Below are 69,315 nucleotides of genomic sequence, written 5' to 3'. Positions count from 1 at the left end.
GTTTGAGGAGGGAGGCGGCCGGGGCGCCAGGCTGTCTCGTGGAGGGAGCGAGGATGCGCTCAGGCAGCCCCGGCCTGCTGCCGCCCGGGGCTTCCCCCCTTTGCAGGAGGCACCTCTCCCAGCCCATCCACGGGGGCGGCCTCTGACTTACAGCAGTGGACCCTGATCTCAGTGTCTGCCAAAGAACCAAGCAGTCACGGGACAAGGGAGTGTTCCCAGCTGCCAAGTGCCCCAGGCCCCCCGCCCCCCGCCTCGATGGGCAGCCTGTGGGGGACTGAAGTCTGGAGCCTGTTTTCTCAGGGCTCCCCCAGGGAGGCCGAGCAGGGAGCTCCTTCCTTCGGTGGTGGACAGAACCCGAGAGCACCTGGGGTCCTGGGACACAGCAGGGCAGGGGAGGGCCAGTCCTCGGCCCTGTTCTGAGGGGCCCAGCTTACCTGTGGGTCCCGGGTGTATGGCAGACACTCTGACCCTCAGGCTCCTCCTCTGACCTCCCCTGGAGCCAGGCCTGGGAAGCACTTGGCAGCCCCACAGACACAGGTTCCTCTGCACACAGCTCCGCCCGCCCCGGTACAGTCATCTGTCCATCAGCATGTGTCCAGTCCCCCCTGGGTCTCGGTATCCCCCCCACCAGCCTCCCCTCCCCACGGGTCTCAGCATCAGGATCACAGGCGTGACCGCAGCCATTGGACAGGGGCGGGGGGCCTGGAGCACTTGGCAGCTGGGAGCACTCCGGAGCCCTCCGTTGTCCCGTGACTGCTCGGTTCTTGGTGGACACTGAGACCAGGGTCCACTCCTATAAGTCAGCCCATGTCGTCAGTCACTCCTGAGGTGGCTTCGGGGGCCGAAGCTCGGGGCTGTGCTGAGGCCAGGCCTCTGCAGACCCCAGGCTCCCTGACCGCCCCAGCCCCGCCCTAGCAGCAGAGCATTGCCTGCGCCCCCTTCCCACAGCGGGCGCCCGACCCCAGACCCCAGCCCAGCAGCACTGTAGCTCACAAGGTGCTCAGCACAGGATGAGCCGTCGACGGCCCGTCCTCCCAGGCGCTCCCGTTTCAGGTGTCCTCCCAGCCAAGTGCTGCTCATGGTGGACTTGGGGCCGAGTCTGTGCCCGGGACACAGGGACACTACAGCCATGTCTGTGCCCGGGCTGGGCCCTGCCACGGCCCAGAACCCAGGGGGCCTGAGGGGCCAGGGTAACAAGGGCTCCTTCAGGCAGGGCCCCGGGGATGGACAGGCCACCAGGCTGGCTCGGCTGGGTGTCCGTGGGGCCGCCTGTCTCCTTGGGAGCGCACAGGCGCAGCGTGGAGTCTGACTCCCAGGGCCTGGCCGGCTGACAGGGGCACGTTTGTTTGCTGAGTGGCCAACTCACCAGACGTTGACCAAGGGCTGCGTTTCTGCCAGAGGCCACAGCCAGATGCCACAGCCAGATGCCACACGGGCTTTGAGCCCCTGAGGCTGAGCGCTCCCAGGGGCCCCTCGACGCCCACCTGTCCCAGCAACCCCCCTGCCCTGGGCACCCTAGGGCCTTTGTTCTGCGGCTCCCTCTGCCTGGGCAGCTCGTCCCCTCCTGACAGGGCCCCTGCCTGAATTATAGCCAGGGCTCCTGCACAGAGGTCAGTCTGCCCAACATGCAGGGATTTGTCATGAGAGTCCTACAGCTCGCCACTGCCTTCCCCCGGGACCACCCCCGTCTATTCCATCCTGGGTGCAGACTTCTCAGCACTTCTGGCTGGTGGGCCTGTGCTAGGTCAGAATGCTGGGTCCAGGGTATAACTTCAGGGCCTCTGTGGACCCAGGGGGGCACTGGAACGGGTGCTGGGTGAGCTGAGCCCCTGAGAGCAGCCGGCTCCCCTCGCTCCTGCAGGGAGGCCCTGGGGGGCCTTGCCGCTGCTCAGCCTCTGGGGGTGTCACCCCTGTGAGCGAGCATGCCTTGCAGGAGGCTTCACCTTCCCGGGGGAGGCCCCGCGGCCGCCCGCAGGCCTCAAGAGACCTCCACCTCCGTCTGGTTGGAAAGTGGACTTTCTCTCCTTGTGCAGCAGCCCAGCCCCTGAACACAGGCCTGTCTGTGCAGTGGAATTTGCCATGTGTCTTCACCCTGGTTCGGATGCCAGGACCGCGGCAAGAGCGAGGGCCTCAGAAAATGCTCCCCGTCGTGGGAGCAACGACAAAACGAGCCAAATGGTCCAAACTGACCTCCTCAGACCCTGGAAATCAACCAAAGGCTTGCAGCAGTCTTGGGAGAGTTGGTTTTTGTTTTTCAATCAAGAAAATTAACTGAATCTTGGTGAGAACAGCTGTGAGATTTTGTTATTTGCCGTCTTAGCCAGTTCTCGGTGACAGCCCCGGCTGGCAGTACATTCACGTGGCCGAGCAACCGCCAACCACTCCAGAACCTGTGCGTCTCCAATCTGAAACTCAGCCTTTCCGGCAATAGCTCCCCATCCCCTCCCTCAGCCCCGTCTGTCGTCCTGACGACTCCTGGAATGTGATCTGTGTGCAATCGTGCAGGGCTTGCCGTTTGGACTCCAGCTTATTTACTGAGCATAACGTTTGCGGGTTCATCCACCTTGTAGCAGGTGTCAGAATCTCCTTCCCTTTTTCTTTTTTTTAATGTCCCTATAATGTATGTTTTTCTTTGTAAGTCAATGTTTGCAATGTGTAATGTACATAAAGAAAATCACATTTTCCTTTGCATCTGGCTCAGTGGATTTTCAGAAATGGAAGGCATTCGTGTTGTCAGTAACTGGACCAAGGAATAGAAATTTAAGAACATATAAGAATTTCCAGCCACTACCATCCCCAAAGTGAACACCAGCCAATTCCCAAATTTATCCATTATTTTTGCCTCTTTTTATACTTGATACAACTAGTCACATAATGTAGTGTCAGTGTTTGGCTTCCTTCACAGCATTTCCTTCCTTTTTGTGGCTGAATAACATAGGCCACTGTATGGAGACCACGTTTCCTTATTCATCCATCTGACAATGGACACAGGTTTGCTTCTATGGTGGGCTGTTGGCATCGTCAATTCAATGGGCGTGAGTTTGGGCAAACTCCAGGAGGCCACCCACGGGGTCACAGAGGGTCTCACACAACGTAGTGGCTGAGCGGCAGCGTTGTGAACCACGGCTCCTGCGAGCGTGGGTTAGGGATACCTCTTCAGGACCTGCCTTCGGTTCTCATGGGCGCCACTGGAACTGCTGAATCACATGAAGGTTCTTTTTTCCGTTTCTCTGTGGAAGTATAGTTGGTAGTTCTATTTTTAATATCTGGGGGAGCTGCCACAGCGCTTTCCACAGCGGCTGCACCGAGTCACAGTCCTGCTAACGGCGCAGTTTCTCCACATCCTCGCCAAGCCGTGAGGGGCGTAAGCTGCCCGGACCCACCCCCACCCGCCAGCTCTGTAGCCTTGAAAGCCGACACCCCGGATTCACGGTGCAAACCAATCGCCTGTCCTCCCCACTGGAGAGAAGAGTGGGGCCAGCGGCCTCAGACGACATCCCCTGAAACGACAGCACCCAACCATCTCGCCCTCTGTCGTCTCCTTCTCCTCCCACCTTCAACCTTTCCCAGCATCAGGGTCTTTTCCAGTGAGTCAGCTGTTCACATCAGGTGGCCAAAGTATTGGAGCTTCAGCTTCAGCCTCAGTCCTTCCGATGAGCATTCAGGGCTGACTTCCTTTAGGATGGGCTGGTTTGTTTGACCAGCTGGTGGTCTCCTGGAAGACCCCACTTGCAAGGCTGTCTGCAATGGACTCTATCCAGAGCCCACCCAGGAATGAAAAGCCCTTTCCCAGCTGATTGTTGAAAATGTTTCCAGGCCATTAATGAGCTGTGAAGTAGCCTGAGGTGATGGAGAACGTGGGGATGAACAAGAGACGAGCCGGGAGCTGAGAGGGAAAGCCTGAGGGGCGCCGACTGCCTGGCCGAGGGGTGACAGCCTGGCCCGAGACCCGCGGAGTCCCACACCACACCCCGGGAGGCTCGCCAGCTCCAGGCATTTAGGGAACTCTCTGTTCAGTCATGAGCTGACCATTAAGCCGATGAAGCAAGACTTAGTGACCACATGGCAAAGAATACCAATTTTACAGAATTAATTCAGAAATACCACTAAACAAACTACAGCAGGCAGCAGCAGCAACAAACCCCGGGGAAACCACTAAGAAAATAACTTAAAAAGCATACTGGGTTGGCCAAAAACTTCCTTCAGTTTTAAGTAAAAATAAAAGACACATTTTTCATTTTCTCTTTTTTCAGTTTATTTTTATTTATTTATTTGGCTGCACCTGGTCTTACCTGTGGCCCGCAGGATCTTTAGTTGAGGCGTGTGGGATCTAGTTCCCCGACCAGGGATCAAGCCCAGCCCCCTGCACTGAGCGTGCAGGCCGCCAAGGACGTCCCCGTTTTTTCGTTTTCACCAAGGACTTCACTGAACAACGTGTTCGCCGTTTTGCCCCACTACTTTCTGCCATTTTTCGGGCTACTTCATAATTCCATCTTTCCAGACATTTTTATCAGTTTAAGCAAAGAACTATTCCAGGTGCCTTCTACAGTCTTCCAGGGAATGGAAAATTTTTCCATTAAGAGAATTTTGTAAAGACCAAAACAAATGGACATCCCAAGGTGCAGCGTCTGGTGAATACAGTGGATGAATCAGAACTTCCCCGGCCAGCTGTAACAGTTTTTGCCTGGTCATCAAAGAAACGCACCGTCTTGCATTATCCTAGTGAAAGGTTATGCGTTCTCTGTTGATTGATTCCAGACGCTTTTCGTTGAGTGCTTTCAGTCGATCTAATTGGGAGCAGTACTTGTTGGAATCCTTTGGTTTTCCAGAAAAGCTCATAATATAGGGTTCCCTTACAATCCTATCATATACACAACACCACTTTCTTTAGATGAAGACTGGCCGTTGGTAAGGTTGGTTGTCATTCATTTCACTTGCCCCACGATCTCTTCCATAACCCAGACAGTGTATTAAAAACCAGAGACGGCATTTTGCTGACAAACGTCCATATAGTTAAAGCTATGATTTTTCCAGTAGTCATGTACGGATGTGAGAGTTGGACCATAGACAAGGCTGAGCTCTGAAGAATTGATGCTTTCAAATTCTGGTGCTGGTGAAGACTCTTGAGAGTCCCTTGGACAGCAAGGAGATCAAACCAGTTAATCCTAAAGGAAATCAACGCTGAATATTCATTGGAAGGACTGATGCTGAAGCTGAAACTCCAATACTTTGGCCACCTGATGCAAAGAACTGACTCATTGGAAAAGACCCTGATGTTGGGAAAGATTGAAGGCGGGAGGAGAAGGGGACGACAGAGGATGAGATGGTTGGATGGCATCACCGACTCAGTGGAAGTGAGTTTGAGCAAGCTCTGGGAGATGGTGAGGGACAGGGAGGCCAGGTATGCTATAGTGCATGGGGTCGCAAAGAGTCAGGCATGACCGAGCGACTGAACAACGCAAAGGGAGGCAGCATAGAGGAACAGAAGAACAAAAAAGATACAATCCATGTGGACATCAAACAGCAAATGGCAAATCTAAATCCTACCTTACAGTTAAAGATTCAATAGGAATTAAATATCAGTTAATTGACACCAAATGGCAGAGTAGACAAAAATAAAACCTGATCTTATCACATGCTGCCTGCAAAAGATCGATATCAGAGACCCAAATCAGCTCAGTTCAGTTCAGTCGCTCAGTCGTGTTCGATTCTTTGTGACCCCATGAATCGCAGCACGCCAGGCCTCCCTGCCCATCTCCAACTCCTGGAGTTCACCCAAACTCACGTCCATCCAGTCAGTGATGCCATCCAGCCATCTCATCCTCTGTTGTCCCCTTCTCCTCCTGCCCCCAATCCCTCCCAGCATCAGAGTCTTTTCCAATGAGTCAGCTCTTCACATTCAGCATCAGTCCTTCCAAAGAACACCCAGGACTGATCTCCTTTAGAATGGACTGGTTGGATCTCCTTGCAGTCCAAGGGACTCTCAAGAGCCTTCTCCAACACCACAGTTCAAAAGCATCAATTCTTCGGCACTCAGCTTTCTTCACAGTCCAACTCTCACATCCCTACATGACCACTGGAAAAACCATAGCCTTGACTAGACGGACCTTTGTTGGCAAAGTAATGCCTCTGCTTTTGAATATGCTGTCTAGGTTGGTCATAACTTTCCTTCCAAGGAGTAAGCGTCTTTTAATTTCATGGCTGCAGTCACCATCTCCAGTGATTTTGGAGCCCCCCAAAATAAAGTCTGACACTGTTTCCACTGTTTCCCCATCTATTTCCCATGAAGTGATGGGACCAGATGCCATGATCTTCGTTTTCTGAATGTTGAGGTTTAAGCCAACTTTTTCACTCTCCACTTTCACTTTCATCAAGAGGCTTTTTAGTTCCTCTTCACTTTCTGCATAAGGGTGGTGTCATCTGCATATCTGAGGTTATTGATATTTCTCCCAGCAATCTTGATTCCAGCTTGTGCTTCATCCAGCCCAGCGTTTCTCATGATGTACTCTGCATAGAAGTTAAATAAGCAGGGTGACAAGATATAGCCTTGACGTACTCCTTTTCTATTTGGAACCAGTCTGTTGTTCTATGTCCAGTTCTAACTGTTGCTTCCTGACCTGCATACAGGTTTCTCAAGAGGCAGGTCAGGTGGTCTGGTATTCCCATCTCTTTCAGAATTTTCCACAGTTTATTGTGATCCACACAGTCAAAGGCTTTGGCACAGTCAATAAAGCAGAAATAGATGTTTTTCTGGAACTCTCTTGCTTTTTCCATGATCCAGCGGATGTTGGCAATTTGATCTCTGGTTCCTCTGCCTTTTCTAAAACCAGCTTGAACATCTGGAAGTTCAAGGTTCACGTATTGCTGAAGCCTGGCTTGGAGAATTTTGAGCATTACTTTACTAGCGTGTGAGATGAGTGCAATTGTGCAGTAGGTAGTTTGAGCATTCTCTGGCATTGCCTTTCTTTGGGATTGGAATGAAAACTGACCTTTTCCAGTCCTGTGGCCACTGCTGAGTTTCCCAAATTTGCTGGCATATTGAGTGCAGCACTTTCACAGCATCATCTTCCAGGATTTGAAATAGCTCAACTGGAATTCCATCACCTCCACCAGCTTTGTTCGTAGTGATGCTTCCTAAGACCCACTTGACTTCACATTCCAGGATGTCTGGCTCTAGGTCAGTGATCACACCATCATGATTATCTGGGTCGTGAAGATCTTTTTTGTACAGTTCTTCTGTGTATTCTTGGGAAGACTCAAACTGCCAATACTGACTCAAGAGAAATAGAAAATCTGAATAGAATTATAGTAAAGAGATTTAATTAATAATTTAAACCTTACCATAAAGAAAAGCCCAGGATCACAGACCTTCATCAGTGAAAACTGCTCCTGTTACTTCTATTCAGTGTTGGAGGTTCTAGCCAGGAAAACTCTGCCAGAAAATGACACAAAAGTTGACAAAGATGAAGTAAAATTATCTCTGTTTGCAGATGACATGACCTTGTATACAAAATCCTAAGAAATCTATACAAAAATATTGGAACTACTAAATGAGCTTAGCAAGGTTGCAGATAGGTCAGTACACAAAAATTAGCTGTGTTTCTATACACTGTGTGCTAATTGCTCAGCCATGTCCAACTCCTTGCAATCCCAGGGGCTGTATCGTGCCAGGCTCCTCTGGCAAGAATACTGGAGTGGGCTGCCATTCCCTTCTCCAGGGGATCTTCCCGACCCAGGGATCAAACCTGGGTCTCCTTCATTGCAGGCACATTCTTCACCGTCTGAGCCACCAGGGAAGCCCTTCTGTACACTAGCAATGAATAGTCTGAGTAAAATTAAGAAAACAGTTCCATTCACAACAGCATCGAAAAGGATAAAGTACTTAGGAATCAGTTTAAACAAAGAAGTGGGAAATGCATACACTGAAAACCACGGAACATGGTTGGGAATTAAAGAAGATGTAAACAAGTGGAAGGACGCGTTCACCGATTGGGAGAGCTGGTGTTGAGGTGCAGACCCTCCCCAAACTGACCTCCAGATGGTTCCGTGTGGGCACGCTCAGTGGCTCCAGTAGTGGGCACTCTCTGCGACCCCAGGACGGCAGCCACCAGGCTCCTCTGTCCTTGGGATTCTCCAGGCAAGAACACTGGAGTGGGTTGCCATACCCTCCTCCAGGGGATCTTCCTGACCCAGGGGATTGAACCCACATCTCTTGAGTCTCCTGCATTGGCAGGTGGGTTCTTTACTACTAACGCCACCTGGGAAGCCCACAGATTCATTACAACCCCTATCAAAATTCCAACTGCTATTTTTTTTCCCTCCAGAAATGGAAAGGCTGATCCTGAAATTCATATGGAATTGCAAGGGCCACAGATAACCAAAAGAAGCTTATAAAAGAAGCACTAAGTGGGAGAACTCCCATGTCTCCATTTCAAAAAATATTACAAAGCTACAGGAATCAAGACAGTGCGGCAGTGTCGTGAGATGAGACCAGTGCAGCATGATTGACGGCTCAGAAATGGACCCTTATATCAGGTCGGCTGACTTTCGACAAGTGTGCCAGAACCGGCACTAGAAGAAGGGACAGCACCTTCGCAGATGTGCCCAGACACACGGACGTCCCCATGCAGAAGACGGAACTCGCTCCCACCTCACACCAAGACAAAAACCCAGACATAAAAGCTAAAGCTGTAAAACTCTAAAAGGAGTCTTAGGTGTAACCTTTGTGACCGTGGATTTAGGCAACGATTTCTTAGATTTGACACCTGAAGCACAAACAACTAAAGGAAAAATAGATAAATTATGCTTCATCAAAATGAAACACGTTTGTGCTTCAGAGGACACCACTGAGAGGAAAAGACAGCGCGTACAGTCAGTGGCTCCCACGCGCCAGAGTCCCCAGCACCTGACGGGCCAGAGGGCAGAGCCCGGTCTTCAAGACCAGATGCAGAGGAGAGGCAGCAGAGAGGAGGTGAGACAGGCCCAGGGGTTCCGCATACGCTGCTGGTGTTTGCAGAGAGCGTAAGACGCGAGGAAGACTCGAAGAAGCACTGCTCCCGGGGAGGAAGCTCTGGTCTGCAGCTGCGCACAGCGCCGCCAGCGCAAGCAACGGAGAGTCTGGGTGCCTCGGGGGCGGAGGAGGGGGAGGCACGAGGGCTCCAAAGAGAAAGAACCTAGCAGACCTGTGGGCAACCATTCTGGGGGAGACCTGACTGCCCACACACTTCCCTGCAGAATGTTCTGGAAGACACTCCGCCTGGGGCTTTGGATTCCTGGCTAGACGCCTTCTCGGGCCCCTGAGAGCCCTCGGACCCCCAGTGCTGCAGGGACTGCTCGGGCCCCCGAGGGTCCGGAAGGAGCCATAGCCACGAGCCGGGAGCACCCAGGGCCCCGCTGGGATCGGCTCTGGTTACCGGCTGGTGCGTGACCAGCCACCGGGGACCTGGCGCCCGGAACCACGCTGTCTGCTCTGTCCACACACCCGCACACGGGCAGGGCTCCGTGGGTTAGGGTCCCGCTCCCCATGGGGTCACTGGGCGGCAGGAAGGCCACTGCTGGGGTCGTCCAGAGGCCCCTGGCTCATGGCAGGGCTTTCGCGCTGGGCTGGGGCCTTGGCAGGGCCTGGAGCCTTTGCCTGCGGGCTCTGCCTGGCCTGCGCTTCCTCTCGGATGGCAGCCGGGGCGTCCTGAGAGCAAGAGCTGGGGGAGGCCGCATGGCTGGAGGGACCTGCCCTCATGAGACGCAGAGCCACAGACCCGGTCACGGGGAGGAGAGCAGACCCCGCCTCTCACGGGGGTGGCGTGGTCCTAGACGACACAGGGCTGGGGGGCTGGCAGCCCCTGGGGGAATGGGGGCTGCCACCCAGGCCTCCAGGCCCCACAGGGACAGGCCAGCTCTGGGGTCACCACGCCCAGGGGCCAAAGCATGGCCTGTTGAAGGGGCTCCAGGGCCCAGGTTTGTTCGCAGCCCCCAGTCCCAGTGCAACCTGCCAGTTGGAGATGGGCTCCCAGGGCGACTCCAGGTAAGCGGCTGACGTGCACCAAGCCGGGAGGGAGTTTCAGAGCAGGCGAGGGGCCGGAGGAAGCTCACCCACAGGACACGCCCTCACCCGCGCCCCTCCACGCCCAGCGCAGGACAAGGGTGCCGGGTGGGGCTCCCGGACGCGAGCTGCCCCTGGCCTCTTCCCGGCTCCCCCAGCAGGACGCGGGCGGGTTGAGGCTATGCTTTCCGGTCTGCTCATGGTTTCGGCCATGAGTGTAGACGGACCGTGCGGAAGGGCTGGCACCCGGGAAGGACCCAGCAGATCTCCCCAGGGACACTGGCCCCAAGGGCCTCCTCTCGGGCCGCGCACTCCGCCACCTCCTACACCCTCCCTGGGACCCTGTCCAGCAGTGCTCGGCCTCGGGAGTGGCTGTGAGAAGGACAGGGAAGGCCTGAGGGTCAGGGAGTGGAGTGTGGGCTGGGGTGGAGACGGGGGCTGGTGACTTCCATGGATGCAGAACCCAGAGGGGCCGCCAAGTCCCCTTGTGTGGGCTCCCCACATACGTGGCGGGGTTTGCACCAGGGCAAGAGGAGGGGGCCGGGTGCCCGGGACAGCAGCCCCTGCCATCTGGGCCTGGCCGCCCAGCACCGGGGCTTCTGGACTCTGACGGGGCAGTGGGCACTCAGCACCAGGGTGAGCTGGCCTGAGGGGCCCTTGAGCCTGAGTCGCCTCAGAGTCTGCTGCATGTGGGATGTGACCACTCCCCGATGGCCCTCCAGCCCCTGACTGCACCCCCGTGCTTCCCCACAGAGATGACCCCCCCATGACCCCACAGGCCAGCCCAGTGGCCGTGCGGGAAGGGAGCTCCATCCAAGCCCTGGCTCAGCAGCTCCCTAGTGGCCAGGCTGGCTGTGGATCCCCGGGAGCGGTTTGGGATTTGGGGATTTACGCCTTAATGTTCACATTTGCTTCCTCCCCTTGGATTTCCTCTTGCTCTCCGTGGGGCTGCAGAGTCGTCAGCTGTATCTGAACCTGGAGCCTGTCATGATGCGCTCAGGGAGCCCCCTTCCCAAAGGACACATGGTGGGTAGGGGGGCAACATGGGGAGAGCCATCAGAGGGAGTGCTCCCAGGAGAGGGTGCTCCCTGGAGAGGGGGTGCTCCCAGGAGAGGGGGTGCTCCAAGAAGGGGTGCTCCCAGGAGACGGTGCTCCCTGGAGAGGGGGTGCTCCCAGGAGAGGGGGTGCTCCAAGAAGGGGTGCTCCCAGGAGACGGTGCTCCCTGGAGAGGGGGTGCTCCTAGCAGGAGTGCTCCCAGGAGAGGGTGCTCCCCGGAGAGGAGGTGCTACCCACAGAGGGACGCCCTCAGGCAAACCTGGGGTCCCGGGGCAGAGAGCACCTCCATCTGTGCCTCCCCCTGTAGTTCACAGGACTTGCAGGCTGGGTAGCAGCGCAGGGGGCGGTGGGCACAGCCTGTCCTGCTAAGAGCCTGGATGTTTCTTTGCCATGCGGGGGCTCGGCCTGGGCTTGTTTGTCTCATTGCTACCTCGTCCAGCAGGCGCTCAGGGGCCACAGTACCCAGCCATCCTGTCGACAGGGAGACTGAGCCCCGGGGAAGAGGCTGGCCAGGGCTGCAGGGCAGGGGTGACAGCTGGGGGTGAGCCCCAGGCTGGGCTCTTCTGGGGAGCAGCGTTGGCCCAGCTCCGGGGGAGGGAGCTGCCAGATCGAGGGTTTTGGGTGGAGAACATGTGGGTCACGGACCTCAGTGTCTGGGGGTGCTGGGGTCCTGGGGCCTCCACTCCCACCACACCAGGGTCCAGGATGGCACACGTGTGCACACACCCCTCACATGCCTGCCAGGCGCTCCCCATCGTAGACAAAGTCCCAGGCTGACCCTGCAGCTGTTTTTAAGGACACACCTGCTCGGGAGGTCCGGCTCTGGACTGACCCCATGGGCCTGCGTGCCCTGCCCAGGCCTGCCCTGCTCCACCAGCCCCATGGCCCGCTCCTTGTTACTCTGCTGGGTAGCTGTCCTGAGATGTGTCCAACCTGTCTGTCCAGGGGGAGGGGCTGCCCTGCAGCTCAGGGACCCGGCCCTTCTCTCGGAGCCCCCGCCGTTCCCCCGGCCCGGCCTTGGGGCTGGTACGTGAGGCTATGGCACCCCTGCTGGCCTCACGCGCTGGCCCCGAGCACCGCGGGGGGGGGTGTCTACCGCAGCCTCCTTGGGCATCTTGGGGCAAGAGGCAGCTGGGGACAGCATGTCGAAGGGGAGACACACGTCCTGGGCTTTGGGCAAGGCTACCAGAGAACAAGGAGCCCTCCCCAAGCTGTGGCCCCTGGCCACCATCCACCCCTCCCCCAGAACGGCCAATGGCCCCACATCTGGGGTCTGGGGTGTCGTGTCCAGGCCGTTCTGTCCAGTCAGGGAGGTAGGTTCAACCGAAAGAGCCCCAGTTGAGGGGCTGTTTTCAGTCCCGTGGGCAGTGCCAGATGGGGGCTCCTGGACCAGCCCCGGTGGGGAGGGGCCACCAGGTGGGGGGGGCTGCAAGGGGCCCCGGGCTCTGCCCAGGCAGCCCCCACTGCCCCCAGCCCGGCGAGGCCCCTCCCCTGGGGACCCACTTCCCAGCCTGGAAATTCTGAGTCCACAGCCTTGCGGCCGGACGCCCGGCTCCAGCCCCACGGTGGCCTGCTTTGCGCCGGGCGCAGTGGAAATGTAGGTCAGCGTTTGCTCACCTGGCCGTGGGCCAGAGCCACTGGTAGGAAAATCACTGGCACAGCCCGTGGCCGGCGGGGCCCCCGCCCCCAGCAGCTGTCCCACCTGCACACTGACCCCCAGCCCCAGACCGGGGCTGCCTGTCCGGGGAGCCCCTACCACCCAGCACCTGCACCTCTGCAGGGGGTCTGCCCTGGGGCCCCCATCCTCTAAACAGCTCTGCTGTTGGGAGGGTGCCCCCTGTGTGGTGCCTGCTGCAGCCCCTGCAGACCACGGGGCACAGAGCAGGCGGGCGGCACTGGGAGGATCAAGGGCACTTTGTGAAATGCCCCCCTTCCTTCCGGGACTCCCCAAAGGACATTTGACAGACGTGGGAAGTGAGCCTTATTCGTGATTTAAGCTGCCCCTTCCCCCAGCCCCAGCAGCCCCTCGTCTGCCAGTGAGGGGTGAGCCCGCCTGGGGTTCCCAGGGCCTGTGTCTGATGAGGAGGGGCTGGAGCAAACACCCACCCTCCCGGGAGCCAAGGGGCCCCGGGTGACCTCTGGGGAGAAGCAAGGGTGGCCAGCAGAACGTGGGTGACAGGCTCCCACAGGCACATCACAAACCCTCACCCCCACCAACCCTACCACAGAGACACTTGTTTAAAAAAGGCTGCTTCTGAGATAATTTTAGGCTTACAGAAAAGTTGCAGAAATAGTCCAGTTGCCTGTACCCTCCACCCTCCGCCCCACACGGTGGTCAAAACCAGGATGCTCACGCCGGCTCCTGTCGCTAGCCCAGCTGGGGACCCGCCCAGACGTCAGCAGCTTTCTGCTGGGTCCCTCCATGCAGGACCCCCTGGGGGACCGGACACTGCCTGGAGAACCCGTGAGTCCTGGGCAGTTTGAAGGGCGTGACCAGGCATGGGGCACGGTGTCCCAGGCCTGGTGTGTCTGCTGACCCAGGTGTGAGGCTAGGTTGGGTGGAAATCCCAGGGGAGCGGCTGAGGTGGCCGTCGCTCTCAGGGGGCAGGCTAATGTGTGGACCCCAGCATTAGACTTCGGTGACGTGTCCTCTGGGCCCAGAGCTGCTGGGGTGATAGTCCAATGGGCACAGCTCCTGGCGGAGCAGACGGGCTTTGCTTCTCCAGGTCCTCCCCAGGGCGACCCTGTCCTTCTCCCCTTCTCTGGGCTTCACCCTGTTTGGGGGGTGCTGTCCTCGGTGGGGTAGGGGCTGGCAATCAAGCCCTTGCTGTCCTGGATGTCAGGACCACACTGGGCCCGGGAGGGTGACAAGTGATGAGGGCTCTGGGGAAGCCCTCCCTGGGGAGAGCAGTGAAGGGAAGGGGGTACACTCTGGTCCCGCCGGGCTGCGCAGGGGCTGCCAGCCACTCCCCTTGTAAGGCAGTGAGTGTCCCCTTTGCTGTGGTGGTCTCAGTGGGGTCCTCTGACTAATACAAGAAGGGACCAAATGGGGGAATTCCCAGCACTCTTACCTCTTAGGAGGCCCATGGAGGCTGCCCACTCTCCCGCTGACCCAGCCCCTTCACCCACCCGTCCTCTGCCTGTCCTCTCTGTGGGCAGGGAAGGGGCGGCCACAGGGAACCCAACCTGAGATGCGCTCAGGGAAGAGGGGCCTCGGCGGCCTTGCAGGGCCACGCCCACGAGAGACCACACCCACGGGAGCCACGCCCAATCGACCACACCCATGGAATGTCACGCCCACGAGATAACACACCCAATAGGACCACGCCCACGGGAGCCCATGCCCATGAGAGACCACGCCCATATGGGACCACGCCCACGGGGTCATGCCCAAGGAAGTCCAGTGCTCCAGGATAAGGGACGCAGTGCCCCTCGCGCGCCAGCTGCGCACCCTCAGGGAGGTTGTCTGCCTCTCGGGGCCTCCCCTCCCCTGTCTGGACACGGGGTCTGCAAGGCTCTAAGGAGCCCTCTTAGGTCACGACCTCTCACCTCCAGCGCCAACCACTGGGCAAACACACGATGTCCAGTGGGAGTCACTGACCGCAAGAGCGCAGAGGAAGGTGGGGGATGCCCGGCGGGTACCAGGCAGAGGCCCGCGGAAGCTGCTGGGCCCTCCTCGCTCTCACAAACCCCCAGGAGGGAAAATTTTCACGCCTGTCATCGGAACATGTTACTTCAAGACAGAAAATATGAAGAGGCCTGGAGTTCTCATCAGCAACCCGGGAGCTGAGGACAGTGCGATGTCATCCCCGCGGGCCACGGGGGCGGGGGACGCCGCCCAGGCTCCTGGCGAGCCCAGAAGCAGCTGCTGTGAGCTTGGCACCCACGTGGCCCATCCAAGGAGAATTCCAGAAAAAGGCCAGCGCTGCCTATGAAGCAGAGCGGAGGCACACGATGATGTATGCCCAGGAGAGGCTGGGGGCGGGATGCAGGCCCAGCAAGGAGGCTGACATGAGACGGGGCGCACAGCTCCCGCCTTTGTTCCCTGAGCTAGCACGTGGCGGGGAGCTGTAAACATACGTGCCAGGGGACACTCCAGAAAGCCCCCTGAGCGGTAACACAGGGACTGTGGGTGCAGGCGGGGATCCTCCCGGCCCTCATCATGGCCAGGTCTCGTGGCAGCTGAAAACCCAGCAGAAGTGGGCGTAGAAACCGGTCTTCACGCTCCACAGAGAAAACATTGTACTATGAGGCTGTGACGTCGACTCGCCCACGAAGGAAACCTCAATGAGCTAAAAAAGTAGGTTAACAAAAATCTTATTATAATCCAACAAAATTTTAAATAAATTTTAAACACACCCCCAATCTTGATTACTCAGAAACTAAGAAAGACATTTCCAGGGAAACTTAGATAAAGCCGGAAATGAAATCTGAGCACGCAGGCTCTCTGGAAATCTTGGCATCTCAGCTGAGCCCTTGGGCTCCGCCGACCGTCGCTCAGATTCTCTGAGGAAAGAACAGCGGTGAGCGATTTCCTGACCGTCTTTGGGAATTAGAATTCGAACAAGAGACCTTTCAAAAAGTAGAAAGAGGAAATTATGAAGGCAAAAGCAGAAATCGGTTAAGTAGAGAATAATTAAAAAAGAGAAATGATAAGGTGTTTCTTCTAAAAGAGAATCAGAGGAGCCACTGGTCCCGAGAGCCTGAGGCAGGGATGGCGGTCTCGATTTAGACTTTGCGCATGAAATTCAGAAACCGCCTATAATTAGGAACGAGAAAGGAGACTTGGGGACAGAAAAGGTGGGGAGGATGACACACGCCACGGCTTGCCGTCTGGGGCAGCTGTCAGAAACCTGAGGCAAACTGGTAATTTTCTAGTGAATGCAAATCACCAAAATAACTTACAGTAAGGAAAACATGAGCAAGCGAACGCAAGGACCTGGGAAGGTGATTCAAAAATGAACGAGCAGGGAAAAGCACCAGGGACAGATGCGCATGGCTGACTGTGAGCTGACCTGAAGTTATAAGAAAAGCTATTCCAATGTTATTTTAACTTTTCTGAGACACATAAAAACATGGAAAACGAACTCACCTCATGAAACCGGTAAAATTTAATAGAAGAACTTGATGTATTACAGAAAAGGAAACTATAGACAAATACCACATATAAATGGAGGTGAGGACAAACGTCTAAAGTAGCAGCGGGGAGGCCCCGTTAGAGAGTCTGCAGAGCCATGTGTCACAACGGGCCTAGGCCAGGTTTCCAAGAGTGGCCCAATGACTCGTTTAAATAACTTCCATGGACAAATTAGCACAGAAAATTAATAAAACCAAATCAAAAAGTGCTGAAAAGAAATGTGACAAAACTTAGCAATTTTATTAATAATGGTACTAATTAAAATAGAAAAAGAACAGGTAACAATTTTGCCCACAAGAGGCCAACATCATGCTACATGGAAAACACAAAACTGTCTCAAAAATGTAGGAGAAAGCACTGAACTCCCCTTTGTCTGTTGTAATTCAACATTTTGTTGGAGGTTCTAGCAAATCCATTAAGAGAAGAAAAATAAATGACATTAACCTTAGAAAAAAAAATTTTTAGTGTGGCTATAATTATAAATCTAGAGATTTCCAGATATCCCCTAGTTTAAAAAATTAAAAATGAATAATAAAATGATACCAGATAAATATGCAAAAACCAGTAATTTCTTGAACATTGAGCACCTAGAAGCAGAGGCAGCAGAGATTCCATTTGCAGCAGCAACAGTGTGGTTGATCAGCCCCGAGCATAGAGGTGATGGAACAGGCAAAGGCACTCTCAACTCTTGCATCTGATGGCCTCTCTGCTCCCCCAGGCCCAGGAACGGCCCCCCCACCACACCTCCCCTCTGGCCTCTGGGGCTGTGTCCTGGGCTGCAGGGTCCAGCCTACAGGAGGGGAGCGTGGGAGGGAGTGGCTGCCACCTCTTCTGAGGCTGCGTGTTGGAGGTGGCCACGCCAGCCTGCTGGGGTCTCGTGGTCACTGCTCGGTCAGCCCTCGCTTGGCTGCCAGGGGCCCGGGCACAGCCTTGCCGTGTGCTTGGCGAAGGCACGATGCCACAGAGGGGCACCAAATGTGGTGAGCGACAGTCTGCCCACAGGTCAGAACTGCAGGAGGAGACCCACACCTGCTGGGTGCTGAGCAAACGAGACCTGACCGGATGGAAAGCCCCCCGGCTCCCGGAGGCCTGGGAAGCCAATGCAGAAGGTGCACACGCTCCTGGTGGATTCCAGCCTTTCCCGCCGTGGAGCCTATGGTCTCCGTGGAGGGCAGGTGTGGAGGGAGGGAGGCGAGGGGCCGGACCAGTCCAGATCCAGCTGACTGGCCTTGGGTGCCACTGAGCCCAGAGCCCCGGGCCCCGCGGCTGTCGAGGGGGTGTGGTGGGCAGTCCCACGCGAGGCGTGGGGACCTGCGGCAGCAGGCGACACCGGGAAGGGCTTGACGAACATCAGCTCATCTTGGGGGCAGTGTTCACATGATTCAGAACATACCTGCAACCACGGAAACCCCATCCGTGTGCTGGTGACACGGAGACCAAGTCGTCTGGTGCCCAGAGTGGAGCCCAGAGCAGGGTTCTGGAATATGTGAGCAAAGCCACATAGAAAGTCAGTGCGCAAAATGGTGTTTGATTCAGTCATAAACACCATCCTTGGAGGAGGAAATGGCAACCCACTCCAGTGTTCTTGCCTGGAGAGTTCTATGGGCAGAGGAGCCTGGTGGGCTATGATCCACGGGCTCACAGAGCTGCACACGACTGAGCCTGCACACGCACACACACGTGTGCCATCCTGTACAAGGAGCTGGGAGCAGCCCTCCAGTGGCCGGGATGGGACACGGCTGGGGAGCCAAGGGGCCGGACAATGGGGCTCCCTGCCCCAGGCGAGGGTCTGAGGCTGCCGTGAGGAGGTCTGGCCTTAGACTGACCAGCACTGGGCACAAGCGAGGACGCCGATCAGAGGAGGAGGGCCCGGGCGGCTCGCAGGCGCAGCACCGCACCGCCAGCTGCCCAGCGTGGCGGCCTGCGGAGGACGTGTGAACTGTGAGCGAGCTGCCCGGGGACGAGGCTCCTGCCACGCCCCGCCAAGCGGCCCTTCTTTAGCAGGAAGCCTGAGGCCCGGCAGCTGCAAGCCAGGTGTGGGCGCCCCTCCCACCCGCCCCGCCCCGGGGCAGCCCTCTGGGAGGACACATGGACACAAGGACAGACAGGGCCCTGGGGGGGCGGGGAAGAGGAGGGCCCAGGGCCCTGCTCCCCTCCCCATGCCCCTCCCCGGGCTGGAGCCGCTCTGGGGGGCCTTGCCCTCCACCAGGCTGGCTGTCTGCCGGCCTGCAGTGTGGGGCTGGCCTTCCCCGCCTGGACATCCCTCTGGACGGGCCACGGGTGCTTCAGGGCGCAGGCCTCTGCCCCACAGTCCAGGCCTCAGAAACCACGGGGGAGGACGGAGGCCCTCAGAGAAGAGGGTCACGCCGGCCTGACCGGCAGAAGAGCCAGGGTCCACATGGCCTCGGAGGCCACCACCCTCTGCACGTCCTCCTGGAAGGGGCTGCGCTCGGGACGCAGTGCAGCTTCCGCCCTTCTGCGGCCCCGTAGGCCCCTGAAGACAGATGGGGGAAGCGCCCCGGCTTTTCTGAGACGCAGCTCACGGAACGTAGACCCACCCTCTAAAAGCGTGTGCTTCAGTGGCCTTGAGTTTGTTCATAGTGTCAAGCAGCTGTCACCTCTAGCCAATTCCAGAACCTTCCCACTGCCCCCAGAGGGTCCCCGTGTCCATCACAGCGGTCGTCCCCTCTGGCTGTCCACCCACCCTCCCTGCCCCTGGGGCCCACGCTCTGCCTCGCAGGCCCGGCCCGTGAGGGGCGTTCACATGCGTGCAACCTGCAGGCGTGGACTTCGGGACTCGTCCTTCACACCACGTCATGCTTTGGAGGTTCCTTTCTCCCTGTTCGTGCAGGCGTCAGGACCAGCCTCCTCGCTAGAGCTGAGTAGTGCTCCCTGTGTGGACGGACCACCTTTTGTTTATCGATTCATCTGCCAACAGCAGCGTGCCGGTCCCGCCTCCTGGCTCTGGAACACCTGTGAGGCCGCCTGTGCCTCGTGTGGACATCCGTGCATGCACAGGCCTGCGGGGCTGGGTGGCAGCTCCCTGACATTCCGGAGCAACTCCCTGGGCCCCCAGCGGCTGCCGACCCGGTGGGCGTGAAGCCCTGACCTGCTGATCCGCTTTCCCTGATGACCGCAGACGCTGAGCGATCGCTCCTGTGCTTGCTGGCTGTTCATGTAAATCATCAGGAGCCCGTGTGCGCTGTGTACACACTCAGCTGACTTGCAGGAGAGGCTGGTGTGTCAGTTTATAACAGCCTCACAAGTATTGCCTCTGTCCTTGGCCAGAAATAGTCACGTGACCTCTTGAACCCTGCTTGAAGGGGGCACGAGGCGTGTTTGAAGGGCATTAGCTGGTTGGAACCTCGGAGGGGTGGCCTGCCCCCTGCTGAGAAGGCGCGCCCCCCCCGCCCCCCGTCCCCAGGGCATGTGAGCCCCTTGGTTGCCAGCCCCACCCGCCTCCTGGGGGGGGAACCTGTGCTGACGTCTGGTGAAGACAGAGCCCTCCCTGCCCATGCCCTGCAGGCCCCTCTCAGCTGTTCCACCTTGTTCTGCTCTGCGGGGCCCAGTCACATTTAGGGCAGCTCACGTGTCTCTGGGTGGCGGGGACTCCTGCCCGGGACAGCGGGCTGCTGGCCACCTCCTGGGGTTTTTTCCCAGGAGATTTGCTGAGAAGTTTGAGCTTTGACGATGTGCAACGTGTATCGCTGTCATAATGCCATGTTCTCCTTGTCAGCGTTTCTAACTGGGAGTTGCTTTGCTGTCTGAACATTCGTTTTGTGTATGGATTTCCTCGTGAACTTACCTGTGGCTTCTGACTGTTTCTGCTGGTTCCTGGGCTGCTCGAGGTTGCAGCGGGGCGTGTGTGTGTGTGTGTGTGTGTGTGTGTGCGCGCGCGCGCGCATGCATGCACACGTCCACATGCTCTGGGGGCCTCGTGGACAGTGCACAGTGGGCTCTGAGGGCTGGGCCAGGGGAGGCCAGGGTCCGGGCTGGCATCACCGGGGGAGGGGCTGCAGGCCAGGCCCGTCCTCCTCCTGCCTCGTCCTTAGGGGAGCTCCACTGGGGACGCACGGCGGGCGTCAGGATTTGGGGTCATAAACAGGAGCCTGTGTCTCCCTCGGGGAAGCCAGGTCACAGCCTAGCACCTGCCACCCCGGAACCCCATTGGCACCCGCTGGGTCCACCCTGTCTGGCCAGGCCTCAGAGAGGTTGGGGTGGACCCAGGGGTTCACCCAACACCCCTGCCAGAAGCACTCGGGCACCCAGCGCACGGGTCCCCACGTGCTGCCCCCCACAGTGGGCCCCACGGGGCCGCTCCCACCACTCAAGCCTTTCACAGGCTGGGGGATCAGAACCGGCAGCCGGCAAGAGCTGGTCCCCAGGCCCCGGAGGGGGTTCTGGGGAGCCCTCTGGCCGCTGGCCCCACCTTGAGCTCTTCTGGGGGTACCAGGTGGACATGACGGCCCGCCCTGTCCTCTCTACCCCCAAACCCCAGGAAGGGGCTGGGGGCACAGAGGCCACCCTGGTCCGAGTGGGGACGTGAGGGTCCGTGGGGTCTATGTGACTGGCCCGGGGTGGGTGGCCCCGAGTGGTGGGCACAGCTGAGCGGCAGCACAGACTGAGTTACCCCAAATTCCCTCATCAGGGGCCTGGAGGCAGTGGGGTGAAGGGTGCCCCAGGCTGTGGGGAGCGGCTGGACGGGCCCAACGCCCCGCACTGGCTGGCGGTCCTGAGGGACTCCGGGGGGCTCCGTGGGGCTCCAGGGGGCGTAACCAGGCCATCGGACACCCCACCGTGTCTAGCCTGTGCCCCTCTTCCCCTGCTCCTCCTGTGGTCACCCCAGCCAAGCCTCATGGGCCCAAGGACGGGTTTTTCCTCAGCAGTTTCCAGGATCTTCCATTTGTTAAAACACTCACGGCTTTTGTTGGCAGGCTGGGCCCCAGCCCTGACCAGGGGCTGCCACCCCGACCTGCCCCGCCCGGTTACAAGGCCCCCAGGGACAGGGCATGGGGCGGCCAGCCGAGGCCTGGGGTGGGGCTCAGAGGGGGCGCCGAGACTGGCAGGAGGTGGGGGTGGATGTGGGCGGGTCTGGCTCCAGGAAACCCCCACGTTCCCCAAGAGTGAGGGAGGTGGCCTCTCTCCCGTCTCTCGTCCCTAAGGGCCCAGCCTAGCGCCCTCCTCGGGCCCCCTCCGCCCGCCCCTCCTCGCCCAGCCCGCCTCGTCCTTGCGCTGGGCGTGGGGGCAGCGCTGACTGCAGGTCTGACCCCTGGCCACCGCGGCCGCAGCAGCGACCCAGGGGACGGGCCCAGCTCACGCCAGACGCAGCACACGGGTCAGCCACGGGCGGGGCAGGCGAGGAGGGGCTGGGAAGGGCCGCTTCCTCCAGCAGGGCCGTGGGGAGGGGAGCTGCTCTAGGATGATGGGGGCTGTGTGTGTGGATCTGGGGGACGCCCTGGGGCAGCCAGGAGGCACAGACGGCAGGTGGGACCACCAGTGTCCTGTGAGACCGGACGTTTGCCGAGGACAGTGCGTTTTGCCGTCAAGGACAGGAACGAGGGGCTCTGCCCCTTCTCCCCCTCCGGATGCAGGGCTCTGCGCTCTGGGTGCCACCCGCCAGCCCTGACTCAGCTGTGGGTTGGGGGCTGTCTTCCCCCGTGGGAGACCTTAGTTTCTGGACAGAGGAGGACCGTCAGACGTCAGCTGCCCTGGACTGAAGCCCCTTGCCTCCATCGGAGTAAGTCTCCTGGGGGGCCCGCCAGCCTCCCCCTCGGGGCCCTCCTCTGGCCTCCACTGCTGGCAAGCTCCTGGCATGAGGGGAAGAGGGTCTCACCTGAGCCTGGACCCCGGGCCTGGGTGGGGTCAGCTCCCAGGTGGAGACAGCATGTGCAGGGGCAGCCAGGACAGGCCTCCTCCCGGGCCGACCTTCCTGAGGAAAGGCAGTAGATGTGTTTGCACTGAAAATCGCTCAGTGGTGGCCGACTCTTTGCGATCCCATGGACTATACAGTCCGTGGAGTTCTCCAGGCCAGAATCCTGGAGTGGGGAGCCTTTCCCTTCTCCAGGGGATCTTCCCAACCCAGGGATTGAACCCAGGTCTCCTGCATTGCAGGCGGATTCTTTACCAGCTGAGCCACCAGGGAAGCCCAATGTGTCTGTAAACCAACAACAAAAGAAGAAACTATTTACAACTCATGTTGTAGATAAGTTTAATTCCTTAATATGTGAAGAACTCTTGGAAATCAATAAGAAAAAGACCATCCATACTCTCCCAAACAGGAAATGAACAAAGATACATCCCAGGACACAGAGCCACGGGCAGTGTGCGGTTTCACAGGAGACAAGCACATGCAGAGGTTCTGTGTCCCGCTGTGACGTCTCTGTGAACTGGGAAGTTTGATAACCAGGGTGTCCTAGTGGCTGTGGAGAAGCGGTGCTTACGCACGTTTAATTTGGCCAGTGTGGGTGTGTCTCCCCAGGCTGTATGGGATCCATGTTGCATGAGCTATGAGACTCCTGGGAATCCCCTGGGACAGTGATCCAAGGACAAGGTTCAGGCTGAGCTGCTGTCTGTAACAGCGAAAGGCTGAAGGCACGAGGAGGGGGCGTAAACAGTGACTCATCTCCACGATGCAGCACCACGTGGCCATCGCCAGATCCCGGCCATCACCAGAAGAAATAGCTGTGTCAGCTGTGTGGGGGTCTCGGGGAGCAAGAGCCTTCCCAGGAACTCAGTGTGCCTCAGGTCTGAGGCCAGAGGGCCAGAGACACAGGACAGGAATGGGGTGTCTCTTCCAGGGCTGCATGTGGTGAGCCGGTGGCTGGGCTGGTCACGGGGGCCTGAGGTCCTCCACTAAGCGCCGGCCGCCAGCCCAGGGGACCAGATGGTTCTCTTTACGAGGGGAGCGCTGGCGGCCGGGGCAGAGAGCCCGGAAGAGCCTGCAGCTGGCCCTGCTCTCCGCACTTCTCCCTGATGTTGTTTTTTGCTGGAAAATCACTTCTGTGAATCCAGCTGGGCCTGGGCCCAGAGCAGCTGGGGGCGGTCCGGCTGGCGCTACGGCAAACTCAGGCCCCAGGCCTCTCTGGGCCCAGGCAGGATGGGGCCGGCTGGGCGGAGACTCGGAGGCCGCAGGGAGAGGGCCTGCCCCTACCCGCTGTCCTGCTCAGGCCGGCCACCCCGGACCGCTGGCCCCCAGCGCCCTGCCCAGGGCCCAGGTCGAGGGCAGAGGGTTGAGGCAGCCACCCTGGGCTCCTGAAGGGACCACACTGGGGGCAGCTTGATGGAGGGAGGCTGGGTTCCACTCAGTGCTGCGGATGGCAGGACCACCGTCAGGGCGTGCCTGGCCCTCGGCTGTCCCAGCCTCTTTGAGGCTGAACCTGCCATGAGGGCAGGTGGCGCCAGCCGGTTCCCCCTCGAGCTCTGTGCCTTTGCAGTCCTGTCATTGGGGGGGCTGCTCTGCCCACACTCCGGGCACAGAGACCGGCTGTCCTGCTCCATGCACTGGCGTCCCCATCACAGCGGATCACACGAGTGTGCACGCACACATGCACACCAGCTCTCCCCGGCTTCCCTTCCATTTGGCCCCCTGTCTGTCTCTGTTGCTATGTCTGCTTTTTGACAAGCCTCAAAGTAGCGTAGTCCCAAGTTCGCAGAACCCTGTGAGCCCACATCCATTTGGAGATAAGAATTTACTGACAATAAACAGCTGGCATTCTGACTGAGTTGCCCTGAACTTCCGTTCCTGGTGGGGAACGCACTAGGGATTTCGGTGTTAAGCCCCAGCCCCACCTGCCCACGAGACCGGGAGGGTATGTTGGACACACAAAGTTTTACAAAATCAAGTCCCCGAGCCCATTCTCAGGAAGCTACTTCAGCACATGGAGCGTGAAAACCCAAGAGGAAGTCGTGGGGGTGGGAAGCGGGTGGCCAGCACGGAGGTCCCGGGCCAACCTGAGCTTCCGGGCTGAGGAAACGCCCCGGTCACTGATGCACTCACCCTCACGCCCTGGCCCCTGTGCGGGCCTCCTGAAACTCACACTTTTGCAAAGGAAGTTAAACCAAGAAAAGCTTGACGTAAAATGCAAAGTTTCAGCTCTGACAGGGGACAAGATCAGAAGTTGTCAACCCTGCTCTGACAACAGAGAAGTCAATAGGGTTTCCTGGATGCAGAACCAAGGTCAGGGGGCCAAGCAACCCCTGCAATCTCGGGGAGGGCTGACGGCCGCGTCTAGGCACAAGTCGCTCCCTGGGAGCCGAGGCCACTGGAGCAAACCAGGCGGGGGTGTCCGGGAGCTGGGGGACTTGCTGGAGGCCGGGTGGGCGGGCGAGCGGCTGCCCCGGTCACTGGGCCTGCCACTGACTCATGCGCGCCGAGCTCCGCGCACACACCCGGGGTCCAGCCCCACTGCTGGGCCAAGCCCACGAGGCCGCCTAGGCCAGGGCTGACGGACAGGGTGCCCCGTCCGGATCGCTGTGAGAAGCCGCTGCAGAGTCCCTGGGCCCGTCTGCCAGCGCCGCGTGTCTCAGTTCTGTGGTGACACGGGGTAGGGGGGCGATCACTGGGCCTGGGGGAGGGACACTGGGTGGTTCTGCACACGGCTCACAGCAAGCAATGCCCGCCCCAACCCCTGCACAGCATGGCGGGAACATCCCTGGGCCAGGGTCAGAGGGTTCACGGGGACTCGGGGTTCAGGACCTCCCTTCAACACCATCCTCAGTGGAGTCGGAGGGGCAGCATTTTGGAAACAAGCTCCTGTGTTCAGCGCAGCTGCCCTGAGAGCATCAGGCCAAGGCCCCACCAGCCCGCAGCAGCTGGCACTCCACGGCCGGAGAGTGAGGCCTAGACCTGAGGGCAAAGGCACCCACGTCACACGGTCACCCTCCAACCCATGGAGGGTCCTGAGGTCAGCTGCTCTCCACAGGGGCCACCCCCTACCTGGGGGAGACCTGGGGGCTGGTCCCCATGTGCGGCCTATATGCCACCCAGGCTCATGGTGTAGTCACCCCACCTTTCCTCAAGATGGAATAGGAGTCACCCACCCGGGCTCTCGGTGTAGGGGTCACCCCACCTTAACTCACGGTGCAGGGGTCACCCCACCTTAACTCACGGTGTAGGGGTCACCCCACCTTAGCTCAGGATATAGAGGAGTCACCCCAACTAGGCTCACAGTGAAGAGTCCCCCACTTGGCTCACTCCTTAAGATAAGGCTGGATTGTCTTTTTTTTCCTCTAAGGATTTGGAAAGTTAATCTCAAAATTATTAGAAAATGCACCTGCTTTTTGTCTTCTCAAGTCAATTGGAAATCAGTGGGTTTTTTCTACCTTTTAAGTATTTTTTAGAGTTAAGGTTTGAAGCCATTTGTAATTTCCTTTGAGAAAGTTTTTTAAGTCTAACTTCTTAGGACGTTACAGAGCAATTCAGGTCTTTTACTTTGTGTTGGTTTACCAAGTGTTCTCTCTTATATTCTCATCAGAAAGTTTTCATCACATTCGCTGTGATTTGATTGACATCGGGAACTGTTTAGCAACCTCCTCTTGAGTCCTGATCCTGGTTGTAGCTGTCTTATTCTCTTTCTTTATCTGAAGGCAACAATTTTACTAACATATTATTTTCTCAAGTCCGTACTGAGTCCTGCCGTGTTCTCCTAAGCCTCCGCTCCAGCAGCTCCGGGTCGCTGCAGGCGCCGCCCTGCCGGCGTGCCGTGCACTTCCACCGTGGTCAGGACCCCGGGGGGAAGGGGGCGGCACCGCACACAGAGCAGCGAGGACCCCCAGGCTCAGGACCCCCCGGAGGAAGGGGGCGGCACCGCACACAGAGCAGCAAGGACCCCCAGGCTCAGGGCCCCCGGGGGGAAGGGGGCGGCACCGCACACAGAGCAGCGAGGACCCCCAGGCTCAGGACCCCCGGGGGGAAGGGGGCGGCACCGCACACAGAGCAGCGAGGACCCCCAGGCTCAGGACCCCCGGGGGGAAGGGGGCGGCACCGCACACAGAGCAGCGAGGACCCCCAGGTTCCAGTGAGGACGCAAAGGGCAAGCGGCTCCAGAAGCCAAAGGAGGCGGAGCCCAGCATGGACCCCCCGGAGCTGCCCGTCCAGCTCCGCCCCACAGGCGCTGGCCAAGAAGAGGACTGACCTCGCCAGTGCCCGTGAGACAAAGCCACTAAAACAGAGGCTGGGCGTGCCGGCTCTTTCTGGGACTTTTATTTCTTTAAAATAATTCATACAAATGGTTACGGTCACAAACATGATTTTAACCAAAATATTGCTAGCCTACCACATCAGCAGGACGGCACCGCGGGCCGGGCGCTGCACCCGTGGCTGGATGGAGGCCGCGCGCTCCCACCCAGCTGCCTCATGATGCCGTCTTCGTTGGAAACAAGGGGATCATGCCAAAGTTAGGAAAGACAGCCTTGGTTCTGTTTTTCTAAATTATTCTAAAAATAAGACAAGCAGGTAGAAAAAACAATGCACTGTGTGGCGTAAAAAGAAAAACGGGAAGGATTCATTGTCCTGAGAAGTTTGCCAACTGCCTGTCTAGGGCGCTCCTCACGCAGGAGGAACGGCCGGGAGCAGCGCCGTGGCCGCCCCGGCTCTCCTGCCGACAGCTGAGCAAACACACCTGTGATGTTCTAGAGACTGTACACAGACAAGGACATTCGGGGAGAGTGAACTACTAACTTCTGCTGCTTAACGAGGACGCGGAGGACGCGGAGGACGCGGGGCGCGGCCGGCCCTCGGGACGGGACAACTACAGTCGATGCGGGCAGCGGCGCCAGCTCAGCCCCGGCCCCCGGCCCGCTTCCGGAGACCGGGCCACCGCGGGCACCGCGCCTGCACACGCCCGTCCAGGGCTCGGCCAGCGCCCCGGCTGCAGAGCTCCGCCCCGGCTACAACTGGTCGCTCGCATGGTCTCTATCCGCCTCGGGCTTGACGGTTTGGCCGGGAGAAGGGGCGTGGGGAGGGTGGGAGACGGGGGGCAGGCCGTGGGACAGGGACATCGCGCTGGGGACGATGCCCTCCACGGCGGCCGGGATGCCGCTGGGTGCCACGCCTACCACGCCCGGGGGGTACCTGCTGGGGGAGAAGGCGCCGCATGAGCCCGGGGGGCGCCCTGTCCCATTTCGTGCGGCCAAGACCCAGGACGCCGCCCCATCCACCACCCTGAAGGCTGCCGCCCGCTCGGGCGCGTGTGCCCCAGCCGCCCAGGGCCACGGGGGCCCAGGGCCCCGCTTACCTGTACGCCGCCCCATTGAGCTCAGGGTGTACCACGGCGGGGTCCACGCTGGCCCAGTGGGTGGCGGCTGCCAGGTGGTCTTTGTTGACGCAGTTCTTCAGGCTGTCGGGGATCCGGCCTGGGAAACGCGGGGGAGTGAAGGATGGGGCCTGCGTCCCGAAGCCACCAGGGCCTGAGGGGGCTCTGACGGGGATGGGGCCGGCCGCCCCTGCGGGCGCAAGGCCCTAGGCAGAGCGGGCCCCGCCTGTCTGGGCAGGGTCCCCCTCGAAGCTCAGGGACCCCTAGCCTCAGGTGGGCGACCTCAGCTCACTGGTGCCTGCTCAGACCAGAGGTTTCAGGGCTGACGGGCCCGCCCAGGAAGCTCGCACACACAGAATTCTTCCTCAAAGGTGCGGAGAAAGACACACGAGCTGACACCCCCAGGACAGCGAAGGAGCGTCAAAGACGCGACGCCAAGAACCCCTGCGTTCAGGGTCTGCCGCGCGGAAACGTCAGGCCCTGGTGGGTCTTGTCTCCTTCCGCTCCCAACCTGTGCCCCGCCCCGCGCCCCGCCCCCAAGGCCCACGGCCCCGCCCCGCGCCCCGCCCCGCCCCCAAGGCCCACGGCCCCGCCCCGTGCCCCGCCCCCAAGGCCCACGGCCCCGCCCCACGCCCCGCCCCCCCAAGACCCACGGCCCCGCCCCGCGCCCCGCCCCCACGGCCCCGCCCCCCCCCCACGGCCCCGCCCCCACGACCCTAGCAAGAGCCTGGGCTCCCCCACGCCCATGCCCCCACCCCCGACCCTGCCTACCTGTGATGGCTCTCCGGATCTCCCTGGCCGCCTCCTCACGCATCTCGATGGAGGCCTGCTCGCTGTACCAGGCCGCATGCGGGGTGCAGATCAGGTTGGGCGCGTCCTTCAAGGGGCCCTGGCTAAAGCTGCAGAGAGGTCAGAGGCTAAAGATCAGAGCCTGACTCTGGCCGGAGCCCACCCCCACCTGTCAGATCTGCCCAGCCCCTCCCTGACCTCAGTGGGGAGGGTCTCAACTGGGGACACGCCCAGCCCCTGCAGGTGATTTGAGCTCTCAGACCTGGGGCCCCTGAACACCCCTGCAGGCTCCAGGGGTGAGGACCCCCCGGGCCCTGCTGCCCGACAGCCTCTCGGCTGGGGCGTCTACACACGGCCACCTGGGGGCCAGCAGCCTCGGACACTTGACAGGGGGCCCTGGTCTCAGGTCTCCCCCTCCCCCAGGTGCAGGACCCAGGGCTGTCCTGGCCCACAGAGCTGAGCTCCCCTCCCGCTGAGACCTGGCTTGGCCCTGGAGGAAGGTCTACCCTAGGCCAAGCTCAGGCTGCCCAAAGGCAGGGCTGGGAGACCGGTGTGGACATGGCCTCACCCCCCACCAGGCCAGCCGCAGGCTAGCGCAGCACATGAGCCGCCCGCCCACGCTGGGGGCCCCGGGAGCAGCGGGAGGCACCTGAAGGGCTCTGACTCGTGCACGTCCAGGGCCGCGCCGCGGATCCGCCCCTCCTTCAGGGCCTGGGCCAGCGCCTTCTCGTCCACCAGGCCTCCCCGGGCCGTGTTCACCAGGAAAGCCCCTTGTCTCATCTGGGAAGGACAGACGGTGGGCCTGAAGACGCCCCTTCCCTGGTTCTGCGAAGGAGGCTTCCCCTGCTCCGAGATGGGGCACTCCCTGTGACCCCAGTTTCACCCCGCTGATGGGCTCAGGCAGCCGTCCGTGGGCGCAGGCCTCTTCCCTGGCAGGCTCCTGTCTGTCTAGGTCTCACTTGGTTCTCACGGATGGCACAGCCTGCCCAAGCCCCCAACCCCCAGAGGCTAGCCCAGCACGTGGGAACGGTGTCCGGCCTCACCCTCCACAGGGCTGGGGGCGTAGGGCAGACAACAGTCACGGCTCCACGTGTGCACACAAGAATGTGCAGGCACTCCCATGCACACACGTGCACACACAGAAGTATATGTAACCACATGTGCATGTGTCTGCATACGTGTGTGTAAGTTGCTCTCTCGTGTCTGACTCTGTCCATGGAATTCTCCAGACCAGAATACTGGAGTGGGTAGCCTTTCCCTTCTCCAGGGGATCTTTCCAGCCCCGGGACCAGGTCTCCCGGATTGCGGGCGGATTCTTTACCAGCTGAGCCACAAGGGAAGCCCAACCATATGTGCATGTGTGTGTATACACGTGTGGACAGACACAAATGCAAACCGTGACTGCACAGGCCTAGAAACATGGATACACATCTATACAACCCATGTGCACACACATTGGGGAGGGCCATTGTCATCCAAACTTGCCCACACCCAGGTGTGTGCACTGCACGTGCTCACAACACAGAAGCCAGTGTACACAGAGCCACTTGAAAGGCCCGGACCCAGGAGGGGCCGTGCAGGGTTAGACCGTCTCGCCCCCCGCCCCGCCCCGTCCCCCGCTCCAGGGGGTCCTGCAGGCGCAGACCTGCTTGACGGTGAAGTCGTTGATGAGGTGGTGGTTGTGCTCGTTGAGGCCGCAGTGCAGGGTCACGCAGTCGCTGTGGAAGAGCAGGTCCTGCAGCGTGCTGACCCGCTGCAGCCCCAGCGCCCGCTCCGTGCCGTCCGCCAGGTAGGGGTCGTAGAAGAGCACGTTGAAGCCGAAGGCCTTGGCCCGCAGTGCTACCGCCTGCCCCACGCGCCCTGGGGGAAGACGGGCATCACCCTGGGCGCCTGCCCCCAGAGGCCAGGCAGTGGGTGCGTGGGGAACGAGGTTTCAGGGAGAAGGGCCGGGGCCCCTGGAGTACGGGCACCCAGCAGTCCAGCGGACCTCCCAGGGCGGCACCGCGGGGGCTGGAGCAGCCACTGGCTCTGCAGGCGGGCGATGCAAGCCAGGAGCCCCGGCTCAGCCACTTCACTGCAGCACCCGGCTCCTCAAACCCAGGGAAGCCCAAAGAGGACTTCCGTTTTTATGAACAAACGTGGAAAGCGGAACTGTGTATCCAGCAGCTGCCACTGTGCAGCTCCTGGGTCCCCGGGAGCCACACACAGCGCCTCAGTGTGGCGCCACCACGGCTGCAACCCTGGCCTCTGCAAGCAGCACAGGTGCCGAGCCCCTGCCTCAGCTCACGCCACCGGGGCCACCACTCTGCTTTCAGGCCGAGGGAACCAGAACACAGGCTGTGGGGGTCTCGAGGGGACGCAGGGTTGGCCGGAGCAGACAGCCAGGGCCATGGTCCCCAGGGCAGGTCTGACGGCCCCCAAGGACGACCAGGAGTCGGTTAGGATGTGGCCTCCGGGGCCTGTCTGCACCAACACTGCCTAGATGGGATGTGGCCCCAAATCCACCGGCCAGGGACATACAACCGCCCCACCCTCTCCGCGCCCCTTCCTCCTCCTCCATCACACCGAGCGGCCCCACCGGCCCCACCCTGGCTGGTTCCGGGCACAGGGGCCCCGTTGCTCGGTGTACGGTGCTTGCATGGCTATGGGGCTCTGACCAGCCTTGGTGTCTGTGTGGGCAGTCCAGCAGGACAGCAAGTCACATCGGGAGTGGGACATCCCCACGTCCTCAGACGTCCGTGGTCCTGACCTGAGCTAATGCAGGTGTGTCTCTGCCCTGCAGCTCCCCACAGCTGCACAGCGGGTGCCTCTGCCATGGAGAACCCTGGGGATCACAGATGGGGGCACAGGAGCTACGCCCCCAGGCAGGACAGGCTACTCCGTCCACACTCGCCCTCCCCTGCCTCCTCAACCCCCGAGGCCGGACCCACTCCAGTACCTCTGCCCCCAGCACGTCTCTGCTCCCTGGTTTGCTACCTGAGCTCAGGGCACCAGCCTGCAGGGCACGAGGGCAAGCAAGGGGGACAGCGAGCAGCCTCCCTCCACCCTGGACAGGACTCAGGGCAGCCGCCTCGGCCCCACATGACAGCCCTGGGCGTTCGGCAGGTTGAGCGTGCACAAGTGTGGACGCCCACAGGCCACACATGACCCACGCCACAGGGTACGCGTGACCCTGCCCAGAGGGCAGCACGACCCCGCCCACAGAGCATGCGTGACTCCGCCCATGGAGCACATGACCCTGAGGGCACTAACACCCGGGTGGGCGTGTGGCCCCGCCTGCTGTTCCTGGGGTAGCTAAGAGACCAAGCCACCCAGTGCTGCTCCCTGGCTGGACAGCCGTCCCAGGTAGAGAACCCTCCAGCAGCCTGGCCCAACAGCCTCTCCGTCCACAGGCGCGTGCATGGCGGAGGTCAGCGCACCTAGTCCGATGACGCCCAGGGTCTCCCCGCGGATCCTGGCAGCTCCGGAAGCCACCTCCCGGATCTGCTCAACGCTCTGGACGCGCGTGCCCTCCCGCAGCGCCTGGTGCAGCCACGTGGTCCTGCGGTACAGGTTGAGGATGTGGCACATGGTGGAGTCGGCGGTCTCCTCCACGGATGCAGCCGGCACATTGCAGACGGCAATGCCTGGAGATGCAAGACACGCGGGGCGGTCACTGGGATGGTCTTGGGCGTCACCGACACGTCCAGGCCAGGAGATCAAGGCAGGTTACCTGCCCCTGTCCTGGACCACTGGCCACTGGCCCTTCCTGGAACGGGTCTCGGCCAGGACACTCGTCCCCAAGCAGCGGCTTCCCCGCCCCTCAGCACAAGGAAGAACGGGGTGGGGGGCAGGGCGTGCATGGGAAACTGAACAAGAAGAGCTGGAGTCCCCGTCAGACTCAAGGCGGCGCCAGAGACCAGGCCCTGCAGGGCTTCAGAGGGGAGGACCACCCAGCACGCCCAGACGTTCCTGGAAGAAGGACGCAGCCCCAGCTGGTCAAATCAAGAGGCAGAGAGGACCAGCTCCGTCAGCAGGCACGAACCCTAGGGACACGCCGGCTCGGAGAGCACTCAGCGTGCCCAGCGACAGTGGGGCGGACGCCGCGGGGGACAGGAGATGGCGGGGTGGACGCTGGGGCGACAGAGCTCAGCGGGCCCAGGCAGGGTGAGCCCTGAGACGCATGGCGGCTGACAATGCAAGCGGCTCTCTCTGCGGTTCTGAGCTGTCAGTGACCAGGTGCCGTGGCTGAGTGAGTCCTAACCTCCCACAGGCGGTGACCAATACAAAGGAAACGCAGAGGCCATAGCCGAGCGGCACCGCAGGCAGGAAACTACCCAACAGACCCAATAGATTGAGTCTGTTTCCAAGTGTGAGTCACGCACGTGTGCTCGAGAGCATGTGCACAAGAGCACAGGCACACCCCCATATGCACACCAGCATGTACACACTCCCGTGTCCTGAGTCACAACAGAAACTTCCTTTCCCGGCCCGTCTCGTGAACAGGGGCATGAGAACCCTGACGCGGGCGTGCTGGCCGCCCCTGGACAGAGGCCTCCTGCCCGGGTCCCCGGGGGGTTCTGCAGGAGGGCGGGTGCACTGCCCGAGGCCCGGGCCTCCTGAGGGACAGTGCCGCCAGCCTGCACCTGCCCGAGGGGAGCTGGCGCGGGGCCCACACGCGGAGAGCCGTGTGGACGCCAGCCCCCAGGCCCCAGGCCCCCTCCGCGCGGGGAACCAAAAGCAGCGAGGGGGAGGGTCCCGAACGGCCTACCTAGGTCCCCGGCCGACTTGATGTCGATGTTGTCAAAGCCGCTGCCGATGCGCACGATTATCCGCAGAGCCTTGAACTTCTCCAGATCCTCCCTGGTCAGCGTGATGGTGTGGTACATCAGTGCGCCCACGGCCTCGTTCAGGACCTGCAGCGAGAGCAGCGTGGTGACCGGCGCTGCCCCGAGCAGCCCGCGCCCCTGTGGGCACAATAGGCTGTCTGGGTGGGAGGCCACCCGGTCCCCGCGTGAGCACCTGCCATGACCCGAGGGTAGCGGCGACCCAGCAGACCCGCCAAGGACACCTGCCGGGTCGACAGAGGGGACGGGGCTCGCCTGACTGACACAGGGAGGTGGGAAGGGGGCTGCCCTCTCCCTGGGCACTGGACGCCACAACAGATGGAAAACAAGGGCACTGGGAGGACCCGAGACCCCCAGAACCACCGATGGGGAGGGGAGCCATACCGCCATGCATGACCCACTCCCCGAAGAGGAGCCGCAGCGGGGCAGTGCACACCGGTCCCCAGGCAGTGAACACACAGCAGTGAGCACGGCACCCTTTCACACCGGGAGGGGCACACGTGGTCACCCCTCACCGTCACCGTGTGGGCTGCTCCCCCCGGAAGGGTCGGGGGGCGGCTGCAGCCCGAGGCCTCTGTCCTGCGCACCGCGGACCTTGGGGGTGGCCTCCCTCGGCTCCGCACTGGGAGGGGCGTCAAGGCCAGGCACAGGTTTTATGTGTGCTCGGCCAAGAGGCTGGCCTGGCCAGTGCAGACCCCGCGAGGGGCCTGACAGCTCAGTCTCTGCCCCGCGGAGCATGGCCGGGGCACCACCCCCCCCACCAGGGGGTCAGGATGCTTGCAGGGACGGGGTGTGCATGTCTCAGCGGGGCTGCCCCAGGTGAAACCCATGTGAGCAGGTAGCTGCCAGGGTCTCCTAAGAGCCTGGCGCACAGACCTCCCCACCCGCGGGGTCTGCTTGCGCTGCACCCCACGCAAAGCCCCTACCTGCGCACGTGCACAGCCCCACCCACCCCACCGCTGGCTGAACCCGCGTTCTGTCAGCACCCGTCCACCAGCGAGACATGCCTGGCTGGGGGGGGGGGGGGGCACAGCCCAGAACCAGGAACGAGGGTCTGCTCCGGATGTGCTCAGAACAGCCAGAGACCTACCACCAGCTCTACCTCTGGACCCAAGGGCAGGGCCCGGGAGCTGAGCCACCTGGACCCAACGCATCAGACTTCCAGGACCTGCTGCAGCTGGGGACCCAGTTCATCCCTCCCTAATGGGCCGGTAATTATCCGCAACACCTCAGAGGCCATGGGGAGCCCGCGGGAGCCTGGCCGCAGCTGGGGACCCGGTTTATCCCTCCCTAACGGGCCGGTACAATTCACGACATCTCAAGAGGCCACAGGGAGCCTGCGGGACCTGTCGGCCACCCTCCCCTCTCCGCACAGAGCATCCAGCGCTGACTCGGGGTCCCCGGGGGGCAGAGGCTGCTGGACTCGCAGGGCTGCACGGCCAAGGCAGCGGCTGGCCCGCAGTGGACACAGCGAGTGCCAGGTGCGGGTGCTGAGGGGGACCCTGGGCAGGAGCCAGCAACCTCTCAGATGGCCAACGGCCCCGGGCTCATCTCTCCTACGATCACGGGGTGTCCAATGGAGCCAGACGCAGGGCCCCCCAGAATGCAGTTCCTTGAGGGTGGCGTGGCCTTCCTTCTCGTCCTACTGGCCGAGGGGGCCCGGAGAACACAGCACAGGGGGAGAAAGGTCCAAGGCAGAGACCGCCGTCAGCAGGGCAGAGGGCCCAGGGCCTGGTCCTACATGTGCGGGCAGGTGCCGCCGGCCTAGCTCGGGCCCTCCCTGCTCAGAGGACCCAGGGATCCCAGCCCCAGGCACACGAACGGGCCAGCGGGACCACACTGAGTCCTGACAGCCGCCCGGCCTCCTAGGAGGGGGTCAGACGCAGGCCTGGTGAGGACGGTGTGAGGCAGTGGGCCGGCATCAGAGGCAGAGGGATTACGGGGGCACGCGGGGTGGGCAGGGCACAGGGCAGGGCATGCGGCCGGGGCGGGGTGGGTGGCGAGGCGGGAGGCTCAGCCGGCAGGTCCCTGGGAAGGCCCCTCTGGCCGCCCCACGCTGTGTGGGCGCGGCTGTGAGGATGCCCCCAAGGCTGTGGGCGGGCTGGGTGGGGACAGAGGTCAGCGCCCACTGTGGGTAGGCGGGCAGGTGCTGGAACCGGAGAGGCGGACACGTGGCTGCCGGCGTCGGGAGGGGAGGCCCCGTGTGAAGCCTGGTCGGGCCTGGACAGCGGACGCGTGTGGCCCTCGACTGAGACGGGGGTGTGTGTCGGGGGGCGGGCTGAGGCAGGTGGGATGGGAAGGGGTCCTCGAGCGTCCTGGGCCGCGAGGCAGCGCATGGCCCGGGGCCATCTTGAAGGTTCTAAAGCTGGGAGACCATGCGGCTCCCAGTGTGTCCGCTGGTCTCCCTGAGGTGCGTGGGCGGCTCCCCACAAACCTCTTCAGGCTCTGGTCCCGCTGCTACCAGCCCGGGCACTTCCGCCCACCAGCACCACCCACCCGGCACCTGGTGACCCCACCTCATGTGAGGCGCACGCCAGTGGGCACCATGATTTTAGCTTTACCTTTAGACAGCATATTCAAAAGCAGAGAGATTACTTTGCCAACAAAGGTCTGTCTAGTCAAGGCTATGGTTTTCCCAGTGGTCGTGTATGGATGTGAGAGTTGGACTGTGAAGAAAACTGAGCGCTGAAGAATTGATGCTTTTGGACTGTGGTTTTGGAGGAGACTCTTGAGAGTCCCTAGGACTGCAAGGAGATCCAACCAGTCCATCCTAAAGGAGATCAATCCTGAATATTCATTGGAAGGACAGATGCTGAAGCTGAAACTCCAATACTTTGGCCACCTCATGCGAAGAGCTGACTCATTGGAAAAGACCCTGATGCTGGGAGGGATTGGAGGCAGGAGGAAAAGGGGACAACAGAGGATGAGAAGGCTGGATGGCATCACCAACTCAATGGACATGAGTCTGAGTAGATTCCGGGAGTTAGTGATGCACAGGGAGCCCTGGCGTGCTGCAGTCCATGGGGTCACGAGTCGGACATGACTGAGTGACTGAACTGAACTGATCTGAACTTCAGGTGTGGCTCACCCACACACGGTTGTGGGTAAACCCCTTTTCCATGCCTGGTCCTGTTTCTGCCGAGCGTCCCTGGAACCAGTACAAGGGGCAGCGTTCTCAGAGGGAAGCCCAGACGCCCCCAAGGGCAGTCCCACGGTGCATCCACCTCAGGGTGAGCCCACCGCAGGGCCACTGCACCACGCCCAGGTCCTGGGCCCCACTCCTGTTGGTTCCTCATGACCCTTTTCCTGGATGCAAAGTGGCCGCAACACCCCTGGTATGCCATCGACCTCCCACGGTCCACTCCCACCAACCTCCACCTGTTGTGTGACCAGCTTGTCACTGACTCAATGTTATCAAATCCACAGGGGCTACCAGGCCTGCCTGGCTGGGCACTGGGAGCAGCAGCACCTGAGGGGTGCTCACCAGGCACCAGCCCAGAGGTAGGCCATGGCGTGGCTGGGGGGCTGGGCACCTCCTCATCTCGAGGCTCCCCTCCCAGCATCTCACACACACAGACATGCATGCATGCACGCACGCATGCACACACACACGCACACATATGGGCACCTGCACACAGACACACACACACGTACACACAGACACACGTACCAGACACCTGCACACAAAACACATGCACACACACGTGAATACAGACGCACACACATACACAAACATGTGCACACAGAAAACACATGCGCACGCACACACATGCAGAAACACGCACACACGTGTACACATGTACACACACACAGACGCCTGCACACAGATAAATACACGTGCGCATACAGACACGTGCACATACACATGCATGCACACACACATGCGTGTGCACACACCCTCAGTGAGGCCCAAGGCTGACATTCCCAGATGGCCCCAGGGGTTTCCGGATGACGGGCCAGGTGGAAGGACGGTGGGCTGAAGACTGCAATTCTCGGGGGTCTGCCGGAGCACACCAGATGGGCATGCGGGGGCGCCGTTGCCCTGGGAGTCTCCGGGACCTGCAGGAGCACCGCCAGAGTGGCACGCGGGAGCCCGGCTGCCCGGGTGTCTGTGAGCTCTCGGGGTGGGGACGGGTCCCCCGCTCCTGCAGGCTGCTGGGCCGGGTGTACACCCCGCCCTCGCTCGCTCTCCGCTGGGACGGCCATCGCCGCCCGCTGAGGGGCTGTCTGCTGCTAACCCCAGCTGCTGCGTGCACTGCAGGCATCCCTCCGTCACCTCCTCTTCCCTGATCTATGCGATTTGTTTTGTGGGGAGACCGCTGGACTGCCTCATGGCCAGACAGCCCCTCCTTTCCACACGTGACCTGCAGAGCTGCCGCACTTGGTCTGTTGGGGGCTGGGGACGGGGGACGGCCTCGCGGACACTCCTCTCACTCCTGGGTTTGGCGCGCGCACAGGGCACTGCCCAGCATCCCTCAGGTCCCGAGCAGGCCCCCACTGGCACCACTTGGTCTGAGTTTCCCTGCGCTTCATGTCTGCCTCACCTGGTCTCAGCACATCCCTGCTGGGACTCCACTGACCAGGTCCCCGCTGCAGCCCCGTGACCCTTCCCTGAGCGCGCCCCCGTCTTCCCCAGCTGGCCTGGCCCTCGACGGGACCCCAGGCCTCCTCTTCCATGGCCGCCTCCACCTCGTGGGGGCCTGAATTTCCCCCAAGAGCCTCAGAGGGAGTGGCCAAGGGGCAAGACACCCCCTCAGGGTCCGCATGCTGGGGAGGGGGGAGCAATCCCAGCTGAAACCCTTCTCCCAGGAGCTGTGCACCTGCCTGGGGCCACTTTGATTCCTGTCCCCCACCCGGGCGCTGGTGAAGTCTGAACCCTGAACCAAGGCCTCCGGGGGCCCCTGATACTTGTCCTGGCTCATGGTGGGAACATGGGAGCTTCCCTTCAGCTCTGAGGTTTCTCACGTTGTGGTGAAAATGTCCAACGTCCATCCAGCTATGAAGACGAGCTGGCGTTTGCCCAGTGCCTGCAGCCATTTGGTCTAGGGGCCCCGTCAGCTCCACAGCCATCGGGGTCCTGGACTTCTGTCTTGCTGCCCTGCTGTTCCCAGGCTCCATGTAGCTTCCCCTCAAAGTCTGGGTGGCTGCCCAGGCTCCAGCCGTCACATCTGGTTGCTGCTGGGCTGTGCTCAACTCTGCGGCCCCTGGACTGTAGCCCGCCAGGCTCCTCTGTCTATGGGATCTCCCAGGCAAGAGTACTGGAGTGGACGGCCGCTCCTTTCTCCAGGGGATCTTCCCAACCCAGGCATCAAACCCACGTCTCCTGAGGCTCCTGTGTTGGCAGATGCACTTGGCGCCTCTGTGCCACCCAGGCTGGCAGAGAGGAAAGACAGCTCTGCACACACAGGCTGCAGCGCCCCCTGGTAGGACTGGGTCACCCGCGCACCCCTGGCTCAAGTGGGGGTGGAAACAGGAGCCCCCAAGACCGGCTGCACTGGGGCCCGGCACCCCGGGGAGTCTGCATCTCTCCATGCTCCTCATCTCTTCCACCTTCCCTCTGGGCTTCCCAAGACTACGTCTTCCAAGCTTCCTGCTAAAACTTAAATTTTTTGCTCCCGTATTTAGTTTCCAAGAGCTCCTCTAGCCCTTCTGGGACTCCTTTCTTGCTGCGTCCTGCGCAGTGTACAGTCAGGCAGCCCTCCGGCCTAAGAACAGCAGTCTCACGGTTCTAACATCTCTTCTCTCTGAAGCAGAAGGTTCTGTTTCCCGGACACTTCTTCTGCCTCTTCTCTGACAGGCAAGGCCTCGGCGTGGCTCCCGTGGGTTTCAGGACGTAGAGGGCCAGTTGGGGGGGTTGCCAGCTGCCTGGCAGGGTGGGCAGAGCTCGCTGCAGAGCCGAGGGCCCTGCCCCTGCCCAGGGGCCTACTGAGTAGCTTATTTGGGTTTTATAGTAACTGGCTGAAATAGTTTTGGTAACTTACAATTTTAGAAGACACGTTTTATCTTAGTTTTCCAAGTCATTGGCAAAACTTGTTTTAATATTGCTTAAAATTTTTAACTTTTTTTAACTGGGTGATTCACTTTTGGCTGTGCTGGGTCTCTGGTGCTGCGTGTGGGCCTTCTCTGGTGGCAGCAGACAGGCTGCTCTCCAGGTGTGGTGCATGGGCTCCAGGGCATGTGGAAACTTCCCGAACCAGGGGCTGAACCTGTGTCCCCCATATTGGCAGGCAGATCTTAACCACTGAACCACCAGTGAAAACCTGCTTATGATTTTTAAAAACTTCTCCCTGTATTGTCTCTCTTTTATCTCTACTGGTTTTTCTAAGCGTATCTTTTCTGTTTGAAACCGTGTAAGACTCACAGGAAGCTGTCCATGGGTCACGTCCTATCGGAGGAGCCGCCACCTCCACGCAGGACAGCCGTCGCCACAGAGGAACGCCCTCCCGTCAGCACGTGAACCCGGCACCTCGGCCTCCCGGTCATGGAGACGGGACGGGGTGATGACTGGCCGTCCCTGCCGGCCAAGGCCAGCACCCGGCTCACTCTTCCTTCTGCTGGCCGAGCAGGCGCCGCGGGCCCGGGCCCCGGGCCGAGGGTGGCTGGGCTCCCTCTGGTTCCAGCCACGAGGCATGAAGCTGCTGGGGGCTCTCTGGAATGTCAGCGTGGCTGTGGGGCTTGCTTCTCGAGTAGAAACACTGGCCATGGGCCCGCCAGGCGGGCAGCCCGAGCCTGCTCGGCTCAGGGGCCCACCCACCTGGGCTCCAGGGGCCGCCGCGCTTCTCTCACCTGCAGTCCGCGCCCCCATCAGCACTGGGCTCCGCCCCCTCCGTCAGCTCTGCTCCTGGCCCGTCGCCGCCCTGGGTCCCACCTCGGGCCCTCACCCAGAGCCTCTGCCCCAGCCGGCCGCCTCCCGGCCACGCTGCCCACGCAGCCGTCAAGTCCGCTTCGCGCGCTCACGTCAGCGCCGCCGTTTCAGCTCCACATCTTCCTGACGTCTTTTCTGCGCTCGGCTCCTCCCGGATTCTCAGGCTGGTTTCCACATTGTGGTGGTGGCGGCAGCTGCCCCATGGCCTTGTGGGGCCCCTCCCGGGACTGTCTTTCACTCTGTTTTTTTTTTAATTCGCTCAGTTGTGTCTGATTCTTTGCAACCCCGTGGATGGTAGCCCGCCAGGCTCCTCTGCCCGTGGGATTCTCCAGGCAGGAGCAACTGGAGTGGGTGGCCATGCCCTTCTCCAGGGCTCTTCCTGACCCAGGGATTAAACCCGTGTCTCTCAATGCCTCCTGCTCTGGCAGGCGGATTCTTTACCACTAATGCCATCTGGGAACCCCCAAAAGTGCAAGTGAAAGTGTTAGTCGCTCAGTCGTGTCTGACTCTGCAACCCCATGGACAGTAGCCACCAGGCTCCTCCCACGGGAGTCTCCAGGCAGGAACACTGGAGTGGGCGGCCATGCCCTTCTCTGGGGCTCTTCCCAGCACAGTGATTGGGCCCAGGCCTCCCACGTTGCAGGAGGTCCCTTCCTGTCTGAGCCACGGGGACGCCCTTGTTCAGTCCTCCCCTCCCCTGAGGCCCAGTTGTCTTCGTCTGCGCGCTGCACTAGCCGTGATCTGCATGACGACTTGGGGCCCAGGTTGACAGCCTCTCCCCACAGAGAACTGTCCCCTTCCTCCTGCCAGCCTCCCAGGCACAGGGCGGGGACCTCGATCACCCACGTTCAAGGCTGTGGGCAGTCCAGGGCAGATGTGGACACGTGAGGGCGGGTCTGGTTCCAGCTCAGCCTTTCCCCAGGGGCCCAGCACAGATCCGGGGTCCAGCCGGGCTCCATGCTCACTGGCCCATGAGGTGCCAAAGCCGCCCAGCCTCTCAGCCGCCACTGCCAGCCCAACAGGTGTGCCAGCCCAGCAGGCGTGGCCTGGCCATCGCCTTAGTTCACCCTGCAGCATCTGGGCCTCTCCCAACCCTGCGGGCCCTCCAAAGTGCCGAGGTTTTATAAGCCTTTGTCCAGCTTCCTCAACTGACTCGGGAAAGGTGGTTCTGAAGTCTGGTCGGCTGTGACTACAGACAGAAACCAGATTAACGCGCTCCCGTGCTGGGGAGCCTGGAGCTTCCGGGACTCGCGTCACGAGAGTGGCGACCACGCGGCACAGGGCGGGGGCGTCCCGGTGACCGCCGCCGTCATCAGCACGGGCTGGCTGGGGCGCCGCCCGCCCCCTGCCAGCACCGTCCACCACAGCTGAGTCCGAGGTGCCACTTTCTAGGGAAGACCTGTTTACAAGAGAGACGTCCCTGCGCCTCCCGACAGGCCAGGAGGCACCTGCTCCCCGCCTGCCCGCGTACCTTCTCGTGGATCTCCTGCGTGGACTGCGCGTCACAGAAGGCCACGGTGGCCACGTCCTTCAGGATGGGCATCTCCACCGTGCAGTCCCGGCCGTCCAGCAGCGCCACCAGGGGCCGGGGGTGCATGGGCCCGTTCATGATCGGAGGTCGGACGCCTGCAACGACAGGGCCGACGCTCAGCTCCCTCAGCCCACCCACCGTGGGCCTCGCGCAGCCCACCCTGAGGACGCTCAGCTCCCTGCCGGGGCCTCAGCCCACCCGCCGTGGGCCTCGCGCAGCCCACCCTGAGGACGCTCAGCTCCCTGCCGGGGCCTCAGCCCACCCGCCGTGGGCCTCGCGCAGCCCACCCTGAGGACTTCCAGCTCGGTGCATCCAGCCACCGAGACCTTTGTCAAAAATAAACTAAAAGAAGCCAGGGGCAGTTGGTACAGCTCGCTGCCACCTGAGCGGCCGCTGACGGCAATGACACCCCACCACAAACCAGGACCTTGGGGACACAGAGCCCCAGGCCCCCTGCACTGCAGCCAGGGTCAGACACGCAGGCCAGAACATGGGGCTCGCGGGCATGCCTCACATTTCTCTCTCAGACCAGGCTGCAGCATCACTGCCCCGAACCGACAAGGACCCAGCCGGCTGCAGCCGGAACAACCTCTGCCTGAAGGGCTGTCAGAAACTCCCTCCTTCCACCTGACGCCCAGGCGGACACAGGAGGGCGAGCGGACATGCGAGGGGGCCGCTTCCACGGCCTGCGTCGGACCCCGGCCCTGCGCCCCCAGCAGAGCGCCGGGCCCCTCTGTCTGCAGGGGACACAGTCACTGCCGCCCTGGTCTCTCCAGCTCCCCCTCAAGAACAGAGAGTCTCACTCGGGAACAGCACCCACGTCGGCGTGGCACACGCCCACCCACAGCTGTGTTCAGCTTCAACTTTGCAAACCTTGAACCACGCAGCCCTGAGAACTACGCCCTAGGGTCCAGGGGCCTCTTAGCCAGAAGGCGCTCAAGGAGCCTTGAGTGAACCAGCGGGCGGGCCACACAGACAGGAGCCCCGCCAGACACCGAACGGAGCCCCGCCAGACACTGACCGGGGAGGGGGCACGGACAGGAGCTCCACCAGACACTGACCGGGGGGCACGGACGGGGGTCCCGCCAGACACCGAACGGAGCCCCGATGGACACTGACCAGGGGGGCACCGACGGGGGCCCCGACAGAGGACACCAACCGGCAGGGCCAGGGTGGCAGTGACTCCCGGCCATGGCGAGTCTGCCGGGAGGTCCGGAGAAGCCTGCCACCTCCTGCGGCCTGGCCAGCACCTCCCCCGGGACCCTCTCCAGAAGCAAAGCCCAGGGCCCCTGGGGCGTCCCTGGCTGACCCCACACACTCGGGGACCAGGCGGCTCTCCTCCTCGGGCAGCCTTGCGTTCCCGAGCCCGAACCAACCTGCCATCTCTCAGTATGGGCGCAGCTCCCACGACCATGAATTCAACTGTTCAAAGCAGCTATCTTCAGAATCCCCCAGCAGAACCGTGGCCTGTCACTGCGTCCTCATCCCACGTCTTTAATTGTCTCGAACCAAAGCTCCTAGGCGCCCGTCCACGGCGACCACCGAAGCCCGCGCCGGGTCAAAGTCTGACTAAAAATTAAACACAAGAGACACGTTAAACGCCACTGAGGGCCAACTGGACTCCCGAGCCCGGGTCCCCACGTCCTCGACCCACGGCCACCAGGCGGGACATGGTGTGGGGGTGACCGGCCGGGCCACGGCCAGGACTCAGAGGCTAGAGGCTCACCCCAAAGGTCACATCCACATGCCCGGGACCCCCTAGACGTCACCCTGTGCGTGAGCTGGGAGGGGTGGAGGGTGGACAGCTCAGGGAACACGTCTGTGGCCAGTTCTGGAAGCTTCTGTCTCATGGGGCCCATCACTTCCTGGGCCTGGGATACGGCAAGCAGACTGGCCTTCCATGGAGGTTGCTGGGGAGAGGCCCCCGGGATGCAGACCCCAACCTGAACACCCCCCTCGCAGGCCTGGAGATGGGGGCTCCCCAGGCCAGTGGGCACATCAGCCCCCTTGGGCAGCGTCCTGCGGCAGGGGCTAGATTTAGGGGTGGTCTTCCCCAAACAGCTCCGGGGGCAGGACGACCCTGGACAGTGGCCGGGCCGGGACGGGGCCCGCAGGCGGGTCACACGCCATCGGGGACGTGGGCTGACAATCGGGGCTGGGGGTGAGCGCAGACCACCCAGCCCCCGCCCCGAGAGCCAGGTTCACCGTCTCAGGGCGAGGCCACCCCCAGCACGGGGCAGACCGTGGGCACCTGCCGCGGGGCAGGGGCCTCCCAAGGCCCAGGTGCCCTGTCCCCCTCACAGCGGCTGCCAGGAAAAGGGCCTGTGTCCACAGAGAGCGCCGAGTGGGCCTCCTCCTCACCCTACCCTGGGCTGCACAGCTGTGTCGGGCTGCAGGAGGCCGGCCCCACAGACTCCTGGGATCCGTGGACAGTGACGTCCAGAGGCCCCCGCCCCAACTCCCATCTGCGCACAGCCCTTCCGAGGGCAGGACGACCCAGCCACGACCTACACCTTGGGTTGCCCGAGTCCTTCCTGATCCGGCCCCTCCCAAGAAGTACTGGCCAACAGACCAGGCTCAGGCCATGAACACAGGACATGGGGCAGGGGCAGCCCACTTCCAACAGCCCCTCCGTCAGCAGGCTGCTCCCCTCTGGGCCCACCACCCAACGGGCAGCCAGCACCCAAGCTGATCCCATCACTAGCTCCCGTGTGGCCTAGGGGTCACCCCCACGTGGCCGCAAGGGTTGAAGCCCCCCCAGCATCTGGGTCCTGTTTGCCATCTTTCACAGGCCCACGAGCGGGGGTCATGGCGCCTTGGGCCCCAGTCCCCACGGCGTGGACGGCAGCCCCGTCGTGAAAGGACTCGGTGCCCCGGATCTGTGCTTCCTGAGCCTGAGACACGCACTGGGCTGCCCTCACACAGAGCAGCAGCGCTCCTCTCTGAAACCACAAAACACGGGGAATCGACGTTTTCGTGGTGCAAATGGCGACGCTCCTCTGCCTTAACTTCCCTCCGTGAAAAATGTCCTCAATTAGCCGTCAGACAGCAAGTATCCCCCCAGCACGGCAGACATGGCCCCGGGACAGTAGGCCACCCCACCAAACCGCAGCAACCTCACCGCCAGCCCCCAGGCCTCAGCCTCTCAGAAGGCACTCGGGGACATTGACGGGCAAGGGATGCCCAGCCGCCGCGGCAAGCCAGCCACCAGGGACGCTGGCCCGCCTTGGGGTCTCCCTGGCTCAGCAGAGCTGCCCTGGGGCCCCAGCTTCACGCCCAGTGGCGCATCACAACCAGGGGTGGGGGTGTTCTGCTGGCTGCGATGGCCCCTTGGCCCACCCCTGTGCCCCGACGGGCAGGGCCAGGAGAGGGCACTCAGACAGCCCAGACTGCAGAGGCAGCAGGGAGCAGGCCCCAGCAGTCACCTCCGCACGGCCGAGTAGGCCGTCCTGTGTGCTGCCCTCTGCCCAGAGACCCACGTGTGCAGGTGATGGGACTCCAGAGGGGTTACAGCCGGCCTTCTGGCAGGAGGCTTCCGCCAGCCTCCTCCCTAAACCCCAGAGAAACCAGGAAGTGGGTGGGGGGCGCCCGACAGGCCTAAGCGGTCACTCACGGGCCCCCAGTCACCAGCGCCCTGCCTGCCTAGGGCCAGGCTCCGCCCCTCAAGTGAGGCCCCATGCCATGCCCTCCCAGCCCTGGTATGGCAGCCGGGACCCTGGGCCCTCGTGCCCACCGCCGGCCCACCTGCCGTGAAAACGGCCTCAAAAGGAAGCCCCGCTGCACCGAGCATCCTGAAGGGGCTGGCATGTCCCCCCTCCACGGGGCAGAGGGTGCCCACCCACTGTGGGCCTGGGGGCTCGGGTGCCAGTCTGGACAGGCGGAGAGCCCTGGTCAGAGCTCAGGCCCAACGCACAGACTGGAGGCGCCCTCTGGCGGGCCACGCGAGTCTGCTCTGTGCCGGTCCCAGGGCCCTGTGGGCAGGACGGCAGGGTCCAGCAGCCAAGACTTGGGGGTTCGACCGTCTAGTCATGCTGGGGATAACGCAAGACCATGGTCGAGAAACTTCCAGGCTAGCGATGGGTACACTCGTGGGGTGAAAACGCTAAGCCCCACCTGGTTTCTACAGACAAGCAAACAGCAGCCCGTAAGCGACCTCACTGCGCAGCACACCCATGGCAGAGCCCGACACAGGGCCGCAGGACAGCCTCGGGGTCGCGGTCACGCCCAGGGCCCCACGCCATCCCCGTCCTGCACACCCCGCCAGGCGCCTCCTGGCCTCCGGGCAAATGGCGCCTTTAAGGAGGGTGGAGGAGGCCTGCAGGGACCCAGGCCCGTGGCCAGCAGGTGTGGCCCCGCAGTGGCACCCAGACACGTCCCATGCCCTCTGTGGGTGCAGGGCCATCCTGCGGGGCCCCCACCCCCACCCTGACTGGACGAGTCTCAGGGGAGACACGGGAGTCTGCGATCCTCCCCCCAGGGGAGCAGGGGTCGGAGTGACGGGGGGAGGGGTCGTGGCCAGAGGTCCCTCACCCTGCAGACTGCAGGCACACCTGCCCCGCACCCTCTCCAGAAACTGGGCCCTGTCTGGAGGTGACGCACGGCTGGCTCCTTGCAAAGAAACTCTGGGGACAGAAGGGATGGGGATGCCCCCTGCCCCCTGGGTGACTCCAGTGACCGTGGGGAGGGCCCATCTTGGAGGCAGGTGGCTGACAGTCAGGGCACCTACCAGGGTAGAGGCTCCGTCCCCTCAGTGGCAGGGCAGCGAGGGGCAGGTGGGTCACCTCATGACAGCCCAAGGTTCCCAGGTACTCACACACTGTCCTGGTCAGCCCCAGACCCAGGACTCTGAGCAGAGGGGCCTGGCCCCGTCCCCCTCCCACTCTGCACCTGCTGACCCCACGGAGGTGCTGTGGGCGCTCAGGGTGGGTGTGCCGGGAGCGGGGGTGGGGGTGGGGGGCAGGGAGACAGGCACACCTGCTGGGGGGGGAGGGGCTGCACCTGCTGGGCTGCAGCCTCCCCACTAGACTTCACTCTCTTCCTCCTAGTCTCACCCCCTACCAGCCTCCCTGGTCCCCTCCTGCCCTCTTTGGTTTTGCTCAGGGATGGACATGGATGCCAATCGACCTTTGGGGCCCTGAGACCAGGACACAGGCTCTGCTGGGCTGGGCTTCTGGGGGCACTCAGTGAGCACGTGGGGAGGCAGGGACTTCTGATGACCAGCCTGACGCAGGGACCATGCTGGCCCCACGGCAGGGGACAGGCGCCATGGGCAGCGTGGGCGGCAGTGCCCAGCGTGCACGCCTGCATCCAGCGGCACAGTGAGGGGCAGGGGACGCAGCGGCCGGTGAGAGAGGAGGCCCCTCTGAGAGCTGGACACTGCCCTGAGCTCCCCCGGCTCCCAGGCAAATGCTGGGAGAGGGTGATGACTGGATCTGCAGGGCCAAGGCGGGCGTCCACGCCAGCCACGGCCCAGCTCGGGCCCAACAGGACGGAGGGCACTGGCCAAGGCCCAGCAGGCAGCCACGTCGACACCCCTCCCAGACCCCAGGACAGGCAGATGGCGCCCTGGAATGACACCTCATAGCAGCAAGAGGGGACGGAAGGGACCAGAGGGGACGGCCGGGGACTCGGGCTGCGACTTGACAGCCACGCTGAGGGCGATGCCGACAGGGGGAGCTGTGTGGGGGACACTCTGCACCGTCTCACGCTCACTCCCGCCCGTTCCACACACTGGGCGCGCGGCCCCGCACCGGACGGCCACTCCGCCCCGCCCCACCCCAGCCACCATGCGCCTAGGCCGCATTCTTGGGCACAGCTTCCCAGGGTGCGGCTGCTCTAGGAGAGACCAGGGCTGTGGCTGGCAGACTCCAGGGTCACCAGAGTCACTGAGCCCCCAGACTGATCACAGCACATCCCTGCCTCTGCAGGACGCCCAGGCTTCCTGAGAACCCGGCCCTAGGCCTCACTGCTCCCACAGCACCAGGTCAGGCACGTGGGCTGGCTCACGCCTCCTGATGCGGGCTACCGAACACTACAAAGTGAACACACCCAGAGCTCACCGCCAAACAGCCTCTGCTTCCTCTCCAGCCCCAGGAACTGCCCCTTCAAACTCAAGCTCCAAACTCTGCAGCCACGAACAGGGTCCCTGACCCCACGTCCAGTCCTCCAGCCATCTCCCTGACCCCGCGCCTCCCACACTCCACCAGGCCTCTGGCCTGCACACTGCGGCTCCTTGGTCACCGCAGTCCCTTGCACACGCCTCATCAGAAGGAAACGCACGCGTCACTGCCCCTGGTACCTTCCCATCCTCCTCTGCAAAGCCGGCCCATCGGTCAGGACGTGCCCTTTGGCTGACCACCAGTCACAGCTCTGACACGCCAATGCCCCCTGCCCACCCCCGTGTCACTCTGTTTGAAGAGCCGGCAGCAGCCACGCCTTCTCCAGCTCACCCCCACCCCCAGCACAGCCATCTGAGCAGGGGTCTGGCCACACTGACAGGGTGGGTCTGGCTGTGGTGGATGCTGAGCCCCTGTAGGCAAGGCCAGGGGGCTCCCCCAGGCACGCAGGGCTTCATAGTACCCACAGCAGGACCACCCACCAGAGTCAGCCTCGTTCCGCAGTGTCCTCTCAACTCCTCAGAAACCAAAAGGCACCCCGCACTCGTGCTAGATAAAAGCTGTGCCGAGAGGCATGAGTGTGTCATGAAGACTCTTCCCCACGCGTTCACCTCTCCCGCCGTCTTCACTCATGCCCACCTGTGCGCACGTGTCCTGCTACCTTCAGGTTGCTGAGTCCCGGAAGAACTTCATCCACATCAAAGAACAGAGAGGGGCAGGTTCACTGTGATGCAAACCGTGACTCCGGAGGTCACCTTCCTGCCTTCCAGAGAGAGTCTGCACAGAGACCCTGGCCCTGAGCCTTGCTCCCTGCCCCCTGCCCCCCCAGGGCCTAGCACCCTCCCCATCCCCCGCCCTGCCCCTCCACCTGACAGGTGGCACCCGCTCAGTCACGTGACCCCACTTCTCATGCTCCATCCCCACTCTACAGCCACGACACAGCACAAGGAGTCCACGACCATGCACCGGTCAGGGGCTCGGCCCGGGGTTCCCTGAGGGCCAGGCCTGTGCTCTTGCCTGCTGCGACCACTCGTCCAGAGGCTCAGGGATGCTCCCCATGCAAGAATAGACAGGAGACGCTAACCCACAGGGCACCCCAAGCGTCCACACTGCTGGAGACAAGCTTTCTCCTGAGTATCTGTCTCTGCATACATACATTTGAGACTTGGGTGAGGGGGTCCTGGAGAGGGAGAAGGTGCCCCCATGGGATAAGACCTGGAGACCCCACTCTGGACCCCACATGTGCGACCCAACTGTCCAGTCATCCAGAGAAGCGGGACGGGTGGTATCACTCCTCGGGGCGGACTCGGAAGAAAACCAATCCCATCGCACGCCCTGACAGCGAGCCTGTCCTAACCAACCACAGAGAAGAGCATCACCGGAAAGGAGGCTGCCAGCCAGGCTCCCCGCTTCAGAGGCTGCCCGCCACAGGCCGCCTTCCCGGCAGGGCCAGGGCCAGGGGGCCCTCCGCGGCGAGCAGGCACCGGCCAGAGGGAGCCCCGGCCGAACCCACGGCCGCTCCTGCATCCACAAACCTCAGAGCCCGGGGCCCGGTCTGCGGACTCCCGGGGGAGGGCGGGCGCGCGGGAAGCCGCGGGGGGCGGCCCCTCCGCAACCGACCGGACGCGCCCCCACCGCGAGGGGGCCCCGGCCAGGGGAGCTGGGCCTGCTCGGGGGGCGCGACAGGTGGACACGGCCCGGCCCGACGAGGGCGGAGCACGGCGGCCAGCAAAGCACCACCGCGGGCCGCCCCCCGGTCGCAGGCTCGGGCGCCGCCCGGGCACGGAGGGTGCCTGCTCCCCACACTTGACAAAGCAAGGAGGGGACAGGGTGAGACGGACGCGGCCACAACCGTCCGGTCACTCGGGCGGACAGGGGCCCGGGACGGGTGTCACCTCCGCCGGTGACCGGCACGGCGCCCCCCGCCGCCTCGGCACGTCAGACGTTTCAACAGCGGGTCCGCAATGCCCAGGGGCGCAAAGCCCCGGAAGGCCCAGCCCCAGAGGACGAGGGGCCACCGGCGCGCCCGGCCTCCCTGCGGGGCCCCGCCGGCAGGAACCCCGCCAGCCGGGACCGCAGGGCGGACAGGCCGGCAGGGCCCCCGCCTCGGGCGCGGAGTCCCGGCCGCGACGGTCCTGAGGGCCCCGCACCCCTTTGTGTCACCTGCGCGGCGGGCGGGGCGGCGGCGCACGCGCACTCGCGCACTGAAGCCCGCGCACGCGCGCGGCGCCCCCCGCGGCCCTGACCCCGGCCCCGCCCCCCGACGCCGGCGCGCACACGCACGCAGCACGCGCGCGGCACCACCCACGGGCGGGGGAGCTGGGCACTCGCACGCAGCAGCCCGCGCATGCGCACGGCGCCCCCCGCGGCCCCGGCCCCCGGCCCCCGGCGCGCGGACGCCGGCGCGCACGCGCACTCGCACACAAAGCCGGCGCCCGCGCCCGCCCCGCCCGCCCCCGCGGCCCGGCCCCGCCCCGCCCCGCCCCCGCGGCCGGAAATGCGCGCGCGCGGCCTTACCGAGCGGCAGGCCCTTGTTGAGCAAGTGTGAGCTGCCCATGGAAAGGCGCGGGCGGCCGCGGGCCCCGACCAGTCCGGCGCGCTCCGCCGCGAGCCCGGCGCGTGGCGCGGCCTGGGCGCTGTCCGCCGCTCCGCCCGCTCGCCTGCGCCCGGGCGCCGCCGTGCCGAGCCGCCGCGCCGCGCCAGCAGCCGCTCCACCGGGCGGGGACAGGGCGCGCGCGCGGGCGGGGCTTCCGGCGCGGCGGCCTCCTGTTTCCAGGCGCGGGCGCCGCGCAGACCACGCGGGCGGCTGCAGGCCGCGCCCGCCCGCCCCACCCGCCCCCGGGGCCCGGCTCCTCGCCCCGCCCCGCCGGCCGCACCTGCCGGGCGCCCCGCGGGCCCCGCGCGTGCTCACGCTGCGGCCCCCCGGCCTGGAGCCCGTTGAGCCCCTCGTGCACCCTCCCGCGTGCTCCCATCCCGCACCCACGCGCCGGCCGCCGAGCGAGCGGTGTCTGCGAACCGGGGTTTTAAGAGTCCTTTTGGGCTCCTTGGGGCCATGAGGTCGTGGGAGGTAGCGGCGCCGCCCCCGGAGGGTTCCTCTGAGATAACCGGCCCTTGTGCTTGAGATCCGGGGACCGAGGAGGGCACAGGCCTGGGCGGGGAAGCTCCCCCGGAACCGGGTCGGTGGAGGTGGTCCCTGGGAAGCGGCCAGGTGTGTGGCCGAAGTCGGTGTAAATCCAACGTCCCCCACCCCCCAGCCCCAGCGAGCGACCTGTGCTTCGTTCCAGAACTCCTCCTGGCACTCGAGGGTCAGGAGAGCTCTCCAGGGTGGGAGGTCTCCAGGCCCCGGGGTCAAGGTGCTCCGGTCATGGGCAAGGACGGAGGCTGGCCCTGGGAGACCGTGATGTCTAGAGCAGCGGTGTCCTGGCAGTGGGAGTGCTGTCAGGCGGCCTTGGGGACATGCAGTGCCCGTAGTCATAGGTGAGCAGCACTGAACCAGACTGCGGTGGGCTGGTGAAACGTGAGGAGCCGTCCTGAGAGCAGCTGGCCTCTATGCATCCTGCAGATCCACAAGCCAGCGAGAAAGTGTGGGTGGGTTTGATAAGCGACGACAGGGGAACCGGGTAGCTATCCACAGAACAGATGCTTTTAAACTCGCGCTTGGTACTCACCTGTGAGATTACCTCCCAAATTGGATTAATTAGAACATTTAGGGGAAATGAGAAAACAGCGTTAAATGAACATTCAGCAAGTCTCTGAGAGAACTTTCCTGAACACAGACACAAAACCACTCACAAGGGAAAGCCCGGCACCCCAGACCTGGGCGCGTGTCTGGCCCACACACCCTTCCTGTTCTCTCAGTTAACTGGGGATGGGGCCCCTGAAGCGGCTCCTCCAGCCCCTCCTGTCCAAGACCAGGGTTCTCCTTCCGTCCCCGGTCCCTGGCCCGGGGTCACCTGCCCCTCTCCAGTCCAGCAAGCTGCACAGTGAGCGTGAGAACGGAAATCGAATTCCACTGTGCCCTGCTCAGAGCCCTGCCGCCTTCTCATCGCACTGGGCGGGTCACAGAGCCCTGGGCCGGCGACCTGTATCTCCCCCAGCCTTCCTTCCGTGCCTGGCCCGTGCTCCATCCTGGCATCCTCCTCCCTCCTGCCGCATCTGCGGTTTCTGCTGCCTTCCCGTCCCCCCCGCTTCCCGTGGTCAGTTTCTCCTCCACGCCCCATGCCTGCTTTCGGACTCAGCTTTGTCTGGGCCTCCTTCCCGCTGCCCTGTGAGTTCCCTGAGGACAGGGGGTCTGCACCCCCACCCTTCTGCATTCGAGGAGGGAGACCACTGGATGGAGGCATGGGAGGAACTGACCAGCCCTCCACACGTGCCTGTCCCACACGTATTCCCTGCGTTCTCAGGACCAGTCCAGGGCACCCAGGCCACAGGCTCCCGCCTCTGATGCACCAACACCCCTCACCCGTCCCCACCTTGGAGCATGGCCCTAAGGACCCGGAATAGCCTGCAGAGAACTGCCCTGCAGACCAAGGCTGGGCTGGCGGGCAAGGAGGCCTGAAGGAGCTCACCCCTGTCTCCCCACAGTGCAGGGCGGGCCTGGACCTGGGACAGCACCCACCCCACCCGGCCAGCTCTGCTCTCACCTCCTGGTGAAGCCCCCTCCCAGGAGGACTCACCCCCTGGAAGGAGGGCCCGGGAGGAGCCCCAGCCCTTCAGCTGGACCTGCGTGTGTACCCAGAATACATCCTGGGGCTTCAGCTCTGCCTCCCTAACAGCCCTCTACAGAGATGGGCCCAAGAAGACTGGAATGTGTTGGTTCTTTCGGGAAGAGACCAGACCCCGCCACAAGGTCACCAGACCGGTTGCCCCTGCAGTCCAGGCTTCTTAAGGAATGCTAGAATTTTTCTAATGCCAAAAGTTAATATTTTCCTTTTCTCTCTGTGAATAAGAAAAGATCCTATCTCTGAGCCACTCTGAATGTTGTTCAGATCCTGCATAATTTCTAAACCAGTGGGCAGTGTGGACACCAGCCATGTGCCCCGTGTCCATCACTGCTGTGGGCCATCCACTCTCCCTGGGCTCAGTGGTCCCTGCAGGCACATCGTGGGCGCCCCCCAGGAAAGCTGTGTCCTCCACAGGCCTGAAAGGCAGCCTCAGATGCAGCTTCTGGCTGAACAGGAGTGGCTCTGGCTGCTCTCACCGGCATCAGGGCACGCGGGCCGCTCCCCACTTTCACCACCACTGAGGTCAGTGTGCCTGAGGGTCTGCTTGGGCGCGGGCAGGCAGCAGAAATGGCCATGCAGAGGGTTGTGGCAGGTGGGAGGAGGGGGCAGGTGTGGAGTCTGAGGCAGGGAAGGGGCAGCCCCGCAGGGATCTTGGGAAGGCAGTGCAGAAAAGGAGGCAGGGCATGGCTGGGAGAGGCAGGAGACTGTGGCCCGCAAGGGCAGGGCCCTGGGTCCGGCTCCTGCTCCTGGACAGGAGGGGCGGTGCACAAGGCAGGGGCCCCTCCCAGCCCTCCAGGAGAAGGCCAGAGGAGCAGGAGAGGCCGGCCACAGCTGCGGGTGGCAGGGCCTGGAGGACTTGGGGCTGGGACCCCAGGGTCGGGCGGCCATCTGCCTCCACCGGGAGCTGGAGGGCCAGCAGGTCAGCGGGGGAGGAACCGCAGCCCCTGGACGTGCAGTGGGGAGAGGGCGGCAGAGAGGGGAGGCTCCCACAGCCTGAGTGGACTTCGGACTCCCACAGGAGGGGCCCTTTCACCATGGTCCCGAGCTGCAGCTCCAGTGCGAGGGACCAGGTCCAGCTGAGACGGGCACATGTCCCTCCGCATGTTCTGCGCCCAGGGGTACGTTCCTGACCCCATCCCTCTGTCCCGAGCACCTCTCCTTGCACCGGGGCTCCGGCCCCAAAGCCCCAGGCTCCCCACTGCGTGTGCCCAGAGCTGTGATCATGAGGCCCTGGTGGACCTCGTGGTTGTCGTGGACATGCCACGTCCACAGCCTTGAATTCAACTTAAATACTTGCATCTGTCATGTGTGGGAGCCACACTCCCTCCCGGGTCACTTCGCACTGGAACCAACTGGGAGGGACAGCGCATCCTCACTCCCACTGCCTGAGCAACCTTCCGAGGCCAGCGCCTCCCCCAGGGCCCGTCACTGCACCCCAGGCTACAGGTGTCTTGGTCTGTACCACCTCAGCATCACCTCGTGGTCCACTGATGCAGGGCCTGGAAACTTCGATGAGCTGCTGGAAGGGAGCACCAGGCTGCCAACCAGACGCCGGCCAGGTCAACAAAGCGTTGAAGGTGCACCTGAAGCAGAAACGGACGGATGCCACAGTGCTCATGATCCAGCCTGCAAAGCGCCCCAGAACTTGTGTACGAGCCTCAGGGTTTCAGCTGTGAGAGGAGGAGGCTCATAACACCTCCCATCAGGGGAACTGCCGGCTGTGGGGGGCTCCAAGGGGGTGGACGGGGGCTGTGGCCATGGGGTGGTGCTCTCCCCTGCTGGACCAGGTCCCATCTCTTTGATCATAAGTGGGATAAAAGTCGGCGGTCTAGCAGGCTGTCTAGGACTCCATGAAACACGGCGTGTTGCCCCAAAGCTGCTTCTAACGCCCTTGTGTGCAAGGCGTGTGGAGGGCCCACACACAGCAAGACCCTGCCCAGCTCCCGACTGAGGAGGCTCTCCTTGAGTGTGGGGATGCCACCTTGGGTGGTGAGGGAGAAGGGGTCCCACCATGCAGGTCCTCTTGAGACGCGTCCCGTGGGTGAGTTCAGTGAAAGCCTGGAACTCGTGAGGTATCCGCTGAGTCCGGGTGACAGGGACACTTATGGATGGAACTGTGCCCCAGCCCTGCTGGTCACGTGCTGTGGTCCCAACCCCATATACCACCAAGTGTTTCCTTATCTGGAGAGAGGTGAGGTCAGCAAGGTGGGCCCTAACTGTGACTGGTGTCCTCATAAGAGGAGAGGATGGAGCTACCAGACGTCCCGGGAGAAGACACTGTGAGGATGTGGGCAGAGATCAGTGAAGCTAAGGACTCCAGCATCCCTCAGGGTGAGTGGAGAAGCCAGGACAGACTCCCCTCCTCACACCTCAGTAGGCACCCCTCTGCTGCCACCTTGGCCTCAAGAACTGAGCCACTAAACGTCTGTTCTGTAAGCCAGCCAGTCTGCAGTGCTTTGATATGGCAATGCTAGAAAGCCAGTACAGAGGGGAATGGTGAACGTGCTGAAGATAAGACCAGAGAGATCTTAGAAGTAAAGCAAAGGAGACTTGCAGCTCTGGCATTCCCCATGATGAGGAGCCCCAGGCCTGCTGCCGCAGAACTTGCAGAGACAAAACATGGAGCCAATTCATGAGGAAGCCGGACACAAGCAGAGTGCATGTGGACGGACAGGCCCGGAAGGCTGGTCTCAGAGCCTCAGGGTGTCAGTCTTGACACCCACACCGGCCCGCCTGAGACAAGGGCCCTCACGGGGGGCACCCTCTGGAGGAACACAAAGCAGGAGGCCCATGGGCCTGGGCTGCTGAGGCGAGGGGCTCAGGCCCTGCTGGAGCTGTGCACTCAGCCGCTCAGTCGTGTCCCACTGAGCGAGTTGGACTGCTGCAGTTGGACCACAAAGAGGGCTGAGTGCTGAAGAATTAATGCTTTCGAACTGTGGTGCTGGAGAAGACTCTTGAGAGTCCCTTGGACTGCAAGGAGATCAAACTAGTCAATGCTAAAGGAAACTAACACTGAATATTCATTGGAAGAACTGAACTGTAACTGAAACTCCAGTACTTTGGCCATCTGGTGCAAAGAGCTGACTTATTGGAAAAGACCCTGATGCTGGGAAAGATTGAGGACAGGAGAAGGGGATGACAGAGGATGAGATGATTGGATGGCATCATTGACTAAATAGACATGAATTTAAGCAAACTCTGGGAGATGGTGAAGGACAGGGAAGCGTGGTGTGCTGCAGTCCACTGGGTCACAAAAAGTCAGACATGACTTCGGGACTGAACAAGAGCAATAGCAAGCAATAATCACATTAAAATTAAACAGAGAAAATTGGCCACTTTTTAAAAAAATCACTTGCCAAAGTGGATGAAGAAAACCAAATCCAGCTATTTCCTAACCCCAGTTACTGATTTTCTGTCACTGAGTTTCGATGTAACCTTGTTACACAACAATTGAAAACTAATATGAACTACAAAAGTCATATTGTGGCAAGATTGAAGAAGAAATGAGGAAAGAAGGCTGTGCTAAACAATGTTAGGAATGAACAATGAGACATAACCACAGACAAAACAGAGATTTTTAAAATCAAAAGAAGACACTGCAACCGACTTTGCCAACAAATTCAAAGCTTAAATCAAATACAAAATATTCTCTTAAAAATTAAACTCATCAAAACTCCCTCAGGGAATTCCCTGGTGGTCCAGTGGTTCAAGACTTCATACTTTCAACACAGGGGGTGTGGGTCCCATCCCTGGTTGAGGAGGTAAGATCTTGCAAGCCACGAGGCCAAAAAAACACTAAAACAAACAAAGCAAAAAACTCACTCAAGAAACAATAGAATACCCAAATAGCCCAATAACGGCAAAGAAAATGAATTACCAGTTTAAAGATCTACCCCCATCCTAAAGTGCAGATGGCTTAAAGAAAAGTTCTATCAAATATTTAACAAGCAGGTAATCCAAATCTTATCAAAGTATTTCAGGTAATTAAGAAGTAGGAAGGCTACCCAAATAATCTTGAGACATCAACCCAGATGTTACAATGAAATTTTTAAAAATACAGACTAGTCATATTTAGAAACAGAAATATGAAATTATCAAAACATTAACAAATCAAATCTGTCGATATGTATCAAAAATAATTGCACCAAATTAAGTTTGTTTCAGGGAAGTAAGAGTGCTGTATCATTAGAAAACATATTAACATTGAACACATTAACAATGAATGAAAAATTTTCACTGAATCATCACAATAAATACAAGCAATGTTTATAAAATCTAACAAACATTTTTTTTTCCGTCCAGAGGAAATCCACATAGAATCCACAAAGAAAATTCAGTCATTTTGAAGTGGACAATTCAGTGGCTTCTAGTACATTCGGTGCTATGCAACCATCACACTATACAATTCTAGACCATTTTCATCACCCCCTAAGAGCTGACTGTGGCTCAGATCATGAACTCCTCATTGCAAAATTCAGACTTAAACTGAAGAAAGTAGGTAAAACCAACAGATGATTCAGGTATGACCTAAATCAAATCCCTTATGATTATACAGTGGAAGTGAGAAATAGATTCAAGGAATTAGATCTGGTAGACAGAGTGTGTGAAGAATTATGGGTGGAGGTTCATAACATTGTACAGGACGTGGTGACCAAAACCATCCCCAAGAAAAAGGAATGCAAAAAAGCAAAATGGTTGTCTGAGGAGGCCTTATAAATAGCTGAGAAAAGAAGAGAAGCATAAGGCAAAGGAGAAAAGGAAATATATACCCATCTCAATGCAGAGTTCTAAAGAATAGCAAGGAGAGATAAGAAATCAATGCACAGAAAGAGGAAAACAATAGAATGTGAAAAACTAGAGATCTCTTCAAGAAAATTAGATGTACCAAGTGAACACTTCATGTAAAAATGGGCTCAGTAAAGGACAGAAACAGAATGGACTGAAAAGAAACAGAAGATATTAAGAGATGGCAAGAATACACAGAACTATACAAAAAAGATCTCAATGATGCAGATAACCACGATGGCATGATCACTCACCTAGAATGAGACATCCTGGAGTACGAAGTCAAGTGGGCCTTAGGAATCATCACTACGAACAAAGCTAGTGGAAATGGTGGAATTCCAGCTGAGATATTTCAAATCCGAAAAGATAATGCTGTGAAAGTGCTACACTCAATATGCCAGCAAATTTGGAAAACTCAGCAGTGGCCACAGGACTGGAAAAGGTCAGCTTTCATTCCAATCCCAAAGAAAGGCAATGCCAAAGAATGTTCAAACTACCACACAATTGCACTCATCTCACACGCTAGCAAAGTAATGCTCAAAATTCTCCAAGCTAGGCTTCAACAGTATGTGAAACGAGAACTTCCAGATGTTCAAGCTGGATTTAGAAAAGGCAGAGGAAGCAGAGATCAAATTGCCAACATCCGCTGGATCATCAAAAAAGCAAGAGAGTTCCAGAAAAACATTTATTTCTGCTTTATTGACTATGCCAAAGCCTTTGACTGTGTGGATCACAATAAACTGTAGAAAATTCTGAAAGAGATGGGAATACCAGACCACCTGACCTGCCTCTTAAGAAACCTATATGCAGGTCAGGAAGCAACAGTTAGAACTGGACATGGAACAACAGACTGGTTCCACATAGGAAAAGGAGTACATCAAAGCTGTATATTGTCACCCTACTTATTTAACTTCTATGCAGAGTACATCATGAGAAACGCTGGGCTGGAAGAAGTACAAGCTGGAATCAAGATTGCCGGGAGAAATATCAATAACCTCAGATATGCGGATGACACCACCCTTATGGCAGAAAGTGAAGAGGAACTCAAAAGCCTCTTGATGAAAGTGAAAGTGAAGAGTGAAAAAGTTGGCTTAAAGCTCAACATTCAGAAAACGAAGATCATGGCATCTGGTCCCATCACTTCATGGGAAATAGATGGGGAAACAGTGGCTGACTTTCTTTCCTTGGGCTACAAAATCACTGCAGATGGTGACTGCAGCCGTGACATTAAAAGACGCTTACTCCTAGAAAGAAAAGCTATGACCAAACTAGACAGCATATTAAAAAGCAGAGATGTTACTTTGCCAACAAAGGTCCGTATGGTCAAAGCTATGGTTTTTCCAGTGGTCATGTACGGATGTGAGAGCTGGACCATAAAGAAAGCTGAGAGCTGAAGAGTTGATGCTTTTTTAAAAAATTGATTTGTTTTTTAATTGAAGGATAACTTCTTAATAGAATTTTGTTGTTTTCTGTCAAACCACAATGTGAATCAGCCATAGATACGTCCCCTCCCTCTTGAACCTCCCTCCCAGCTCCCTCCCCATCCCACCCCTCTGTATCTAGGTTGATACACAGCCCCTGTTTGAGTTCCCTAAGACATACAGCAAATTCTCATTGGCTCTCTATTTTACATATGGTAGTGTGAGCTTCCACGGGACTCTCTCCATACAGTTCACCCTCTCCTGCCCTCTCCCCCGTCCATAAGTCTGTTCTCTATGTCTGTTTCTCCAGTGCTGCCCTGCAAATAAATTCTTCGGTACCATCTTTCTAGATTCGCACATATGCATTAGTATACGATATTTATCTTTCTCTTTCTGACTTACTTCATTCTGTATAACGGGCTCTAGGTTCATCCACCTCATTAGAACTGACTCAAATGTATTCCTTTTATGGCTGAGTAATATTCCATTGTGTATATGTACCAAAACTTCTTTATCCATTCATTTGTCAATGGACATTTAGGTTGCTTCGCCATTCTAGCTATTGTAAATAATGCTGCAATGAACATTGGGGTACATATTCCTTTTCAAATTTGGTTTCCTCAGGATGTATGCCTAGGAGTGGGATTGCTGGATCGTATAGTGGTTTTATTCCTAGCTTTTAAAGGAATCTCCATACTGTCTTCCATAGTGGTTGTATCAATTTACATTGCCACCAACAGTGAAAGAAGGTTCTCTTTTCTCCACAATCTCTCCAGCATTTATTGTTTGTAGACTTTTTGATGATGGCTATTCTGACCAGGAGGAGAAGGGGACGACAGAGGATGAGATGGCTGGATGGCATCACTGACTTGATGGACATGAGTTTGGGTAAACTCCAGGAGTTGGTGATGGATAGGGAGGCCTGGCATGCTATGATTCATGGGGTCGCAAAGAGTTGGACACGACTGAGCAACTGAACTGAACTGATTCCGACCAGTGTGAAGTGATATCTCATGGTAGTTTTGATTTGCATTTCTCTAATAATAAGCATCTGGTCCCATCACTTCATGGGAAATAGATGTGGAAACAGTATCAGACTTTATTTTTGGGGGCTCCAAAATCACTGCAGATGGTGACTGCAGCCATGAAATTAAAAGATGCTTACTCCTTGGAAGGAAAGTTATGATCAACCTAGATAGCATATTCAAAAGCAGAGACGTTACTTTGCCAACAAAGGTCCATCTAGTCAAGGCTATGGTTTTTCCTGTGGTGTATGGATGCAAGAGTTGGACTGTGAAGAAAGTTGAGCACCGAAGAATTGATGCTTTTGAACTGTGGTATTGGAGAAGACTCTTGAGAGTCCCTTGGACTGCAAGGAGATCCAACCAGTCCATCCTAAAGGAGATCAGCCCTGGGTATTCTTTGGAAAGAATGATGCTAAAGCTGAAACTCCAGTACTTTGGCCACCTCATGCGAAGAGTTGACTCATTGGAAAAGACTCATGCTGGGAAGGATTGGGGGCAGGAGGAGAAGGGGATGACAGAGGATGAGATGGCTGGATGGCATCACCAACTCGATGGACGTGAGTTTGAGTGAACTCTGGGAGATGGTGATGGACAGGGAGGCCTGGCGTGCTGCGATTCATGGGGTCGCAAAGAGTTGGACACGACTGAGCGACTGAACTGAACTGAATAATGAGCGATGTTGAGCATCTTTTCATGTGTTTGTTAGCCATCTGTATGTCTTCTTTGGAGACATGTCTGTTTAGTTCTTTTCCCCACTCTTTGATTGGTTGTCTGTTTTTCTTGTATTGAGCTGCATGAGCTGCTTGTATATTTTGGAGATTAACCCTTTGTTGGTTGTTTCATTTGCTATTATTTTCTCCCAATCTGAGGGTTATCTTTTCACCTTGCTTATAGTTTCCTTTGCTTTTCTTCTAAGTTTAATCAGGTCCCACTTGCTTACTTTTGTTTTTATTTCCATTACTCTAGAAGGTGGGTCATTCAGGATCTTGCTTTGATTTATGTCATCAAGTGTCCTGCCTATGTTTTCCTCTAAGAGTTTTATAGTTTCTGGTCTTACATTTAGGTCGTTAATCCATTTAGAGTTTATCTTTGTGTATGGTGTTAGGAAGTGTTCTAATTTCACTCCTTCACATGTGGCTGTCCAGTTTTCCAAGTACCACTTATTGGAGAGGCTGTCTTTGCCCCATTTTATATTCTTGCCTCCTTTGTCAAAAATAAGGTACCCATAGATGCATGAGTTTATTTCCGGGCTTTCTATCTTATTCTGTTGGTCTATATTTCTGTTTTTGTGCCAGTACCATACTGTCTTGATGACTGCAGCTTTGTAGTATAATCTGAAGTGAGGATGATCTCTTCCTCCAGCTCCATTCTTTGTCAACACTGCTTTGGCTATTCAGGGCCTTTTGTGTTTGCACAAGAATTGTGAGATTTTTTGTTCTGGTCCTGTGGGCATGCCGCTGGTGATCTGACAGGGACACTGAGTCTGTGGTTTGCACTTGGTACCATAGTCATTTTCACAACGTTGATTCTTCCTACCCAGGAGCATGGACTCTCTCTCCATCTGTTTCTGTCGTCCTTCATTTCTTTAATCAGTGTCATAATTTTCTGTGTACAGTTCTTTTGTCTCCTTAGGTAGGTTTATTCCTAGATATTTTATTCTTTTTGTTGCAGTGGTGAATGGGACTGATTCTTTAATTTCTCTTTATGATTTTTCCTTGTTAGTGTATAGGAATGCAAGTGATTTGTGTGTATTGGTTTTGTATCCTGTGACTTTGCTAAATTCACTGATTAGCTCTAGTAATTTTCTGATGGTGTCTTTAGGGTGTTCTATGTACAGTATCATGTCATCTGCAAACAGTGAGAGCTTTACCTTCTCTTTTCCGATCTGGATTCCTTTTATTTCTTTTTCTTCTCTGAATGCTGTAGCCAGGACTTCCAGAACTATGTTGAATAAGAGTGGTGGGAGTGGACACTCTTGTCTTGTTCCTGATCTTAGGGGGATGCTTTCAGTTTTTTACCATTGAGAATAGTGTTTGCTGTGGGCTTCTCATATATGGCCTTTCCTATGTTGAGGTAGGTTCCCTCTATGCTCATTTTTTGAAGAGTTTTAATCAAAAATGGGTGCTGAATTTTATCAAAGGCTTTTTCTGCATCTATTGAGATTATCATTTGGTTTTTATCTTTCAATTTGTTAATATGATGTATCACATTGATTGATTTGTGTATATTGAAGAATCCTTGCACCCCTGGAATAAACCCAACTTGATCATGGTGTATGAGCTTTTTAATGTGTTGTTGAATTCTGTTTGCTAGAATTTTGTTGAGGATTTTTGCATCTATGTTCATCAGTGATATTGGCCTGTAGTTTTCTTTTTTTGTATTGTCTTTGTCTGGTTTTGGTATCAGGGTGATGGTGGCCTTGTAGAATGAGTTTGGAAGTGTTCCTTCTTCTGCAATGTTTTGAAGGAGTCTTAGAAGAATAGGCATTAGATCTTCTCTAAATGTTTGATAGAATTCACCTGTGAAGCCATCACATCCTGGGCTTTTGTTTTTTGGCAGATTTTTTTAATCACAGTTTTGATTTCAGTGCTAGTAATTGGGTTGTTCATAATTTCTATTTCTTCCTGGTTCAGTCATGGAAGATAGAACTTTTCTAAGAATCTGTTCATTTCTTCCAGGTTATCCATTTTATTGCCATATAGTTGTTCATAATAGTCTCTTGTAATCCTTTGTATTTCTTCATTGTCTGTTGTAACCTCTCCTTTTTAATTTCTAATTTTGTTGATTTCATTCTTCTCATTTTTTCTTGATGGGTCTGGCTAAAGGTTTGTCAATTTTGTTTACCTTCTCGAAGAACCAGCTTTTAGTTTTATTAATCTTAACTATTGTTTCTTTCATTTCTTTTTCACTTATTTCTGCTCTGATCTTTATTATTTCTTTCCTTCTGCTAATTTTTGGGGGATTTTGTTCTTCTTTTTCCAGTTGTTTTAGGTGTAAAGTTAGGTTGTCTATTCGATGTTTTTCTTGTTTCTAAAGGTAGGATAGTGTTGCTATAAACTTCCCTCTTAGGACTGTTTTTGCTGCATCCCATAGGTTTTGACTTGTGTTTTCCTTGCCATTTGTTTCTAGGCATTTTTTGATTGCCCTTTTGATTTTTCAGTAACCTGGTTGTTATTTAGAAATATATTATTTAATCTCCATGTGTTTTTTTTTTACAGTTTTTTTTCTTGTAATTGATATCAAAAGTGGTCAGAAAGTATGCATTGATAGTATTTCAATTTTGCACAATGCAAAAGCATTGTGGTCAGAAAAGATGCTTGATACTATTTCAATTTTCTTAAATTTACTGAGGTTTGATTTGTGACCCAAGATGTGGTCTATCCTGGAGAATGTTCCATGTGCACTTGAGAAGAAGGTGTATTCATTTGCGTTTGGATGGAAAATCCTGAAGATATCGATGAGATCCGTCTCGTCTAATGTATCATTTAAGACTTGTTTTTCCTTAGTAACTTTGTTTTGCTGATCTGTCCATTGGTGTGAGTGGGGTGTTAGAGTCTGCTATTACTGTGTGACAATCAATTTCTCCTTCTATGTCCGTCAGTGTTTGTCTCATGTATTGAGGTGCTCCTATGTTGGGTGCATCAGTTCAGTTCAGTTTAGTCGTTCAGTCGTGTCTGACTCTTTGTGACCCCATGGACTGCAGCATGCCAGGCTTCCCTGTCCATCACCAACTCCCAGAGTTTACTCAAACTCATGTCCATTGAGTCGGTGATGCCATCCAACCATCTCATCCTCTGTTGTCCCCTTCTCCTCCCGCCTTCAGTCTTTCCCAACATCAGATCTTCACATCAGGTGGCCAAAGTATTGAATTTCAGCTTCAACATCAGTCCTTCCAGTGAATATTCAGGACTGATTTCCTTTATAATGGACTGGTTGGATCTCCTTGCAGTCCAAGGGACTCTCAAGAGTCTTCTCCAACACTACAGTTCAAAAGCATCAATTCTTTGGTGCTCAGCTTTCTTTGTAGTGCAAATCTCACATCCATACATGACTACTGGAAAAAATCATAGCCTTGACTAGATGGACATTTGTTGGCAAAGTAATGTTTCTGCTTTTTAATATGCCATCTAGGTTGGTATAAATTTTCTTCCAAGGAGCAAGCGTCTTTTAATTTCGTGGCTGCAGTCACTGCCTGCAGTGATTCTGAAGCCCCAAAAATAAAGTCTGCCACTGTTTCCCCATCTACTTGCCATGAAGTGATGGGGCCAGATGCCGTGACCTGGTGCATGGATATTTAAATTGTTATGCCTTCCTTTTGGATTGATCCCTTGATCATTATGTAGTGTCCTTCTTTATCTCTTATAATAGTCTTTATTTTAAGGTCTGTTTTGTTTGATATGAGGATTGCTTCTCCAGCTTTCTTTTGCTTTCCATTTGCATGGAATCTATTTTCCCATCCTCTCACTTTTGGTCTATATGCATCTTTAGGTCTAAAGTGGGTTTCTTGTAGGTGGCATGTATTTTGGTCTTGTTTTTGTATCCCTTCAGCCAGTCTGTGTGTTTTGATTGGAGCATTTAATCCATTTACATTTAAAGTAATTATTAATATATGTGTCCCTATTGCAGCTTTCTTAATGGTTTTGGGCTTGTTTTTGAGGGTCCTTCTCTTCTCTTGTGTCTCCTGACTGTATAAGTCCCTTTAACGTTTGCTGTAAAGCTAGTTTGGTGGTGCTGAATTCTCTTAACTTTTGCTTGTCTGAAAAGCTTTTGATTTCTCCATGAATTTTGAATGAAACCCTTGCCAGGTAGAGTAATCTTGGTTGTAGATTTTCCCCTTTCAGTATTTAAATATATCCTGCCGTTCCCTTCTGGCCTGCAGGGTTTCTGCTGAAAGGTCAGCTGTTAATTGTGTGGGGTTTCCCTTGCATGTTACTTGTTGCTTCTCCCTTGCTGCTTTTAGTATTCTTTCTTTGTGTTTAATTTTTGTTAGTTGATTAGTATAAGCCAGGGGGTGAGCACAGGGTGAGGATGGAGAGCCAGCAAGTGGAGTAAGGGCCACACAACTGTAATTTTTCCCCTGGCGTCAGACACATCTGTCTGAGAAGCTGATGCTTTTGAACTGTGGTGTGTTTCTCCTTGCGTTTATCCTGTATGGGACTCTTTGCACCTCTTGGACTTGATTGACTATTTCCTTTTCCCTATTGGGAAAATTTTCTACTATAATCTCTTCAAAATTTTTCTCATACCCTTTCTTTTTCTCTTCTTCTTCCGGGATCGCTATAACTCAAATGTTGGCACATTTGATTTTGTTCCAGAGGTCTCTGAGACTAGCCTCAGTTCTTTTCATTCTTTTTACTGTATTCTGCTCTTCAGCAGTTATTTCCACCATTTTATCTTCCAGCTCACTGATCTGTTCTTTGCTTCAGATATCCTGCTACGGATTCCTTCTGCTACTGCTGCTACTGCTAAGTCACTTCGGTCGTGTCCAACTCTGTGCGACCCCATGCACTGCAGCCCACCAGGCTCCCCCGTCCCTGGGATTCTCCAGGCAAGAACACTGGAGTGGGTTGTCATTTCCTTCTCCAATGCATGAAAGTGAAAACTGAAAGTGAAGTTGCTCAGTCGTGTCTGACTTAGCGACCCCATGGACTGCAGCCTACCAGGCTCCTCTGTCCATGGGGTTTTCCAAGCAAGAGTACTGGAGTGGGGTGCCATTGCCTTCTCCGTGGATTCCTTCTAGAGTATGTTTAATTTCAGTAATTGTATGTTTGTCTCTGTACGTTTATTCTTTAGTTCTTTTAGGTCTTTGTTAATCAATTCTTGTGATTTCTTCATTCTGTTTGCAAGATTTTTTATCATCTTTACTATCATGCTTGTGAATTCTTTTTCAGGTCGTTCACCTATTTCCCCTTCATTTATTTGGACTTCTGTGTTTCTAGTTTTTTCCTTCATTTGTTCTGTATTTCTCTGCCTGTTCATTATTATTATTTTTAAAGCTTATTGTGTTTGAAGTCTCCTTTTCCCAGGCTTTAAGGTTGAAATCCTTCTTCCTTTTGGTTTCTGCCCTCATAAGGTTGGTCCAGTGGTTTGTGTAAGCTTCGCACAGGGTGAGATTTGTGCTGAGTTTCTTTGCTTTTCCTCTGATGGGCAGGGCTGAGTGAGGTGGTAATCCCGCCTGCTGATGATCGGGTGTGTATTTTTGTCTTATTTGTTGTTTGGATGAGGTGTCCTGCACAGGGTACTGCTGGTAGCTGTGTGATGCTGGGTCTTGTATTGAAGTGGTTTGCTTGGTGGGAGTGCTCACTATTTAATATTCCCTAGGGTTAGGAGTTCTCTGGTAGTCTCGGGTCCTGGAGTCAGTGTTCCCAGTCCACAGGCTCAAGGCTTGATCTCCAGTCTCCTGTTGCTAGCGGCTCCACATTTCATCTGGAAAGAACATAAATCTGGCAGCCTCACTTCAGGCCTAGGCCATCCACCCAGTGTCCAGCATTCTGATGTGCTTCTCTGTAAAAGCAGTGGAATCAGTCTTCTCCTGGGGTCCCTTTGAAGAGCCATGGTTCTGGCCAAGATTAAGGCCATAATCCTGGAAGACCGTCCTGGTGCTGGAATAGGGAACCCGCAGCCACGGGGCTTGTGGACAGCAAGCCAGAGCCAGGGGGTGAGCACAGGGTGAGGATGGAGAGCCAGCAGGTGGAGTAAGGGGACACACAACTGTCGTTTTTCCCCTGGTGTCAGACACATCTGTCTGAGAAGCTGATGCTTTTGAACTGTGGTGTTGGAGAAGACTCTTGGGAGTCCCCTGGACTGCAAACCACTCAATCCTAAAGGAAATCAGTCCTGAATATTCACTGGAAGGACTGATGCTGAAGCTCAAACTCCAAAACTTTGGCCACCTGATGTGAAGAACTGACTCATTAGAAAAGACCCTGAAGCTGGGAAAGATTGAAGGCAGGATGAGGTGATTGGATGGCATCACCGACTCAGTGGACATGACTTTGAGCAAGCTCTGGGAGTTGGTGGTGGACAAGGAAGCATGGCATGCTGCAGTCCATGGGGTCGCAAAGAGTCGGACAAGACTGAACAACTGAACTGAACTGATAAGGATCCCTGTGTCCATTTAGCAGGCACTCCACATTTCCCCCTCCTCTCAGACCCTGACAACTTCAGATTAATCTGCAGGTTAATATCTCCATGAATTTGCCTATATTAATGATGTGGTTCACTCAATTGTGTCTGACCCCATGGGCCCCATGGACTTTGTGACCCCATGGACTGCAGCACACCAGGCTTCCGGTCCTTCACCATCTCCCAGAACTTGTTTAAACTCATGTCCATCGAGTTGGTGATGCCATCCAACCATCGCATCCTCTGTCGTCCCCTTCTCCTCCTGCCTTCGATCTTTCCCAGCATCACGGTCTTTTCTAGTGAGCTGGCTCTTTCCATCAGGTGGCCAAAGTATTGGAGCTTCAGCTTCAGCATCAGTCCTTCCAGTGAATAGTCAGGACTGGTCTCCTTTAGAATGGACTGGTTGGATCTCCTTGCAGTCCAAGGGACTGTCAAGAGTCTTCTCCAACACCACAGTTCAAAAGCATCAGTTCTTCGGTGCTCAGCCTTCTTTATGGCCCAATAACCTAATATAGGCCGTACGGCTTTCATGGCCTATTTAATAACGTATCTAAATGCAGTCATGCAATGCATAGCTCTTTGTGTCTATTTTCTTCACTTAGCATAATGTGTTCAACGTCCATCCATCCTGCAGCATATGTCAGTGCATCATTCCTTTTTTGGCTGGATAAAATTCCACTGTATAGATACACATTTTGTTATCTTCCTCAGTTGATAAACATTTGAGTGGTCTCCACTTTTTTGGCGTATTTTATTAGAGAATTCAGTACACTTATGTTTAGTGTAATTACTGATAAACAAGGACTTCCTTCCGCCGACTTTGCTGCTGGTTTTCTATTTGTCTTAAGTATTTTTGTTCTGGGGAGGAGGGAATATATACATATATTTTTTATTATCTTATTGGTTGTTCTGTGTATTACAAGTAACATCTTAATTTATAATTAGTCTGAATTAATATGCACAGTTTCAATTGCTTACAAAACTGTGCTCCCACTTAGTCCCATCCCCACCCCCGTATGTTGTTTTTGTCACAGATCACAAGTGTGTGGACCACGGGGTCCTCCCAGGGCCAGGGTCAGGGTGCGGAAGGGGAGGAGGGGCCTCTCTGATGCACTTCCTTCATCATCTGACGTCAAATCTCAACCCCACACAGGGTCACGCATGTCCATGGCAAACAGCCCAGCGCCAGAAAGAAGGCAGGACGAGGCCAGACCTGTCAGCCCCCGGGACCGAAAGCCCTATTGGTTGCTTGCTTCTTCCCTCCGGTGCCCAAGAGTGAAGACCTGGTTGTAATAAGGAGGCATTTATCGGGGGTTGGTTTGGGGTGTGCAGCCCAGATCCAAGCACTGGACCTGTGAGCTGCAGCCTACAAGGTGCGGGCTTAGAGAGGCAGCACGTGGCTTGCTGACAGAAAATGCTTCCCAAGGATCCGGATCGGAGCTGGAAGAAGCTAAGTGAGTATGGGTGGGGGTCTTTGAAGCTGCAAGGTTGCAGGTGGCCGCTGCTCACAGGTGTTGTTTTGAACAGGGCCGGTGGTGGTCTTGAGTTTGATGCAGTTAGAGAACTGCAAGCTCTCAGCGATGCAGGAAGTGTCTGAACCACATCCACACTGGACTCCTGGCTGCACTGTGGGTTCCTGGACCCTGTGTGTGCTTGTGCTCAGTCGCTTCAGTCATGTCTGACCCTTTGTGACTCCATGGGCTTCAGCCCTCCAGGCTCCTCTGTCCATGGGATTCTCCAGGCAAGAATACTGCAGCGGGTTGCCATTTCCTCCTCCAACCTGGACCATAGCTACTCCGTTTTTATTTTTTACAAAAATCATGCTAAATATGTCCCCTCCTCCCACCCCTCCTCCCCCTCTGTCTCCCCTCTTCCTGCCTCCCTTCTGCTCTCCCTCCCTCTGTGACAGGAGTTTGGGGTGTATGAGCGCCCCAGCACTGCGGCTCTGAAGACAGTTGACTCGTGGACGGTCCTGCCTGCAGGGCGGAGGAGCGAGCACTGTCCCCACAGCAACAGCTGTGCCTCCTCTGGCACGGCTCATCCAAAGGGAAGAAAAGTGCGTTTCCTAGTGAGGTGGTGTTTGCAGAGAACTGGGCGGTGGCAGCCGAAGCAGGGGCCTCCTCAGAGCCCAGCCGACCTGAATCACCAGGGCCTCGGCTCAGCGAGCAAAGCTCCTCTCCCAGCACAGGTGCCCCAGGAACCCCCAGACCCACCAGGGGCGGGAAGCCGGTTCTCCCCGGTGCCGCAGGGCGGCCCTGCAGGCCTGAATCAGCTCAGGATCTCCAGGCCCAGGAGTCATCAGGAGCAGACTGTGGTGCAAACCCTCAGGCACAGAACCAAAGGCAGAGAGCTGCCACGCGGCGGGGGGCGGCGCAGGCACATGCAAATGAGAAAGAGCACAGACCGCAGGACGGGACGGGGGTGACGGGGCTTGGGGTGCGGGTTCCAGGCAGTGTGGAAGGCGCTGGCTCACACCAGAAACTCGCTCTGAGAGGGACCCAGAATGACTGGTGCACGTGGACCTGCGTCCTGCCCAAAGGCGTGTTCTACCTAACGCCATCTGGCAGGTGCAACCTGCTTTGGAAGCGGGAGTTTCTGCAGATGTCAAGTTAAAACGAGGTCCT

The 69,315-nt window shown here is 58.2% G+C and overlaps 1 protein-coding gene across 9 annotated transcripts; it reads right to left on the bottom strand.

Annotated features, from left to right (window-relative positions):
- Positions 1-26,418: 26,418 nt before the first annotated feature.
- On the bottom strand, positions 26,419-50,334 carry CTBP1 (C-terminal binding protein 1). 9 transcript variants are annotated; one of them, XM_055589297.1, is made up of 11 exons: positions 50,129-50,334; positions 42,872-43,064; positions 41,436-41,590; positions 36,997-37,158; positions 33,024-33,168; positions 31,693-31,899; positions 29,919-30,133; positions 28,923-29,053; positions 28,256-28,383; positions 27,467-27,584; positions 26,419-27,306 (listed from the first exon to the last, which is right to left on the bottom strand). In XM_055589297.1, exons 2-11 carry the CDS (start codon positions 42,876-42,878, stop codon positions 27,120-27,122), a joined length of 1,455 nt encoding a protein of 484 aa, XP_055445272.1. In that variant the 5' UTR covers positions 42,879-43,064; positions 50,129-50,334; the 3' UTR covers positions 26,419-27,119. The 9 variants fall into 9 exon arrangements, with proteins under 9 accessions (XP_055445272.1, XP_055445276.1, XP_055445275.1 ...); XM_055589301.1 differs by lacking the exon at positions 50,129-50,334 and adding an exon at positions 49,775-49,792; XM_055589300.1 differs by lacking the exon at positions 50,129-50,334 and adding an exon at positions 49,762-49,780.
- Positions 50,335-69,315: the final 18,981 nt, after the last annotated feature.

Source organism: Bubalus kerabau, chromosome 7, assembly GCF_029407905.1.
Source record: "Bubalus kerabau isolate K-KA32 ecotype Philippines breed swamp buffalo chromosome 7, PCC_UOA_SB_1v2, whole genome shotgun sequence".
In the NCBI taxonomy this organism is placed as follows: Eukaryota; Metazoa; Chordata; class Mammalia; order Artiodactyla; family Bovidae; genus Bubalus; species Bubalus kerabau.
The sequence above is the reverse complement of the archived record's forward strand: the minus strand, read 5'-3'. Positions and strand labels throughout refer to the sequence as shown.

Excerpts from the sequence above, each read along its gene's own strand:
- CTBP1 (XM_055589294.1), bottom strand. The coding sequence starts at position 50,168 with ATGGGCAGCTCACACTTGCTCAACAAGGGCCTGCCGCTCG. Across the intron at positions 31,900-33,023 it reads CAAGTCGGCCGGGGACCTAG|GCATTGCCGTCTGCAATGTG; the intron begins GTAGGCCGTTCG and ends TTGCATCTCCAG. Across the intron at positions 30,134-31,692 it reads CCTGGGCGTCATCGGACTAG|GGCGCGTGGGGCAGGCGGTA; the intron begins GTGCGCTGACCT and ends GTCTTCCCCCAG.